We start from the raw sequence: 72089 nt of genomic DNA, 5'->3' as shown, positions 1-72089 counted from the left end.
TCTATATTTGACTGCTTTCTGTCAGAGGGAGGAGGGAGGGAGAAAAATATAAAATTAAAAACCTTTCAAAGAAAATTATTGGTGGAAACTACTACTGCATGCAGTTGGAAAAACAAATAAATAAAAATATTTTTTTTAAAAAGAAAATGATGGCAATGTGAAACATCCAAAATTTGTGGGAAGCAGCTTAAACAGTATGTAGGAGAAAATTATATCTCTAAATATCAATAAAAGAAAAAACAGATCAATGAATAAAATATGCAAATAAGAAATCTTGAAAAGAACAAATGAAAAAATTCCCAATAAAACATCAAATTCAAAATCCTGAAAATCAAAATAGAGATTAATAAAATTTAAAGTTAAAAATTTATTAAACTACAATAAATAAAACCAGAAGCTAATTTTATTAAAAAAATCAGTGAAACACAGAAACCACTAGTTAATTTGATTGTTTAAAAAAAGAAAACTAAATTACTAGCATCAAAAATGAAAAATGGTGATTGTACCACTAATAAAGATGAAATTAAAGCAATTATTAGTAGTTATTTGGCTCAATAACATGCCATTATAATTTACAATCTAAATGAAATAGGTGAATGCTTGAAAAAAAATCTTCCCATTTTAGAAGAGAAAAATATTTAATATATCTTAGAAAGATAAGTTGAACACGTAATAAAAGAACTCCCTAAGAAAACTCCCAACAAGAAGAGATGGTTCTATAAATGAATTCTAGCAAACATATAAGAAAGAATTCATCTCAATAATATATAAACTATTTTTAAATATAGGCAAAGAAGGAGTCCTATCAAATTCCTTTTATTACAGAAATATGGTTTTGTTACATAATCCTGGGAAAACAAAAACTGAGAAAGAAAACTACTCACCAATTTTCTTAATGAATATAAAAGCAAAAAATTTAATTAAAATACTAGCAAGGAATGTTGCAGCAAGGATCACACATTATGGTCAGGTAGGATTTATTCCTGGAATAAAGAGCTGGTTCAATGCTTCAACACTGAAGGACCATATATCACATGGAATTGAATATTACAGCAAAGAATTTACTACCCTGCAAAATTCAGCATATTCTATCAGATGTTCAATAAAATAGAGGACTTCCAAAATTTCCTGGTAAAAGGGTTCTTAGTGACAATGAGGCAGTGCTGTTTATCAAGCAATCAAGCAATCAATTAAGCTTTATTGATGGTAATTGATTGATAGTAATTTTATCAATAAATAAGCAGGTGAAGAGGCACAAAAATCTATTATAATAGAGCAAAAGAAGGAAGAGTGTGAATACTGAATAAATTCTATATAAGAGACTTGGACCAAAGAAGGAATAAGACACATTCTCACTTGGGTTTAAAAATCTATCCTACTCTACAGGAAAGTGGGGGGTGGGGAGAAAAGGGAAGAGAGGTCTGATAAAAGGGAAGACAAAGGTACAAGTAAAAATAAACTAGAAGTGAAATTTTAAAAGAAAAGTTAAAGGAGGTAGAGAATAAAACTTTGGTGAGGAGGAATGAGAGGAAAGGAAAGAGAAAAATATAAATGGGAAAGACAGAATGGAGGGAACTATAGAATTAGTAATCTTAATGGTAAATGTGAATGGGATGAACTCTCCCCTAAATTGGAAACAGATAGCAGAATCCTAAAACATGTTGTTTACAAGAAGCATATTTGAACCAGAGAGACACACATAGGGTAGAGGTAATAGGATGGAACAAAATATGCTATGCTTCAGTTGAAGTAAAGTAAAGTCAGGGGCAGCAATCCTGATCACAGATAAAACAAAAGCAAGAATCAAACTCAATAAAAGGGATAAGGAATGAAAGTAGATCATAATTACATATGTATTTACCTAGTGGCATAATATCCAAACTCCTAGAGGAAGAGCTGAGTGAATTACAAGGAGATATAGACAGAAAAATTTTAATAATGGGAGACCTCAATCACCCTCTCTCAGAACTAGATAAAGCTAACCACAAAATAAACAAGAAGGAAGTTAAGAAGGTAAATGAAATCTTAGAAAACTTAGATATGATAGATCTCTAGAGAAAACGTAATAGATAGTAAAGAATGTATCTATACCAAAACTGATCATGTACTTGGGCACCAAAACTTTATAATCAAATACAGAAAGGCAGAAGTAATAAATGCATACTTTATAGATCATGATACAATAAAAATTATATGTAATGAAGGGTCATGGGGAGGTAAATTTAAAATCAATTGTAATCTAAATAACTTAAGATGAATAATGAGTGACTCAAAGAGCAAATCATAGAAATAATCAATAATTATATCCCAGAAAATAATAATTAGACATCATACCAAAATTTATGGGATGCAGCCAAAACAGTTTTGAGGGGAAATTTTACATCTCTAAATGCTTATGTGGATAAAATAGAGAAAGAAGAGATCAATGAATTGGGTATACAATTAAAACAGCTAGAAAAAGAACAATTTAAAGATTAAAAATCAAATTAGAAATTCTGAAAATCAAGGGAGATAGTAATAAAATTGAAAGTAAGAAAACTATTGATCTAATAAATACAACTAAGAGTTGGTTTTATGAGAAAGCTAATAAAATAGATAAAACTTTGGTTAATCTGATTAAAAAAGAAAGAAGATTACCAAATTAACAGTGTCAAAAATGAAAAGGGTGAACTAAGCACCAATGAGGAAGAAATTAAAGAGCTAATTTGGAGCTATTTTGCTGAACTGTATGCCAATAAATTGATAACCTGAGTGAAATGGATGAGTAGTTACAAAAATGCAAACTGCCCAGATTAACAGAAGAGGAAATAAAAGACTTAAATAACTTCATTATTGGAAAAGAATTTGAAGAAACCATCAATAAACTCCCTAAGAAGAAATTTCCAGGTCCAGATGGATTTACAAGTCAATTCTGCCACAGCCACACATTTAAGGAACAGTTAATTCCTATTCTATATAAACTATTCAAAAATATTGGAGAGGAAGGAGTTCTGCCAAATTCCTTTTGTGACATCAATAAGGTGCTAATACCTAAACCAGGAAGAACCAAAACAAAGAAAATTATAGAACAATCTCCCTAATGAACACTAATACAAAAACTTAAATCAAATGTTAGCAAAGAGATTACAAGTTATTACTAGGATAATGCACCATGATCAGGTATGATTTATACCAGATAGACCAGAATAGCTCAGTAGTAATAAAACATTCAACATAATTGAACATTTCATTAGCAAAACCAACAGAAATCACATAATTATCTCAACAGATGCTGAAAAAGCCAGTGATAAAAGACAATATCCATTCCTATTAAAAGACACTAGAAAATATAGGAATAAATGGAGCTTTCCTTAAAATAATAAGCAATATCTTTATAACATCATCAACAATATATGTAATTAGGATAAACTAATTTCTAATTAATCTAATGAGATCAGGGGTGAAACAAGGATGCCCATTATCACCATTACTATTCAATATTGTATTAGAAATGTTAACTTTAGCAATAGTAGAAGAAAAAGAAATTGAAAAAAATCAGGATTGACAATTCACTCTTTGCAGATGTAATGACAGTATACATAGAGATCCCAGAAAATCATTTAAAACACTCCTTGAAACCATTAAAAAATTCAACGAAGTAGCAAGATAGAAAATAAACCCACATAAATCATCAGTACTTCTATATATGAACAACAAAGCTCAAGAATAAGAGATAGAAAGAGATGTTCTATTTAAAGTAACTGTAGACACTATTGAATATTTGGAAATCTACCTCCCAAGGAAAACAAAGAAACTGTATGACCTCAATTTACAAAGCACTTCTCACCCAAATAAAGTCAGATCTAAACAATTGGAAAGATGTCAATTGCTCATGGTTAGGCTGATCTAATATAACAAAAATGATAATTCTACCCCAAATAAATTACCTATTCAGTGCCATACCAATCAAACTGCCAAAAATCTAGTTTACAAAGAAAAAAAATCATAACAAAATTCATCTGGAACAACAAAAAGTCAAGAATATTAAGGGAATTGATGAAAAAAATACCACGTAAGGTGGCCTAGTTCTACCAAATCTAAAACTATACTATAAAACAGTTGTCATCAAAACTGTCTGGTATTAGGGGTGGAGCCAAGATGTCAGCATGTAGGTGGGAATTCCCAGAAACTCATTCTCCAAAAAACTCCAAAATCTGTCAAATTATGACTCTATCCAAAATTTAGAGGGGCAGAAATCATAGAAAGACTGAGTGATACTATTTTCCAGTCCAAGACAACCTCTGGGGGTTGGAAAAAGCCTCTGCCAGTTTAGCCATAGTTGCAGGGCAGCAAAACCTGGCCAAATGCCTAGATCTCTGGAGACACATAGGTCCATGGCAGAGGGGGATTGGTTTCCAGACTTGCTGACCCAGGGATCACTGGGAACACCTTGAAGGGCTGGTGAGAGAACTCTGCAACATCTGAGTGATTGTGGAGTGAGCTCTGGTCTCAGAGCAGCTCCATAGTGAGAACTTGCAGCAGGAATCAGGGAAAGCAGCCTAAACCTCTAGAGCTCAGCTCACAGACAGTAAGGGACATGGGGTGGGGAGAGACTGCAGAGGTCTCTCTGCTTTCCCTGGGGTGGGACTGAGCTGTTTGCCCACATTCAGATCCAGGTTGCAATTTGGGCTTCCATACCATCATAGCCAGCAGGGACTCTCCTCACACCTCCAGGGCAGAGGGGAGTGCTTGTGGTCATTCACATAGCAAAGCACAGGCAAGAGAGCAGTCAAATCCTCTCATAAGACCTTGGGGGAATTAAGGTACTTGTGGATTGTCCTAAATACCCCTGAAAGCCTTGGAAGTGCAGTAAATCAGTCATAGACTGAGAAAATGAGCAAACAAAAGAAAAAGAAGAATCTGACCATAGAAAATTACTTTGGTCCCATGGAAAATTCAGAAGATGACAAAGTTGAAATTTTTGTACCGAAAACCTCCAAGAGAAGTAGAAAATGGGCTCAGGCTATGGATGAGCTCAAAAAAGACTTTGAAAAGCAATTAAGGTAGGTAGAAGAAAAATTGGGAGGAGAAATGAGAGCAATACAGATAAATCATGAAAACTAAATCATCAGTTTGGTGAAAGAAATACAAAAAAGTACTGAAGAAAATAATATGTTAATAACTAGTTTAGGTCAAATGGAAACAGCAACACAAAAAAGCAAATGAGTAGAAGAATAACTTAAAAAGTAGAATTGGCCAGCTGGGAAAGGAAATAAAAAAGCTCTGTGAAGAAAATAACTACTTCAAATACAGAATGGAACAAAAAGAAGCTTATGATTTTGTGAGAAATTAGGAAGAAATAAAGCTATTCCAAAAAAAACCCCAAATATTAGAAGTTGTAAAATATCTCATTGGGAAATCAACTGACCTTGAAAACAGATCCAGAGGAGATAATTTAAAAATTATTGGGCTACCTGAAAGTTATGAGGAGGAAGAAGAGCTTAGATTTGACTTTTCAAGAAATAATATGGCAAAATTGCCCTGAGATCCTAGAAGCAAAGGGCGCAATAAAAAAATTGAAGAAATTGAGTTCCGGCCAAGATGGCAGAAAGAAGACAGGCAGAATTCTAGGGTCTCCTTATCTTCCCTTATAAATAGTATGAAACAAACCTCTTAACAGAAATGTGATTGACAAAATCCAGAAAGAAAAACAAGGAGAAGAAGATGTACCTCAGGATCTGTCTTCTCAAGATAGAGGGTGAGTCTGGGTGCAGAGAGCAGATTTTGTGGGAATCAGGGAACTGGTGAGAGGCTGGGAACATGGATCAGCTGCAGATTAGCCTGATTATCAGTGGGGCTGGAGCCCAGGAGCCTGAGGGCCCTAGAAGCAGACCACCTTGATTGGGGGTGGGGCTAGAGCATGGTTGATCCTGGGGGCTTGGATCAACTAGGGAGGAGAGACAGCAGTGGCAGGGCTGCAGGTAGAATTCCTGAGCAGGAGAGTTGCAGAGAGGATCCCTGAACTCCTCTGGTCAGGACGAAGACAGAGTCCACACCTCCATTTCAGCTGAAGCCTCTTCCCAGAACAAATGCAATGACAGACTACCTCTGTCCCAGGCTAAGGCCCAGCAGCAGATCACCTCAGCTGAGAATAGGGAGAGTGATCACCTCACCCTAGGGTATATCCCACTATTGATCACAGACAAAAGTATTTAACAGCTTCAACCACTCCCTCTAGACCAAGGGAGAGGGCTCAGTCAAGGTCACAGATACTCCAGAGAAAGCAACCAGCACCCCTTACTGCCCAGCTGGAGATATTAAACTCAGAGAACAAAACCTCTAGCACCACCTACTGGCCATTTGGAGATATTGCACACAGTGAGAAGAATTTCTAGCACAACCTACTGGCCAACTGGAGAAATTACAATCAGTGAGTAAAGCCTCTAGGCATCCCAACACCAAATCTCTGTGAACCAGCCCCTCTCCATCACAAGGTCTTAGGATAATGAAGAAAGGCCAGTAAAAAGGAGGGTCCACAGAAAAATTCTTGGAAGGAAAAGACACTAATTCAGAGAGAGACCTAGAACCTCTGAGGAGAATATGACCTACTCTCCAGCATAGAAAGACTTCTTTGAAGAAATAAGGAAGGAGTTTGAAAATCAATTGGAAAATTCAGAAAAAAAATTTGGAAGAGAAAAGTAACAACTTCCAACAAGAAAACAATTCTCTCAAAAACTCAATTGGTTGAATGGAAAACTCTTACAAAAATAGAATTTACCAATTGGAAAAGGACTTGCCAAAGGTAAATGAAGAAAATTCTTCTCTTAATAAAATAGAGTCTGTGGAAACTAATGACATCATGAGACAACAAGACTTAGTTAAACAAAACCAAACTAGAAAAACCCAGAGCTAAATAGAAAATTTGAACATCAAACAGGATGTTCAAGAGATGCATAAAAAGGTTTCAAAAGGGGGGAGGTGCAAAGAAAAAACTGCTATCCAATAAGATGAAATGAAACTGGCTATATCCGTATGGGAAAAATATTCTTATAACTCTTGAGAGAAAGACTGTAATAACTGTCAGGAATTGTACCTCTTAGAAAATACTTAGGCAAAAATGATGGATACTCAAGATTTTCTATGAATCCAATAGAATGATTTAAAAACACTTTCTCCTTAAAAAGGGGGACAGGAAGGAGACAGGAGGAGGAAGGAGCCTGAATGGAGAAAATCTCATTACATTAAGAGGTACAAAAGAACTATTGAAATAAAGGGGAAGAAGGGAGGAGATGAGAAACACCTGAATCTTCCTTTTCTTAGACTTGGCTTGAAGTTAACTTACACACAAACTCAGTTAACTTACAAAATATCTTACCTTTCAGGTATTGAAAGGGTAAAGGGGATGGGGGGGCAGAGACAGGAAGGGGAAGAAAAAAGGAAACTAACAAAAGGAAGGGAAAGGGAAAAGGGAAAAATAGAAAGGGGAAAGAAAGGGGAGGGGTGTGTATATAGGAGGGCAAACACACTGAATGGGGTGGTATTCAGAAAGAAAATACTGGGGAATACGGATAAAAGGGGGGAAAGGGGAAAATATAAACAGAGAAATTAACATTGAGGGCAAAAAAGAGTTAGTAACTATAACTTTGAATGTGAATGGAATGAACTCTCCCTTAAAATTTAACCCAATAGGGGCAGCTAGGTGGTGTAGTGTATAAAGCACCAGCCTTGGAGTCGGGAGTACCTGGGTTCAAATCTGGTCTCAGACACTTAATAATTACCTAGCTGTGTGGCTTTGGGCAAGCCACTTAACCCCATTTGCCTTGCAAAAACCTAAAAAAAAAATTTAAGCCAATAGCAGTGGATTAAAATCCAGAATCCTACAAATGCTGCTTACAAGGAACTCATTGGAAGAAGAGAGATACAGATAGAGTAAAGGAAAAAGCTTGGAGGAAAATATATTTTGCTTCAGCTGAAGTGAAAAAAGCAGGGGTAACAATGCTTATCTCAGACAAAGCAACTGCAAAAAATAAATAGCATTAAAAGAGATAAGGAAGGAAACTATATCCTCCTAAAAGGTACCATAGACAATAAAGTGATTTCAATACTGAATATGTATACAACCAATGGGATAGCACCCAAATTCTTAGAGCAGACACTGAAAGAACTACAGGAAGACACAGACAGCAAAACTCTACTAGTGGGAGACCTCAACCTCCTGCTCTCAGATCTAGATAAATAGATTCATGAAATAAACAAGAAAGAAGTTAAGGAAGTAAATAGATAGTAAGAAAACCTAGATAAGATAGACTTAGGGAGGAAACCGAATGGGGATTTTTTTCTGCATTATATGGAACTGACACAAAAATTGACCATGTACTAGGGCATAAAAAGCCAATAATCAATTTCAGAAAGGCAGAAATAGTGAATACATCTTTCTCAGATCATAATACAATAAAAATTATATGCAATATTGGGCCCGGGGGATATAGACCCAGAGCTAATTAGAAACTGAATAAACTCATTTTAAAAATGAGTGGATCAAACAACAAATTATAAAAAGAATTAAATATCTTATCCTACATAGTGACAATATTGAAACAACATACCAAAACCTATGAGATTCACTCCAAGTGGCTGTCAGGGGATATATTATATCTTTAAATGCTTATATGGATAAATTAGAAAAAAGCAGAAATCAATGAACTAAATATGCAACAAAAAAATTAGAGAAAAGAGACAGAACAATGTAAAAATCCCCCAATAAAATACCAAATTAGAAATTCTAAAATATTAAACTAGAAATTCATAAAATCAAAACCAAAAACTATTGAATTAATAAATAAAACCAATAAAATTGATAAATCTTGGGTCAATTTGGTTAATTAAAAAGAATGAAAACTTAATTGCTAGTATCATAAATGAAAAAGGTGAACTCACCACCAATGAGGAGGAAATTAAATTAATAATTTGGAATTATTTTGGAATTATTTTATCCAACTCTATGCCTAAATTTGACAATCTAAGTGAAATGGAAGAATATTTACCAAAAATATAAGTTGCCCAGGTTAAATAAAGAGGAGAATTTATACCTAAAAACAAAATCTCTCAGAAAAAAGAATTTCAACAAACCATCATTGAACTCCTGAAGAAAAAATCTCCAGGGTCTGATAGATCCACAAGTGAATTCTACCAAAAATTTAAGGATCAACTGGTTCCAATTCTATATAAACTCTTTGGAAAAATAGGGAAAAACAGAATTCTGCGTAACTCTTTTTATGGCACCAATATGGTGCTGATACCTAAACCAGGAAGAGTGAAAACAGAGGTAAAAATATTATAGACCTATCTCCCTGATGACTAGATGCAAAAATCTTCAATTATAATCTTAGCAAAAATGATTGACCAAGTAGGATTCATCCCAGGAATGAAGGGTTGGTTCAATATAAGGAAAACTGATAGTGTAATTAATTACATCAACAACAAACCTATCAGAAAATATATGTTTATGTCAATAGATGCTGAAAAAGCTTTTGAATAAATACAGTACCCATTCCTACTAAAAACACTAGAGAGTGTAGGATTAAATGAACTTTCCATGGAATAATAAGCAGTATCTATCTGAAACCATCAACAAGCATTATATTCAATGGGGAGAGGCTAGAGGCATTCCCAATAAGATCAGGGGTGAAACAGGGATGCCCATTATCACCACTATTATTCAATGCCATATTAGAAATGTTAGCCTCAACAATAAGAGAAGAAAAAGAAATTGAAGGAATTAGATTTGGGAAGGAAGAGACATCTTTGTAGATGATATGATGGTATACTTAGAGAATCCCAAGAAATAATCCCCCCCAAAAATACTGGAAACATTTAGCAACCTTAGCACAGTTGCAGGATGTAAAATAAACTCTCATAAATCATCAACTTTTCCTATATATATGATTAGCAAGATACAGCAGGAAGAGCTAGAAAGAGAAATCCCATTCAGAGTAACCTCAGACAATATAAAGTACCTGAAAGTCTATCTGTCAAAGCAGACTCAGAAACTTTTTGAAAACAATTACAAAACACTTCTTACACAAATAAAATCAAATTTAAAGACTGGGCAAACATGAATTCTCATGGATAGGCTGAGCTAACACAATAAAAATGACAATTCTACCAAAACTAAACTACCTGTTTAGTACCTTACTAATCAAAATTCTAAAAAATTCATTTAATGAATTAGAAAAAGTGGAAAGCAAATTCATATGGAGAAATAAAACGTCAAGAATTTCCAGGGATTCAATGAAAAAAAGTGCAAAAGAAGGTAACTTATCCCTACCAGATCTAAAATGATATTATATTATAAAGTATCAGTCATCAAAACTATCTGGTATTGGCTAAAAAGCAGAGTTGTGGACCAGTGGAATAGAATAGATGCAATAGCAGGAAGTGATCATAGTAATCTGCTATTTGATAAACATAAAGAGTCCAGCTATTGTGATAAAAACTCTCTCTTTGAAAAAAAACTACTGGGAAAATTGGAAGTTAGTATGGAAGAAACTTAGATGAGACCAACACCTTACACCCAATACTAAGATAAGATCAAAATGGATACAGGATTTTGACATAAAAATATTATAAGCAAACTAGAAGACCAAGGACTAGTTTGCCTGTCAGATCTATGGAAAGGAAAGCAGTTTATGACCAAGGATGTGATGGAAAACATAATTAAAACAAACTAAACAATTGTGATTACATTAAATTAAAATGCTTCTGCTCAGACAAAACCACTGTATCCAAGATCAAACAAATGTAGTAAACTTTTATCATCAATCTTTACAGCTGATGTTTCTGACAAAGGACTCATTTCTAAAATATACAGAGAACTGATTCAAATTTAAAAAAAAAAAAACATTCCCCAATTTACAAATGGTCAAAAGATAAGCAAAAGGTAATTTACAGATGAGGAGATCCAATCAATCCATAGTCATATGAAAAATTGCTCTAAACAATTACTTATTAGAGTAATGCAAACTAAAGTTTCTCTGAGGTACCACTTTATACCTCTCTGACTGGCCAATATGACCAAAAAGGACAATGATCATTGGTGGAAGGGTTGTGGGAAATCTGGGACACTACTACATTGTTGGTGGAGCTGTGAACTTTTATGGAGAGCAATTTGTATCTATGCCCAACAGGCAACAAAAATATGCATACCCTTTGATCCAGCACTATCACTACTGGGTCTATACCCTGAAGAGATGATGAAAAAGGGTAAAAACATACATCACTTGTTCAAAAATATTCATAGCAGCCCTGTTTGTGTTGGCAAAGAATTGGAAATCAAGTATATGTCCTTCAATTGAGGGATGGCTTAGCAAACTGTGGTATATGCAAGTCATGGATTACTATTGTTCTATTAGAAACCAGGAAGGATGGGAATTCAGAGAATCCTGGAGGTATTTGCATGAACTGATGCCAAGTGAGATCAGCAGAACCCCAAAAACATTGTACATCTTAACAGCAACATCAGGGTGATGATCAACCTTGATGGAATTGCTCATTTCATCAGCACAACAATCAGAGACGATTTGGGGCTGTCTGCAATGGAGAATACCATCTGTAAACAAAGAAAGAACTGTGGAGTTTGAACAAAGACCAAAGACTATTATCTTTAATTTAGAAAAGAAAAACAGATATCTTATGGTCTGATCTTGCTATCTCTTTTACTTGATGTTTCTTCTTTAAGAATGTGATTTCTTTCTCATGAAATTCAATTTGGATCAATGTATACCATTATACCATGGAAACATTGTAAAGCCTGGTAAATTTCCTTCTGTGGGGAATGTGTGGAAGGAAGGAAGATTAGGGGGAAAATTGTAAAACTCAAAATAAATAAAATCTTTTAAAAAATATGATAGAATTTGAGGGAATTAACTGAGCACCTCCTGAAAGAGGTCCCAAAAGAAAAACGTCCAGGAATATTATGGCCAAATTCCAAAACTAGCAAGTCAAAGAGAAAATACTAAAAGTTGCTAGAATCAAACAATTCAACTACTGTGCCTCTACAGTCAGGATTACACAGGAACTGGTAGTATCTACATTAAGGGCTCCTAGGACTTGGAATATGATATTCCAGAAGGCCAAAGATCTTGGTTTACAAAGAAAAATCAATTACTCAGCAAAACTGAATATCTTTTTTTCATCACAAAATATGGACTTTCAATGAATATTTCAAACTTTCCTATTTCCTGTTTTCAGAACTGAACAGAAAGTTTGATCTCCAAGTAAGTACAGGACTCAGGTAAACCATAGTGAGGGCGGATGAGAAGGACTAACTATGAGGAACTTAATGATGTTGAACTGTTTGCATTCCTGCATGGGAAAAGATACTGATAAGTCATATGAATTTTCTCATTTATAAGAGCAGTTAGAAGGAGCATATATAGACAAGGCACAGGAAGGAGCTGAATATAATGGTATAATATAATAAAAAGATAAAGTGAATGGTGGAGGTGATGGAGGTGGTGATGGTGATGGAGGAAAGTACTGGGAGGAAGAGGAGGGAGAGGAGGAAGGTGCTAGTATATTTCCCCATAGGAGTCAGGAAAGAGCTTTTTCAATGGAGTGGAACAGGAGAAGGCGAGGGGGAATGAGTGAGCCTTCATTCTCATCAGAAATCACTCAGAGAGGAAATAGCATACACACTTAATGGGGTATAGAAATCTATCTTACCCTAGAGAAAAATGAGAGCAAAGGTATGGGATAATGGGAATGGGGGGGAGGAAGAGGAGGATATGTGATAGAAGAGAGAGGGAAGATTGTAGAAAAAGGTACTCAGATACAACACACTTTTCAACAGGGACAAGGTGAAAGGAGAGAGAGAGAGTGTAGAATGAATGGGAGTGCAAAAGAACAGAGTGGAGGGAAATACAGCTAGTAATAGTAACTGTGGGGAAAATATTGAAGCAATTTCTCTGGTAGATTTATGATAAAGAAGGCATTTCATTCCAGAGACAGAGGCATTGGAATCTGAACACTGAAGTACATTTTTTCTTTCTCACTATTCTTGAGGTTTTTCATGTTTTTTTTTGGGGGGGGGGGGGAAAGATGGTTTATGTTTACTCTCACAACAAGATTATTGTAATAATATAAAATAAATGAACCAAAAAAATACTGTCTGGTACTGGTTAAGAAATAGTGCAATGGGGGCAGCTAGGTGGTGTAGTGGATAAAGCACCCGCCCTGGAGTCAGGAGTACCTGGGTCCAAATCTGGTCTCAGACACATAATAATTACCTAGCTGTGTGGCCTTGGGCAAGCCACTTAACCCCATTTGCCTTGCAAAAAACCTAAAAAAAAAAAGAAATAGTGCAATGGATCAATGAATTAGGATAGGTTCAAAAGAAACAATAGTAAGTGACCAGTAATGTACTATTTGACAAACCCAAAGACATTGGTTTCTGGGATAAGAACTCAGTATTTGTCAAAAATTGTTGGGAAAAATGGAAAATAATATGGCAAAAACTAAGCATTAACCCATATCTCACACCCCATACCAAAGTAAGGTCAAAATTGGTAAAGGAGGGGTGGCTAGGTCATACATTGGATAGAGTACCAACCCTGGAGTCAGAAGTACCTGAATTCAAATCTGTCCTCAGACACTTAATAATTACCTAGCTGTGTGGCCTTGGGGAAGCCACTTAACCCCATTATCTTGCAAAAAAAAAACAAACCTAAAAATGGGTAGAAGATTTAGATATAAAGTGTGACACCATAGAACAATTAACAGACCAACAAATACTCTTGTTTGCCAGATCTTTGGAAAGGTGAGAAATTTATGACAAAGCAAGAAATATAGCACATTATAAATTGTAAAATGGATGATTTTGACTATATTAAATTTAAAAGGTTTTGCACTTATAAATTGAATGCTGCCAAAATTAGAAGGAAAACAAAAATTTCTTGTCTTAACTACATAGAAAATTCCATCATATTTTTAAGTTTACGAGTCATTCCTCAATTGATAAATGATCCAAAGATATGAAAAGACAGCTTTCAAATAAAGAAATTAAAGTTATATATAATCATATGAAAAATCAACCAAATAATTACTGATTTGAGAAATGCAAATTAAAACAATTATGAGGTATCACCTCATACCTTTCAGCTTGGCTAAGATGACAAAAAGGGAAAATGATCAATGTTGGAGAGGTTGTGAGAGGATTAGGACATTAATACATTGTTGGTGGAATTCTGAACTGATCCATACATTCTGGAGATCAATATGGAACAAATTTATCATATACTTTGACCCAATTATAATACTAGATCTATATCCAAAAGAAATCATAAAAATGGGAAAAGTCCCACATATTCCAAAATATCCATAACAGCTCATTTTGTTGTGTCAAAGAATTGGAAAGCGAGGGTATGTCCATAAATTGGCAAATGGCTAAACAAGTTTTGGTACATGAATACTATGGAATACGAAACCCTAAATGGTCAGATTCTTGAGAAGCATGGAATGAATTATAGCATCTGATGTTGAGTGTAGGGAATAGAACCAAGAAAACAATGTACACATTAACAACAGCATTGTAAATTGATCAGTCTTGATGCATACAGATCCTCTCTACAATTGAGAGAACCTAGGAGACCAGCTAGGGAAATGCTATCCTATCCAGAGGAAGAAAAACAAAACAAAACAAACAAACAAAAACCCTTCAGAATCTGAATGAATACTACATTCACTTTTTTAAAATGTCTCTTAACATATTTTATTCCAATTTCATGATTTTATTTCTTTTTCATTAATCCGACTTCCTCACACTGAAAATGACAACTCTACAAACATTATTAACACAAATGTGCAGGTACAATATTCACTTGACTGTTTCATAAATGTGTATGTACACTATTCACTTTACTATTTGCTGAGGGAAGAGAGTTGAGAAGGGAGTATTGAAGGAAATTATGTCATTTAAAAATATGTATCTGCTTGTGGATAAAGATTTGAAAACTTTCATAACATGTAACTAGAAAAATAAAACAAAATATCCATTAAAAAAAGAAAAAAACAGCAGACAATGAAAAACATGGGGGAGTCTATTAATCAAGACAAATCCAAGAACTAATAAATCACTCTTCATGCATATATATATATATATATATATATATATATATATATATACAAAGAAATATTCATTGCTCATTGGTAGACCAAAGTAAATAAAAATTATGATTCTCCTGATTTTGTTTTTTGTATTCAGTGCTATTCCAACCAAACTATTATTTTATAAAACTAAAATAATAACAAAATCTGGAAGAATAAAAAGTCAGGAATATCAAAGGAATCAATGGGAAAAAATGTGAGAGAAGGTGACCCACCATCTCCAAATTTTAATCTATATTACAATATGGTAACTATCAAAACAACATTGTATTGATTAGAAACACAATACATTGTAGCAAATGACCATATTAATCTAGCATTATATCAAATCAAAGATACAAATCATTTAACAAAAATTTTTGTAAAACTGGAAAGCAGTCTGGAAGAAACTAGGCAGATACCAACATATCCCATTATAAACCAAGATGAGGTCAAAATGGATAAGTGTTTTAGCCATAAAGGATGATATCATAAGAAAATAAGAGAACCCAGAAGAATATTCCTGACAGATCCCTCTAAGGATAAGGGAAAATTCAATGATCAAATAAGAGAGAGGATCTCAGGAAGTAAAATGGATAATTTTGATAATCTGTAATTAATTTTTTTACAAAAACAAAACTAATGCAGACAAAACTAGAAAGAAAGCTGTACACTGGAAAAATATATATAAATTGAGACACTAATGTACTATTAGTTGAGCTGTTAACTAGTTCAACCATTCTGGAGAACAATTTTGTACTACACTCAAAGAGATTTAAAGCTATGCAAACCCTTTGACCCAGCAAAACTACTTCTTTGTATGTGTCCCAAAGAGATTTTTTTTTAGGTTATTGCAAGGCAAATGGGGCTAAGTGGCTTGCCCAAGGCCACACAGCTAGGTAATTATTAAGTGTCTGAGGCTGTATTTGAACTCAGGTACTCCTGACTCCAAGGCCAGCACTCTATGCACTGTGCCACATAGCCACCCCACCCAAAGAGATTTTTTAAAAAAGGAAAAGGAACTCATCCAAAAAAATTAATATCAGCTCTTTTGATGTGGCAAAGAATTGGAAATCAAGGTAATTCTCATCAATTGCAGAAAGTTATAAGGTGTGGTACATTATTGTGAAGGAAAACTATTGTGCTATAAGAAATGACAAGCAGGGCCATTTCAGAAGAACCTAGGAAGATTTATAGGAACTCTTACAAAGTGAAATGAACAGAACCAAGAGAAAAATTATAATAGCAACAATGTAAATATATTAACTGTGAAAAAATTTCCTATTCTGATTAGTACAGTAATCCAAGACAATTTCATAGGACCAATGATACAAAATTCTATCCAATCCAAAAAAATGAATGGATTAATTGAGTTCAGACTGAGACATACTTTTTAAAAACTTTCTCTTTCTTTTGGGTATGCATGTTTTCTTTTGCAACAAGACTAATGGAAATATGTGTCACATTATTAGAAGTTCATAATCAATATGATATCACCTGCTGTCTCAAGGGATGGTGGGCAGTAAGGAAATTGCAACATGAATTTAAAAATTGCTAAATTTTTTGAAATTGGGAAATATTTAACAAAATAAATAAAAATGTTTTAAAATGAATTATTAAAGAAGAAAGAGAAGATGTGGTCAGAGAATCAGGTGAAAATGTCAGGAAACCCAGAGAGGAGCAAACTTCCAAAAGAGGATGTTGGTCAATAATGTCAAATGAAAATAGGTTGAGAATAATGAGAACTGAGGCAAAAAAAGACCCATTAGATTTAATCATCAGAGATCCCTTTGTTGATATATTTGGTAACTATGGAATTTTAAAGGTACTAAGCTATTTCCACTATCATTTCCTGTCTAGACATTAGGTCTAAATGGCCTTTCATTTTCTAGTCTTTCCTAAGCAAAATAGAATGACATGAAACCTTTATTTGACCATATCATTCATTTATAAAATACTCACAATTTTGCTTCATTAATTTCAGATAGAAATCTCACCCCTTTCTCCTGATACAATACCCAGTTCTTCCACTATTTTACATATAAATTACTGATTCTTTATAGTCTATATTAAAACTTCATCATCATCTCCCACTACACCTGGAAAAAATATCTATTACAGTTATTACATTTCTATCTTTTTATTCCTGCTTAAGTTTTCTTTTATGACTTCCCCACTTCTTATCTGCTTATCTGCATCCTACTCATTGAAGGCACTTATGTGCATAGTTAGTGTGTTGTCAGTTGGAGTCAAGAAGACCTCAGCTGAAATCTGACTTCAGACAGTAGTTATAGAACTCTGTGAAAATCACTTAATCTGTCTGCCTTAGTTTCCTTAATTGTAAACTGAAGATAAGCACAGCACCTTCCTAAGAGGGTTTTTGTGAGTATCAAATTATATAATTTTTTATAAAGTTGTTTAACAATGTGTCTCCCGTCCCTGTTCTTTAGAGCCTAAGTCAATTCTTTTATGAAATTCATGACTTCTACTTTCCTGCTCCCTCCATGGGGAAAATTTTCATCTTTGAGAATGTTTAATACTATTATTTTTCGCTTCCCTGTTCCTTACTTATATTTTATATTTGATTGTTAATTGAATTTTTAAAAATGTGCATGGTCCTTTTTCCAACCAGATTTTATGAGAACACGAATTACTTCTTTATTCTTGCATCCTCAGTGATCAGCTCACTTCCTTACTCAGTAGGGATAGCAGATAATAAAATTTTTTGAGCAGTTGATTATTGGATGAATGTAAGAGTCTATTGTAATTGGTTTCTATATGTTGGACACTGTGCTAACCACTAAGGATACAAATAGAAAAACTGAAAGCTTCTGCCTTTACACCACAATTGAAGTAGGAAAAAGATAAAAGAAAATGTAGCAGCATCAATAGTCTTAACAGTGCAATGGAAGATTGGGTAGAAATGTCTTGATCCAATTCTTAGTATAATTAAAGACTGTTAGTGCTTCAGTTATTAGGAGAATCTGGCTCATATTTTACAATGCTCCAAAAATCCTATGACTTCTGCTGCTATGAAATAATTAACTTTTCCACTGAGATGAATATTATTGAAGAAGATAAAAAGAGCTTTGAGAGATACTACAAAATATCAATCTAAAACTGAGCAGAAGCAATTTTGCTGGTGTTAAGGGACTTGATAACCACAATTATTGTCATCAACTACTTAACACAACTGGAATCAATGACTAGATCTCAATCATCTGAAGGAAGAGGAGCTTCCAACAAGTGTCAAACAGCTGGCTAATTTTCTTTAATCCAAACTGAACTTAAATGTATTCCATATGTTTTGAATCTGACAGCAAACACAAAATGCTTCAGAAAACACTTTTTTACAAAACAACCTCATGGTACAATACTGTTAATCTCTTGAGAGTTTACTGTAACAGTGTACAACATGACCTTAGGGGCAAAGTCATTAATCAATACAAAAGAACACTGTGAAAGACGTTTTAATTTCTTGCTAGACACAGGGAGACATTTTTAATGAAATTTCCTCTGCTTTGTTCTAAAAAGAAAAAAAAGAAAAGAATCATCATTAAAAGTTGGAAACTATTGGTAATGTTAAATTTAATAACTGATGTCCAAAGGGATTCAGTCAAAGGTAAGATGTGGTCTTAGAAATGAGAAATATGATATATGATTCAAAAGACCAAGTGATTTATGGTTCCATAAAATAAAATTCAATGAGGCCTTTTTTATGTGAATCATTCTCATTTACAAATTTGAGCTTAATATTTTTATCTCAATTATTTGGAGAAAAGATTTCTTTTGAATATGGTATAGGTGATTAGCTATGTGGTGTAACCACCACTAAAGATTAAGTACTTTCAAATCTCTCTACTGGTTGTTGGGAAATGATTGAAATGCAATTGAATATCTGAGGAAAAACAGAGATTTGTTTGTGAAACTAAGTTTGTGATTTAGTTCAGTAAATACATAAAAACAACATAGATAATAATTAATATTGATCTATCAAGTCAAGTGATTTAAATTTCAGTTCTAAATGAAAACAGGTATGACAAGGAATGCAATTTTAGTGTACTATTATCTAAACTGTCACTAGTGCCAAATGCTACAAAGACATGGTTCAAGTAGGAAGAAGCTTAAGAAAAAGGATTAGGAGGTCATTGAAGATTTCTGAGTGATTTCCTAGAGGTTGGGGGGATAGAAATCAGATTGTAAGGAATTATGATATAAGTGGGTTGTAAGGAGGTAGATGTCCCAGATATATAAATTGCTTTTCAAGTAGTTTAACAGAAAAAGTGGAGAGATGGGGTGGTAGCTTATTGCACTTTAAAAGTTAAGGGAAAGGTTTTCTGTTCTTCTAAAGGAATAGATTTGGAAGAAGATGCAAAAAGAACATTGAAGTCAATCTCCCTGTTTTACAGATTAGAGGAAGTGAGACTCAGAGAAATTAAATGAATTTCTCTAAAGTCACATAATTGATATCTGGAAGGGCAAGGATTTGAAATCAGGTTTTTAACTCCAAATCTATATTTAACCCCACTCACTGTATCATGTTGCCTTTCCATAAGTTTTATATCTTTTGCCTAAATCCCACAGGAGCAGTTAATCCAAAAGAGATGACACATGTATGCATGTCATACATTTAATCATTAATAAAAATGTTAATTTCTGATATTACAGTTGGATATTTATTAGTGAGAGAATGTAAATACTATGGTATTAGACAGAATGAGAAGACATCTTCTGCTTATGCATGATGTCCATCACAAGATCATAGAACAATGAATCTATAGTTGAAAGAAATCACAAAGGCCATATGACTCCACTCCTTTATTTTTATAATGGAAGAAACTGAGGTCCAGGGAGATTGTGACTTGCCCAAGGTCCATGGAAAAATCTTTTTGGTTAAAAGATCCAGGAGGACACAAATGGAAAGGATTGGATCCTATTTTAATGGCTTGAGCTTTTTAGAATATAAAAGATCTGCCAAAATAGTTTTGGTGAACAAATGTCTATGGCTAACAAACAATGGCAGGGTTTCCACTGTATCAGTTTTATCTCAGCAATTTTAACTATTTTATTCAGTCAGGGCAGGAGAAGGTTGGAAGGAAGGAAGAAATTTATTCACTTTTTAAAGCAGTGGTTACTTTTGAGTAACCACCATGAGTAATAAATCTGAATAACTTTTGCAGAATGCATTCCTATTGTATCATTTATAATAAAATTTATATGTAAACTACTTTAGGTATTTTTGCTAGTTTTTTGTGAGACAAAAATTAATCTTATATTCTTGGGTTTTTTTGATTCATTCTTATAGGATGATAAACAAAGATAAAAACCAGAAAATAAACATATTTTAACCATATGTATCATTAAAGACTTCCCAAATATAGTTTGTTAATGCTATTTTCATTACAGTATGGTGTGCAGATGATGATCACTGAAGCATTTGTCAATTAATTAGACAATTTTCCTTTTCTTGTGGTGAAAGTAATTTCATTCCATATGCACTAAAAGAACTTCACATTTTATACATCATTGAAATTAAAAGAAAAAAAAACTTCAAGGAGTATTGATTAAATGTTCCCAATGGATTTCTTTAAACAGGAAAATTCAAGTTGAATAAACAAATAACCATTAGTCATTGAATAACTTTTTTATCTTGAATTAGAAAGGCAAATAATGCAAGTAATGAGGAAAATGAATCTTTGCCTTTTAATCAAAATATTCTTAAATTGAAAATATAAGGAAGCCCCTAATTAAATAAGACACCAGTTTAAGAAAATGAAAAATTATCTACTTGAGAGTTATTTACATGACAGTCCTTTAAATATGTGAGGATAACTCCTTCTTGGTCTTTGTTCTCTTGGTAAAATATCCCAATTGTCCTTTCATATTATAAGGGCTTGACTTCCTTCACCATATTCAAATCAAATTTCTGAAAGATCTCTAATCTGTCGACCTCTTCAAAATATGACACTCAAAATGAACACAGTGCTCAAGATAAGGTCTTATCAGTTCAAAAACAGTGTCCTAAATGAGGTTTCTTTTAAATTTAAGGCAATGCGGTTGCCCATTGGTCACACAGCTAGGTAATTAGTGTCTGAGGCTAGATTTGAACGCAGTCCTCCTGATTCCAGGGCTGGTGCCCTATGCACTGCACCACCTAGCTGCCCCCTTGTGCCACCAAGCTGCCCCCTTACACCACCTAGCTGCCCCCATCCTTAATATTAAATGCATTTTTAATCTATTAAAGCTTCACCTGTACTATGACTTTCAGGATATCTAGTATGACTAGATGTTATACTTCCCATATCTTAGACATTCTATTTTCTTTAACTCAAGACTGCATTACCTTGTTTTGGCCAATACATCATTTTTCACTAATATTTTCAATTCAATCTTGTAAAATCTATAGGGAAAGGAGTTACCATTTTTCCTGATCCTTGAAAGTAGGGGAAAACCATATCATATTTAGGATTCATATTTAGGCAAAACATATCACAAAAGATATGACATTTCTTCTCTATTTTGTAGAAGGGAAACTGGTAACCTGAGTACCAAACTAGGGTAAATGAACTCTAGTTTCTTTCTCAAGTTTTCCTCAAGTTATTCACCTTGGGTTATCCACCCAAGAAAACTTTACTTTGTTCAGTCAGAGTTATAAATTCAATGAATTTCCTTTATATGCTCTAAATATCCTTCCCTTCCTCTGGTAAAGTAAATTTTATTTGTTAAATATCAGCTGAACTGTGAGGGGTCTCATTTTACTCCAGTCTTGAACCAGAAGTACAAGAGATACAGCTGGTTTGGTCAGATCAGGACTTACCTGGTCAGCTTTTGTCTATAGCCATTGTATTCAACAATCTCAAAGAATACATCTGGAAGTGAAAATAGCAGATGATGTGTGGCTACACAAATCATCATCCTGAAACCATTTAAAAGGAGAGATTACTTCTTACATTTGGGAATAGTACAAAAAGGGAAGGATGGGAAGTCTTTGGAGCTACCACATCACTGTAATCTGGAGTTTTCTTGGATGCTTGCAGTATACCACTTCCATCTCCTGCTGTCTATAAAGCTTATCCTCTGCCAAATATCTTTTGAACACATAAATCGTTTGCTTAGATTGTCTTTTACTCTTCCAAGTGTGAATGCTTGGTTTGCTACATAATTGCTCAAGAAGAGAGGGGTTTGCTAGTAGATGACTAAATTGGGTAAGAAAACAATGAATATATCCTGATTTTAAAATTCCACAAATTTATTCATTTTTTGAATTATAAGACTTTATTTTGAGTTTTACAATTTTTCCCCTAATCTTACTTCCCTCCCCCACCCCCACACAGAAGGCAATTTGTCAGTTGTTACATTGTTTCCATGGTATATATGGTATACATTAATCCAAATTGAATGGGATGAAAGACAAAATACATCCTTAAGGAAGAAACATCAAGCAAAAGAGATCACAAGATCAGACCATAAGATATCAGTTTTTATTTCTAAATTAAAGGTAATAGTCTTTGGTCTTTATTCAAACTCCACAGTTCTTTCTCTGGATACAGATGTTATTCTCCATTGCAGACGGGCCCAAATTGTCCCTGATTGTTGCACTGATGGAATGAGCAATTCCATCAGTGTTGATCATCACCCCCATGTTGCTGTTAATGTGTACAATATTTATGAGCTTCTGCTCAACTCGCTCAGCATCAGTTCATGCAAATACCTCCAGGATTCCCTGAATTCCCATCCCTCTTAATAGAACAATAGTGTTCCATGATATACATATGCCAAAGTTTGCTAAGCCATTCCCCAGTTGAAGGACATTTACTTGATTTCCAATTCTTTGCCAACACAAACAGGGCTTCTATGAATATTTTTGAACAAGTGATGCTTTGACCCCTTTTTCATCATATCTTCAGGGTATAGATGACCTAGTAGTGGTAGTGTTGGATCAAAGGGTATGCACATTTTTGTTGCCTGTTGGGCATAATTACAAATTGCTCTCCACTAAGGTTGGATGAGTTCACAGCTCCACCAACAATGTAATAGTGTCCCAGATTTTCCACAACCCTTCCAACAATGATCATTGTCCTTTCTAGTCATATTGCCCAGTCTTAGAGGTATGAGCTGGTACCTCAGAGAAACTTTAATTTGCATTTCTCTAATAAGTAATGATTTAGAGCAACTTTTCATATGACTGTGAATTGATTGAATCTCTTCATCTGTAATTTGACTTTGCATATCTTTTGACCACTTGTCAATTGGGGAATGGATTTTTTTAAAAAAAATTTTGAATCAGTTCTCTGTATATTTTAGAAATGAGTCCTTTCTCAGAAACATTAGTTGTAAAGATTGTTTCCCAATTTACTACATTTCTTTTGATCTTGGTTACAGTGATTTTATCTGTGCAAAAGCTTTTTGATTTAATGTAATCACAATTGTCTAGTTTGTTTTTAGTGAAGTTTTCCATCACATCCTTGGTCATAAACTGCTTCCCTTTCCATAGATCTGACAGGCAAACTAGTCCTTGGTCTTCTAGTTTGCTTATAATATTTTTTATGTCAAAATCCTGTATCCATTTTGATCTTATCCTGGTATAGGGTGTGAGGTGTTGGTCTCATCTAAGTTTCTTCCATACTAACTTCTAATTTTCCCAGTAGTTTTTTTTCAAAGAGAGATTTTTTTATCATAATAGCTGGACTCTTTATGTTTATCAAATAGCAGATTACTATAATCATTTCCTGCTATTGCATCTAGTCTATTCCACTAGTCCACAACTCTATTTCTTAGCCAATACCAGATAGTTTTGATGACTGATGCTTTATAATATAATATCATTTTAGATTTGGTAAGGCTAAGTTACCTTCTTTTGCACTTTTGTTCATTGAATCCCTTGAAATTCTTGACTTTTTATTTCTCCATATGAATTTGCTTTCCACTTTTTCTAACTCACTAAAGGAATTTTTTAGAATTTTGATTGGTAAGGCACTAAACAGATAGTTTAGTTTTGGTAGAATTGTCATTTTTATTGTATTAGCTCAACCTATCCATGAGAGTTGATGTTTGCCCAGTTTTTAAATCTGATTTTATTTGTGTGAGAAGTATTTTGTAATTGTTTTCAAAAAGTTTCTAAGTCTGCCTTGACAGATAGACTCTCAGGTATTTTATATTGTCTGAGTTTACTTTGAATGGGAATTCTCTTTCCAGCTCTTCCTACTGTATCTTGCTAGTCATATATAGAAAAGTTGATGATTTATGAGAGTTTATTTTACATCCTGCAACTGTGATAAGGTTGCTAATTGTTTCCAGTAGTTTTTTTTTGGATTATTTCTTGGGATTCTCTAAGTATATCATCTGCAAAGATGTCTCTTTCTTCCCAATTCTAATTCCTTCAATTTCTTTTTCTTTTCTTATTGTTGAAGTTAACATTTCTAATACAGTATTGAACAGTAGTGGTGATAATGGGCATCCTTGTTTCACCCCTGATTTTATTGGGAATGCCACTAGATTCTCCCCACTGAATATAATGTTTTTTGATGGTTTCAGATAGATGCTGCTTATTATTCTAAGGAACAAGCCATTTATTCCTGCACTCTCTAGTGTTTTTAGTAGGAATGGGTGCTGTATTTATTCAAAAGCTTTTTCAGTATCTATTGATATAGTCATATAATTAGTGATTGAATTGTTGTTGATATAATTAATTATACTAACAGTTTTTCTAATATTGAATCATCCCTGCATTCCTGGGATAAATCCTACTTGGTCATAATGTATTATCCTAGTGATAACTTGTAAACATTTTGCTAAGATTTTATTGAAGATTTTTGCATCTATATTCATCAGGGAGATAGGTCTATAATTTTCTTTCCTCTGTTTTCACTCTTCCTTGTTTAGGTATCAGGACCATATTGGTGTCATAGAAAGAGTTAGACAAAGTTCCATCTTTCCCTATCTTTCCAAAGCATTTATATAGATAGAATTGGAACCAGTTGTTCCTTAAAATTTTGGTTGAATTCACCTGTGAATCCATCAGGCCTTGGAGATTTTTTTCTTAGGGTATTCAATGATGGCTTGTTGAATTTCCTTTTTCTGAGATATAGTTGTTTAGGTATTTAATCTCATCTTCATTTAACCTGAGAAACTTATATTTTTGTGAGTATCCATTCATTTCACTTAGATTGTCAAATTTATTGGCATAGAGTTGGGTGAAATAATTCCAAATTATTACCTTAATATCCTTCTCATTGGTGGTGAGTTCATCTTTTTCATTTATGATACTAGCAATTACATTTTCATCTTTCTTTTTTTTAAAGCAAATTGACCAGAGGTTTATCTATTTTATTGGATTTTTCATAAAACCAACTCTTGGTTTTATTTATTAATTCAATAGTGTTTTTGTTTTTGATTTTATTAATTTTTCCTTTAATTTTTAGAATTTCTAATTTGATATTTAATTGGGGGTTTTTAATTTGTTCTTTCTCTAATTTCTTTAGCTTCATATTTAGTTCATTGATTTCCTCTTTCTCTAATTTATTCATGTAAGTATTTAAAGATATAACGTATCTCCTGATAGCTGCTTGGAGTGAATCCCATAGGTTTTAGTATGTTGTTTCATTACTGTCATTATCTAGGATAAAAGAATTAATTCTTTCTATAATTTATTGTTTGATCAACTCATTCTTTAAGGTTATTCACTTTCTAATTAGTTCTGGGTCTATATCTCCCTGACCCAATATTGCATATGATTTTTATTGCATTGTGATCTGAGAAAGATATATTCACTATTTCTGCCTTTCTGCAATTGATTATCAGGTTTTTATGTCCTAGTACATGGTCAATTTTTGTATAAGTACCATGTATTGCAGAGAAAAAGATGTATTCTTTTCTATCTCCATTCAATTTCCTCCATAAGTCTGTTCTATCTAGCTTTTCTAACAATCTATTTGCCTTCTTAACGTCTTCTTGTTTATTTCATGATTAGATTTATCTAAATCTGAGAGCAGGAGGTTGAGGTCTCCCACTAGTAGAGTTTTGCTGTCTATGTCTTCCTGTAGTTCTTTCAGCTTCTCCTCTAAGAATTTGGATGCTATCCCATTGGTTGTATCTATATTTGCTATTGAAATCACTTTATTGTCTATGGTATCTTTTAGGAGGATATAGTTTCCTTCCGTATCTCTTTTAATGCTATTTTTGCAGTTGCTTTGTCTGAGATAAAGATTTCTAACCCTAATTTTTTCACTTCAGCTGAAGCAAAATGCATTTTGCTTCAAGTTTTTATCTTTACTCTTTGTGTATCTCTCTGCTTCAGATGAGTTTCTTGTAAACAGCATATTGTAGGATTCTGATTTTTAATCTACTCTGCTATTTGCTTATGTTTTAAGGAAGAGTTCATCCCATTCACATAAAAAGTTATGATTACTAATTCTTTATTTCCCTCCGTGCTATCTTCCCTCTGTTTGTATTTCCACCTTCCCCCCTTTATCCGAATTCCCCCGTATTTTGTTTCTGAATACCACCCCTTTAGCATATTTTCCCTCCTGTATACACACCCCTCCCTTTTCTTTCACCTTTCCCATTTTCTCATTTCCCTTCCCTTTCTTCTGTTAGTTCCCCACTTTTCCCCCCTCCCTGTCTCCATCCCCCCTCCCCTTTTCCCCATTTTACACTTGAAAGGTAAGATGCTAAGTTAACTGAGTATGTAAGTTAGCTTTAAGCCAAGTCTAATAAAAAGAAGATTCAGATGTTTCTCATCTCCTCCCTTCTTCCCCTTTATTACAGTAGGTCTTTTGTACCTCTTAATGTAATTATGTTTACCCCATTCAATCCCCTCCCTCCTCCTGTCTCCTTCTTGTCCCCTTTTTTAAGGAGGAAGTGTTTTTTAAATTATTCTATCTGAGTCACAGAAAACCCTGAGTATCTATCACTTCTGGCTAAGTATATTCTCTCTAATAGAGCTACAATTTTTGAGAGTTATTAGAGTTTTTCTCCCAAGTAGGGATAAAGCCAGTTTCATCCCATTGGGTAGCAGTCTCATGGCAAAGTCATGAGTGTGTATCATTTCTGGCTAAGTATATTCTCTCTGATAGAGTTACAATTCTCAAGAGTAATGAGAGTCTTTCCCATGCTTGAATATAGGCAGTTTCATCTTATTGGATAGCAGTTTTTTCCCCTTTACCCCCCTTTTTATTTTATTTTTTTATCTTTTCATGTGTCCCTTGAACCTTCTGTTTGATTTATGAATTTTCTACTTAGCTCTGATTTTTTCATCAAGAATTGTTGGAAATCTTACATTTCATTAAATGTCCATCTTTTCCCCTGAAAGAGAAGGTTCAGCTTTGCTTGATAGTGGATTCTTTGCTGCATTCCAAGCTCCCTTGCTCTTTGAAATATCTTGTTCCAGGCCCTTTGAACCTTCAATGTTGATGCAGCCAGGTTCTGCATAGTCCTTACTGTGGCTCATTCATATCAGAATTGTTTCTTTCTGTCTGTTTGTAGGACTTTCTCTTTTATCTGATAGTTCTGGAATTTGACCACAATATTCCTTGGAGTTTTCATTTTAGGATCTCTTTCCAGAGGGGATTGATGTATTCTTTTTTTTTTTTTAGGTTTTTGCAAGGCAAATGGGGTTAAGTGGCTTGCTCAAGGCCACACAGCTAGGTAATTATTAAGTGTCTGAGACCGGATTTGAACCCAGGTACTCCTGACTCCAAGGCTGGTGTTTATCCACTATGCCACCTAGCCGCTCTGATGTATTCTTTTAATAATTATTTTGCCCTCTGGTTCCATGATATCAGGGCAATTTTCCTTCACTAAATCCTATAATCTTAAATTTAGATTTTTTTCTTTTCAATGTTTTCAGGAAGACCTTCAATTCTCCAGTTGTCCCTCCTCAATCTATTCTTGAGGTCAGTTGTTTTGCTGATGAGGTATTTTACATTTTCTTTTATTTTTTTCTATTTATTGGTTTTGTTTAACAGGCTGTTGCTGTCTTATGAAGTCATTACTTTCCAAAGATTCCATTTTTTTTAAGAGAGGAATTTTCTTCATTTACTCTTTGCAAGTCCTTTTCCAATTGGTCAATTATATTTTTGAAAGAATTTTCCATTTGACCAATTGGGGTTTTGAGTGAATTATTTTCTTTTTGTATTTGCCCAATTGAGGATCTGAGAGAATTATTTTCATTTTTTATTTGTCCAATTATATTTGTTTTTTTGTTGTAAGGTTTTAACTTCTCTTGGGTTTCTTTTCCTAAGTTTTCCAATTGATTTTTAAACTCCTTCCTTATTTCTTCAAAGAAGTCTTTCTGTGGTGGAGACCAAATCATATTCTCCTCAGTGGTTCTAGGACTCTGTGAGTTAGGGTCTTCCTTCCAATAATTTTTCTATGGACCCTCCCTCACTGGCCTTTCTTCATTTTACTAAGACCTTGAGTTGGGGGGGGGGAGTTCAGAGAGGTTTGTGTTGGGATTCCTAGAGGCTTTACTCACTGAGTGTAATATCTCCAGCTGGCCAGTAGGGAGTGGTAGAGGTTTTGGTTACTGAGTGTAATATCTCCAGATGGCCAGTAGGGTTGCTTTCTCTGGAGTGTCTGTGACCTTGATTGAGGCCCTTTCCCTTGGCCTGGAGGGAGTGATTGAAGCTATTAAATGCTTTTGTCTTTAATCAATAGTGAGCTATACCCTGGGTTGAGATGATCACTCTCCCTATTGTCAGCTGAGGTGGTTCTGCTTCTGGGCCTTAGCCTGGGACAGAGGTAGTCTGTAATTGTGTTTGTTCTTGGAGGAGGCTTCAGCTGAAATGGAGGTGTAGACTCTGAGTTCCTCTTGATCAGAGGAGCCCAGAGTTGATGTCTACAAGCACTCCTGCATTGGAGCTCTCCCTCTAGCCCTGCTGGCAAGCTCAGGAGGGTCAGCACCAACACAATGCCTCTGCTCCCTAGTTGACCCAAGCCCCTGCAGTCGACCAGGCTCTAGCCCCACTGCTGATCGAGCAGGTTGGATTCTCAGGCCCTCAGGTTCCTGGGCTCCAGCCTGGCTGCTAATCAGGCTAATCTGGAGTTAATTATGGCTCCCAGGCTCTTAACTATGCTCCTAGCAGAGTCCACCCTCTGGGCCAGGACTCACCCCAGATTGTGGAAGAAAAATCCTGAGGAAGATGTTCTTTCTCCTGGCTTTTCTATCTGGGTTTTGTTGATGAGATTTCTGTTAAGAGGTTTGTTTCATATCAACAGGAGATATGATCAAGATCAGGAGATTTTCAGAACTGTACCTTTCTTCTCTCTACCATCTTGGCCAGAAGTCAAAATTTCTCAAATTTAGAGAGTTCTCTTTTTAATTTTACTTTATTGGGGTCACAGTGCTATCAGTTTCTTCTGATATCATTCTTGTCTCCATAAAATCATAAAAATGTTAATTATACTAAATTATTAAGATCTTTCTGGTGGAGGTAGCCATTAAATCAATTAAATATTCCATCACCCTGCTTCAATTTTCACAACTCTCCACAGAGACTCTTTCACATATTTTCATTTTTCTTATACTTCTCTTTGTTTTTCCTCCCCATTCTTTTAACTAAGATCCTTGCCCCAATTTGAAACCATTAATAGTAAATTCCCTTTTCTCCTCTCTTTCTCATTTCTGATACTCAAATGTCTTCTTTCAGTTTCTCATTTATTCTCACATGATGAAGTCACCTCACCAAAACTACTCTACTTCTAGATACCATTCTGTCCTATCTCCTTTATTAAATCGACTGCCCCTCTTCTAGCCTCACTTAGTTTGAGACTCTTAATTTCCCTTGTTTTTATTCTCTTCCTGCCTCTTGGCTCGTTTTCTATGCTCTATAATAATATCCACATCTTCTTATGTCTTCCTTATCCCCAAAAGGTGCTTATATCATATTTCCATCTCTGTTAACTTTTGTTCTATAACTATTCTTCCCTTTGTGGCTAAACTCTCAAGAAGACCATTTGTAATAGGTGCCTCCACTTTTTCTCAGCTCATTCTCTCTGAAACCCCTTACTTATTAGAATTCTGACAATATCATTCTAGGACTAGTCTCTCCAAAGATATTAATGATAATCTTATTTAAAATACATTTTCTCCATCCTCATTCTCTTTGACCTCTCTGTAGCTTTTGAAACCGTTGATCATTTGCTCTTATTTTGATTCTATCTCTTCTCTCATTCATTTTCTCTCTCTCTCTCTCTCTCTCTCTCTCTCTCTCTCTCCTTCCCCCTCCTCTTTTTTAGGACTCTACTTTCTCCAGGTTCTCTTGTTACCTAATTGATCACTCATCTTTTCTGTTTCCACTACTGGATCCTTTCCAAGGTCACACCCTCTAAACATAAGTGAGCTTCAGGGTTCTCTTTCTAGACTATTGTACTTGGTAATCTCAATAGCTTCCATGGATTTAGTTATCATCTCTACACTGATAATTCTCAAATGTATCTTTCCTGCCCCAATCTTTGCTGACTTCCAATATTGTAACCCCAATTGTCTTTCAGACATCTCAAATTGGATGTCAAGTAGATGTCAAACTCAATATGTTCAAAATACAATTCATTAACTTTTCTCTTAAATTCCCCTACCCCCCCTTCCCTCCACCTACTCCCTACTAATATTTCTGATACTGTAGAAGACAACAGGATCTTCCTGTCCCTCAGGCTCACAATCTAGGAATCATCCAGGATACCTTATTATCTTTTATTTACTTATTCATTCATTTGTTTATTTATTTATTTGTTTGTTCATTCATTCACTTCATTCTTTCATTCATTTGCATCCATATGCACATGTATGTAAGTTACAAAATTTCCTTCCATCCTCCCTTCCTACTCCCCTCCACTCAGCCAAGAACAGATTAGCATTGTACATGCATATTTTTGATAAACATCTTTACATAATAGTGATTTGTAGTATGAGAAATTAGGATTAAGGGAAAGATATACATAAGAGATAATTTTTATAAAGTTTTCCTCAGAATCTGAAGGATTGGGTTTTTTTTGTTTGTTTTGTTTTCTTCCTCTGGATGGAGATAAAATTGTCATTAGCCAATCTAATACAGTCTTAACTCTCTCAACTGCTGAGAGGATCTATTTCCATTAAGGTTGATCCTCTCACAGTGTTGTTAATTGTTCACATTGTTCTCTTGATTCTGCTCCCTACCTTCAGCCTCAGATCCTATAAGTCATTCTATGCTTCTCTAGAATCTGACCATTTAGCATTTTTTATAGAATAATACTATTCCATAGTATTCATGTACCATAACTTGCTCAGCCATTCCCTAATTGATGGGCATCCCCTCAATTTCCATTTCTTTGCCAGCACAAAAGGGCTGCTATGATTATTTTGGAAGATGTAGAACTTTTCCCATTTTTTATAATTTCCTCTGGATATAGACCTAAAATTGGAATTGCTAGGTCAAAGGATATGAATAGTTTTATTTCCCTGTATGCATAGTTCCATATTGCTCTCCAGATTGATTGAATCAGTTCACAACTCTGCCAGCAATGCATTAATGTCCCAAACTTCCCTCAACCTCTTCAAAATGGATCATTTTCCCTTTTTCTCATCTTGGGCAATCTGATAGGTGTGAGGAGAGACATCATTATTGTTTTAATTTGCATTTCTCTAATCAATAATGATTTGAAACATTTTTTCATATGATTATATATATATTATATATAGATTTAAGTTCTTCATTTGCAAACTGTAAATTCATATCTGCTTGACCATTTATCAATTGGAGAATGACTTGTAACCTTACAAATTTGATGCAATTCTCTATATATTTTAGAAATGAGTCCCTTATCAGAACTCCTAGTTGTGAAGATTGTTTTCCAGCTTTCTGCTTTCCTTCTAATGTTTTTGGTAACATTGATTTTATTAGTGCAAAAACTTTTTAATTTAATAGTCAAAAATCATTCATTTTTCAGTTTATAATGTACTCTAATTCCTTTTTGGTCATAAATTTATCCCCTTTCCATAGATTGGGTAGAGTACTTCTTGGTCTATTATTTTATCTATGAAGTCACCCTTTATTTCTAAATCCTGTACCCATTTTGACCTTATTTTGTTATAGGTTATGAGACCTCATTATCTTTCTTCCCTCATATCCAATCTCTTGCCAAGACCTATTGAATTCACCTTTGCAACATCTTTACGATATACGCTCTTCTCTCTCTCTGATGCTGCTGCAACTCTAGTCCAGCCCCTTATCATCTCATTCCTAGATTACTGCAATAGGTTACTGAGGTGGGGGGGAGGTCTGCCTGCCTTAAATCTCTATCCATTACAATCTGTATTCTCTATTCATCCACTAAAGCAATTTTCCTAAAGCCTTTGTCCTTTTATCTTCTCAATAAATTCTGGTGGCTTCCTATTTCCTCCAGGACCAAATACAAAATGGTCTTTTTGGCTTTCAAGCTCTTCATTGCATAGCCTTTTGCAACTTTTCTGTTCCTTCATTTTATTCCCTGATTTTTATTCTGAATCAGAATGCTCCCTCTCCCTGGATCTGACTACTGACCTCCTTGTCATCCTTTTAATTCCCAACTAAAATTTTACATTCTATAGGAAGCCTTCCCCATTGCATCTTTATTTTTTTTGTTTTTTGCAAGGCAATGGGGTTAAGTGGCTTTCCCAAAGTCACACAGCTAGATAATTATTAAGTGTCTGAGGTTGGATTTGAACTTAGGTTCTTCTGACTCCAGGGCTAGTGGTCTATCAACTGTGCCACCTAGCTGCCCCCCCATGAATCTTGATTTCAGTGTCTTTCATTAATTATCTTGTCTATAGCTTTCTTTGAAGTTATTTGTCTGCATGTTGTCCATGAAGGAAGAACTGATTTTGCCTCTTTTTGAATCTCTGGCATTAGAGTACCATTCATTGTTGGCACTTAATAAATATTGATTGCTTGGTTGTTTTATACTTTGAGGCAGAGGGGTTCATAGTTCCTAAAAAACTAGACTAATAGTTTACAACCTTCATCAGGCAGTATCCAAGAAGGAAAAGTTCTTTCATGGGTCTGAAAATGGAATTTGTCATCTCATTAACAACTTATTTCACTTTAGAGAGGGGCACTATCAGAAGTTTTTATACAAAATATTGATTTTGTTTTGAAACAGCAACTCTTTAAAATGTGACTTTGATATGAACTGGTGTGGATGTGCTCAGATCAATAAAATTATGGCTATTTTTCAGATGTCAATGTGTTAAGCATAGTTTAAAGTGACAGTTTAGATGTTTTTCATATTAAGAAAAAAACAAAGGACCAATTCAAGAATATCATCTAGGTTGCTGGTTGGTACAGTAGAGCTGCAATCAGGAAGACCTGAGTTCAAAATTAGCCTCAGATACTTACTATGTGGATTTCTAGAACAATCAAATGAGATAATATTTTTAAGATGTTTTGAAAAATAAATGTTAACTATTATTACCTATATCTCCTTCCCTAACACATTAGAATATCATCCTTTAATTGACTTTGAACATAATTCATAGATTACTGAAAGTAAATAAAAAGGTTTAAGTAGAAACCATTATTAACTTATTTGTTGAGTTGACTCAACAATATAGATTTTCTTTATTCCTATAATTTATTATTTCTTGCCAAATTAGTCAATCAGTTCCTGGGCTTGCCTATCATAATAAATTAAATGACAAATATTTATTAAGTTAGCTATGGTTATGCAATTGGGGATATAAAAGAAATAATACAACAGTGTCTAACCTGAGACAACTTACTAGGAGTTGAGAAGGCTATTTCCTTTACTAATTGGAATAGATTTCTTCTTTACTATTCAGATAAACTTAGGTACTCCTTTCCAGTTATACTGTTCAATTCTTGATGTGAGACACTTCTAGGTTAGATCTATGGAATACTTTTACCCAAATTATCGGGTTCCTCCATTTGTACAAATAAGAACTACTTATAATTATCTTTTCTTGTTCTATGATATGATAATATCATGAAATTCCATTTTTAAAAAGATATTTTACTTTATCAGCATGATGTATGTGTTATTTCTTGATGCAATGAATCACTAAAATAAAACAAGCACTTTCTAGGTCTTAATCACAGATATCTTAATTTTCATTCTAAACTTATGACATTCATTGACTAAGTAGAATTATATCTCAATCTGCTGTTTTGTATAGAAAATAAAGAGCTTAAAAGAGAGCACACAGGGCCTAGACTTGGGAATATAACATTTAAAAATTGGTGGTGAACTACAGAAAAAAATAAAAAATCTGAGCCTTCTTGTTTTTGAGATAGTTTTAACTATCAACCTTTTTTGCATGATTAATTTTAATACAAGGATTTGATTTCTTTATTTGGGTTAATTGATATTTAATTATTTTACTTTTTCCCATCCTTTTCCTACATAAGGAAATAGTAATGAAATTTAATTTTTCTTAATGAGATGTTCAAATAGTTTTCTTGAATTAAGTAGATGAAGAATGATATTCCCAAACTTGTTAAATAAATAAAACATTGTACTAATTGAATTAATGATTTTATCTCCTTTAAAAACTTTTAAAAATTGAAATAGAGAAAAGAATCCAGTACTCCAGGAAAAGGTACATATAGATGTAGTGAAAATGTCAGTTTCTTTTGTGGAAAGAATAAGCAGGGGTCATTGTTTGAATGTTGATCAACTAGTTATAATGGAACAACAAGCCCCAAATAAAGTTATACTTATATGATGTGTTTATTACTTTTTGTGTTGCTATACCTCAAGATATAAAATTTGATACAGTGAGAGGAAAAAGAAAATAAAATGTGTTTTTCCTTTAAGATACATATATTCACAAATATGGACATATTGTTACTTAGTGATATGAATTGAATGGTTAATTCCTCAAGGAATTGGCTGTTGTACACTTTGTTTTGTAAATTTACTACCTGAATAATTAGTGAAGTTACTGCCAACTCTTTTGTCAAACAAGAAACAAAACAGATGCCAGAAAAGAGAATGAAAACATATCCAGAGGAAACCCAGGTCTAAACTTAATGTTGTATTATACTTTTCACTTGTGGATCCATGAAAAATGTCTATGAGTTTGTCAATATGTGAGTTAAACCTAAGGGAGAGAAGAGAAGGATGCTTAAGCCAAATTCACAATTTGAACTAGTTCCACAATGACAAATTGCTATCAAAGAGTTTAGGCACTTGAGGGCCAAGGATAACAGATTGGATGAGAAGTGATTATTTATGAAGAAGAGAAAATCAGAATATTTTGGAAAGAGCACAGCCCCAGAAACTATATTTTTTATGTAAAAAGACAAAAGTAGAGAATAAAAGTAAAAATATAAATATGGAATAATATTTATTTTTTATTCTGATTATATACTTTTTATGCACCTTGATATTTAATTGTAGGATAAACAGATTGTAGCATAAATCAAATATACAGTTTGTTAATTTTATATATCTGCAATATATCTGCATCTGTGCATAGTAAGGATTTGAAGTTTCTACTTTAGACATAATCCACTGCTATATCTTTATTTTACAAGTGAGGGAAAACACTGGCCAAGAACTTGCCCCAGATCATACAAAGAATAAATAGTAGTTCTGGGATCTACTCCATAAGTATATAAATATGTCAGTAAATAAAGTTAATAGGAATTTGAGTAATGTTGGATAGAAAGTTCAGATGACCTCAACAATATTATGAATTTAAACTTAATGGAAGGTAGGAAGACCAGAGTAAATTGAATTAATTCAGTTTTAAAGGGGGAATAAAATTAAAGCTATCAAACTTTGCCTCACATGTAAGGGGCAGTCGAGGTCATTTGCTACAAATTTCCTCTTGAATACTCCTTATCTCACAGCCTCTTGATTATTTCCTCCTCCATTTCCTCCTTTTCTTTGGCCTTTAAGGAAGAAATGGCCATTCCCTACAAAGTCTGCCAGTCTCCCCTTATGCTTCATTTCCATCGTCTCCCAATTCTCCACCATATGACCCCATTACCCTTTCTCTCTTTTTCTGATCTTTAATCTCTTTGCTGACTGCCATCTCCTCTCTGATGCCAACAAATATGTTCAACTCTCTCACATCCATAAAATACATATATGTACAAACATTAGATCCTTCCATTCTTACTAGTCACAATCTTTTATTTCTCTTTGCTTTTTCAGTCAAGTTCCTTAGGATATTTTTTTGTACTTAATTCATATTTCCTTTCTTTTCTCTTTTAAATGCTTAACTTCCTATAATCTGTTTTCTGGTCTCTAACATGTTAGATTTAATATATATAAACAACATTCATGTAACACTTAACATTATGCCAGACATTAGGATAAGCACTTATCATTATTATCTCATTTGATCCTCAAAACACCCTGAGAGGTGTATGCTATTATTATTATTCCCATTTAACAGATGAGGAAATTGAGTCAGTGGTGACTTACCAAGGATCACACATATATCTCCTATCTGAGATCTGAACTCCCCATCTGGCACTCTAGTCATTGTGTCACCTAGCTATCTCTTTAAGTGAAACTTTTCCAAAGTTACTGATCTATGATCAATATAATTGTATTTTCTGAATTCTTAACTTTCATCTCCTTTATCAAAGTTTTTGACCTTGTTAATCACTTCCTTCTCCTAGATATTTTCTGCTCTTAAAATAGAGCAGAGTGATATTGTTCCCTCTTGATTTTCCTCCCACTTGTCTGATAGCACTCTCAGTCTTTTTAGAAGAAACTTCATCCCTGATATAACCACCACCTGTGCATATATCCCCAAACTACCCTGAACCACATTTCTTTTTTCCTCTATACTTTCTTATTTGAAGACTTTATTAGTTTTCATGCATTTAGCTGCCTTTGCTACCCAGAAGACTCCCCAAATGATTCATCAGAAGTTTGTTCTCTCCTATTTGACCATACTACACCACAAAACTCCAATTTAAACATTTTGAACTACATGTTCTATAGATATCTTAAGTTCAATATATCTAAAACAAGTAATTATTTTTGTCGTCAAATCCATCTCTCACTTCTAAACTTCCTTATTCCTATTGAGATCATCACTGTCCAGTCACTCAGGTTCATAAACTTATCAACCTTGCCTCTGTACTGTCATTGTCCCATATACACAATCAATTGGAAAACATTGTCATTTCTGTCTTCATTGCTTGTCTTGGATATTTCCTTTTTCTTTCCACTTAGAGTCATAACCTTTATGTATTTGCATCTGTTTATAGTACAGATTTAGTTTCTACCTTAGAATCTTTACCTCTTACCTGAACTATTTGGATTGTCTCTTATTGGTTTTCTTTCCCTAGGTCTTTATCTACTCCTATTCATCCTTCATATAGCTGCTAAAATAATTTTCCTAAATCACATGTGTTTATGTCTTTCTACTATTCAATAAACTTCAAGACTCTGAATTATTGTAAAACTCAAATATTAACTCCTCTTTTTACTAGTTAGATATCTTCTCAACCTGTTCCCTCCCTTACCTCTCTAATCTACTTCTAAATGACTCCCTTGCACATTTTCTATTGTTGAGTCACTCTGCCTAACAGCTCTCTTACATGATATTCCATTTACTTTCTTCATGCTTCTACTTTATCTATGCCTATTTCCATTCAGATATCTTGCACTTTATGCACTTTATATATACCTACATTTGTGCATATTGTTTCCTCTGTTATCTTTCCTAGTAGTGAGGGGATAGTCTAGATCATCTTTTAAATAAAGACCACAGGGGCAGCAAGGTGGAACAGTGGATAGAGCATAGACCCCAGAGTCAGGAGGACCTGAGTTCAAATCCAGCCTCAGACAATAATTACCTAGCTGTGTGACCTTGGGAAAGTCACAACTCCATCACCTAGCAAAAAACAAAAACAAAAACATAAGAACCCCAGCAAAGTTTATTCATTCTATATTCAAATCACTCTCTGGACCTTTTCCACCTCCTCCTTTAGGGAAGAACTGTTTTGTTTGTTTCTTTTTGTATCTCTAGGATGTAACATAGTTACCAACATATAGTAAGAAATTTAGTAAATGCTCTATTTATTGAGGTCTCTCCTCCAAAAAGTACAAAAGGCATGGTTTAAGTTTTCTACAAATTGCTAATATTTTATTCATTCATGTTTTTAAGTATTCTCAGCAATCAAGAAAACAATAAACCAAACCTGAGTTGGAGCATTTGCAGATTTCTGAGGTGCAGATTCTTAAACAGAAAATTGAATAATTCTTTTTTATTGATATTTTATTTTTCCAAATACATGTTATAAAAGGTTTTTCTTAAACATTAATCCATATGTATGTTTATTTTTAAGTTACAAAATTGTGTTCCACCATCCCTTCCCACCCTCCTCCCTTCAGTGGCAAACAGGTTTACATTGTACATAGATATGTTTGATAAAAAATGTTTACATATTAGTCATTTTCAGTATGAGGGATTAGGTTAAGGGAAAGAGATACATAAGAGATAATTTTTATAAAGTGTTCATCAGATTCTGAAAGATTTTTTGCTTTGTTTTGTTTCTCTTCCTCCCCAAAGCTCTGAATTGGGGAGCATTATAGCTGGTCTTATGCAGTTGTCCTAGCTCTCTGAACTGCTGAGGGGAACTGCTCCCATCAAGGATGATCTCGAATAATAATCTCTTGAGGACTGCTTCAAACTGCCTCCAGTACAGATCATCTATATCTATCTATCTATCTATCTATCTATCTATCTATCTATCTATCTATCTGTCTGTCCATCTGTAGTCCATTTGTCTATATATTATCTATCTACTTATCTATCTATAGTTCCTTCATGCTCTAAATAATCTAATCTTATAATCATTAATGTCAAGCAGTTTAATGAATTAAAGAATAAATGAATGAATTGAAATTAACCATTTGATTTAGTCATTTTACTAGGAGAAATAAAAGCAAATGGATGATTGATTAAACTGCCTGTCCTATCTGACAGTTAATTGAGAAAATATTTAGAAACAATTTACACTGATCAGCTTGTTTTGTGTTTTACAGTGAAGATCACCAATGCAATTAAACTCAAGAGATATTTATTAAATCTTGTTATGAGTAAGGTGCTGTATCATACATCTGGGGATATAAAGACAAAAAAGAAATAATCTCTAATTACAAAGATTTTACAAATGTGAATGGTTAGTGAAGGAAAGAGGTGGTTACATTTATAGAGTCAGTTAGTCAATAAACATTTATTGAACATGTGTAGTTAAATATAAAATAATATGATGAGGAACAGCACAGGATTATATTATTATTGGGAATTATAAGGTTTCAGTGTCAAGGAAAGCTTAATGAAGAATCCAAGCCTTGATTAAAGACAAGAATTTTAGGAGGCAGACATGTTTTTCTAGTCTTAGAATTAATAAAAGCAGAGTGAAATTTAGAGAAGGGCCTGTCATCTGAGTTGACTGGAACAAGGAGTTCATGAAATGAGTACTATAAAATAAGAGTAGAAAAATGGATGAGATAAAATGTGAATTTCATTTAACACCCTCCCCTTTCATTGTCTAATCAGTTGCCAAAAACTAGTCAAATCAGCCTTTAAAATGCCTCTAAGATTAGAGATGAGGTAGAGGAACATATTAATTTAGTTGGTTAGCTTAACCAGGTCTTGTAATATCTTGTTTTAAGTTCTTCCTTGAGGCTCTGTAGCTTCCTTAGATAGAGTAAAGAAGCTTTAGTGAACATCCTGCAAAGCATAATTATGGATTTGCTATGTTTCCACTTGCCTCGTTTCTGATCCTGGTTACACTTACTCAATTGTTTCAATTAATCTTCCTACAAGATACTATGATACTATTCCCCACCCTTTTATATAGTTCATCAGAATTCTTCTTGTAGTATTCATCCTTCCATAAAGCTTCAGAGATCCCTTATTGTGTTTTGAGTAGACAGTAAAAATCAGTGTTTTAGATTCTATCTATTGTATCTTTACTCCTCATTTTGAAGTGGGTGGGTGGCATAGTGGAATGGAACTTGGACTTAAGAATCAGGAAATCCTATGTTCAAATTCAGTCTCAGACAATAGCTCTGTGACGTAGGCAAATCATGGGAACTTCTGTCTGCCTTAGCTTCTTCATCTATAAAATAGTGATAGTAACAGTATCACCTTCCCAGTCATTAAAATGATAAAATGATATAATATTTTAAATTATTTCCTGAACCTTAAAGCTCTATATAAATACTAGCTGATGGTGATGATGATAACCCAATTCACAGAAGCTACCTTCTACAAAGATCCTTTCTCCCTTTGACTTCCCATGCCATTTACTTTTATGTGACTTAGGCATTTATCATGTATTATTTTTAAAATCACAAGAACTTGTGGCACAACCAAAGTTGAAAAGTTGACATCTCTTCTATTGAAAGACTTGATTAGATTGGTCACCTGTGATTTTACATTTTACATTTGTCCTCCAGGAAGCCCTTACATAGATTTTAGCTTCCAGAATTCTCTCTGAAATTTTTGAAGCTCATAGGTCATAAGCATTTCTGTTCTTTAATATTTAGACACAAGAAAGGAGAGAAGTAATAGAGGGAGAAGCAACAGCAAGGCCTTGGATTCACAGGTCACATGATCCTAATGGGGAGATAATGGATGAGCCTTTCCCCACTGAGGACTTCATCTTTATATCTTCATTTGAATACAAGTTAGGAATGGGAAAGAGGAGCACTATGCTTTTTACAATTTTTTCTTTTGCACTTTCTTGGAGTTTTTTGAATATTAACCAAATTCTGATTGAGTTAAGACTTTAATTCTTCTTTCTAAGTCTGGAACAGCAGTAACTTCAGGGGCTTCCAGAAGTAGGAAGGGAAAATGTAGTCTCTCCACTTTTCTTTGCTTTTCCAAAGTCTTCTATATTTATCTACCTTTTCCTATTCTTCCAGATCCTTGCTAGTTATGTTTTGATTTCTCTTTAGATGAAATTTGTCTTTTGAATTGTGAAAAGAATTGCCTTATCTGGTTTCAAGAATATTGCCAATAGACCAATATGGAGAAATATCATAGCACTAAAATTAATAATCATAACAATGGTTTGGTACAGTGGACTAGGAATCACAATCCTAGCTCTGTCACCAACTATGCATGTGACTCTATATAAATTATATCACCAGGTCTTACTTTCCTCATCTATAAAATCAGTGACATGAAGGGAACAAACATTTATTAGCTATCTTTTTTTGCTTAGTCATTTCAGCCATGTCTGACTCTTTTTTGAAACTAGGGTTTTCTTTGCAAAGATAATTTAATGACTTGCTATTTCCTTCTCCAGCTCATTCTATAGAAGATGAAATTTATGCAAACAGATTTAAGTGATTTGTCCAGGGAGACAAAGCTGTCTGAGGCCAGATTTGAACTTAGGAAGATAAGTTTCCTGATTACAGGTCTGGCTCTCTATTCACTATCTGTCCCTATCTAGTGCCTACTTTGGTCTCAAGTAATGGGCTTTATAAACAATATTTCATCTTATCCTCACAATAGCTTTGGGAAGTGGATTCTATTAAAGCATACTCCCATTTTATGTTTGAAGAAACCGAGGTAGGGTCACCCAACTATAAACATCTTAGGCCAGATTTGAACTCACATTTTCCTGACCTCAGACCCATCACTATATCCACTATGCCACCTAGCTAACTCAGGATAAAGAAGTAATTGGTCAAGATAATCTTTGAGATACCTTCAAGCTCTGTAAGAAACCATAAAGGGTCAGACTCTAGAGAAGCATGAAATGAGTTACAGGATCTGATGCTGAATGAAGGGAGAAGACCCAATAGAATAATGTACACATTAACAACCACATTGTGAGTTGATCAACCTTGATAGAAGCAGCTCCTATCAGCAGTTCAGAGAGCTAGGATAATTGTATTAGACTAGCTATAGACATCCCTAAACAGAGGAAGAAAAAAAGAAAACAAAACAAAACAAACCCATTCAGAATCTGAAGACCATTTTATAAAAATTATCTCTTATGTAAAAAAGAGATACCACCTAACTCTAGTGCTAATTCTACTGGATAGGCCCACATAGATAAGAGTCACTGGGGTTGGGTTTTTTTTGGGGGGGGAAGAATTTCTTGGATTCTAAAAAAAATAGTCAAATTATTATATGAAAGAAATTACTGGAAAACATTGAAAATATTTTAAATAATTCTATCCTTCACTGTTGAAGAAAACTTCTAAAACTATGAAACGTCTAAAAAGAGTTACATCTACTATGTTAAAATCTTTGGGGAAGATATAAATAAGAATTTTTCAGGAGAAAAGAGTATAGATTGGTTGCCATATGCACCATTAGAAGAAACACCCACAGAGATGAGAACATGGATTCACTGAAGTATTAAATTATTCTTTTTAAAACAACAACAGCAATAACAGCACAACTGATACCAGGCATTTCTGGCACAAGATGAAACTGAAGAATAAAATTATTTGAAAACAAGTGACACTGATAAACATGATTAATTTTTACAAATAATGAGAAAATGATACAAATTATTGCTAATACAAATATTTTCTCATACTCCCATTTAAATCATGGTTTAATATTCTTGGCAACTTAGAGAATTATCCATATCAGTTTGTAGATGAAAGCATTTTTGTAGATATTGGGGGTGATACAGTGCCATCACAACAGAATTGGCAGACTCTGAAAGAATTCTTAGTAATAAATATTTGAGATAGTCAGTACCAGGGGGAAAATAATGGTTAATAGGAAGGACAACTCGCTGATAAACTAAGAAATATTTAAGAAATTTGAAATCCAATGCAGATATGCTTATTAAACTCTATTTTCAAAATTTTACTTTCTTTGAGTGAACTAGACATGACTCAGTATTGACCAGGACATCTAGAGTCAATTTCACTGCTGGGTAAGAACTTTTCTTAGCTAATAGAGTGTGGATCAGGAAGAGACTGTAGGAATTATCTGTTCTCATACCCTCAATTTATTGAGAACTAATATCAAAATGATTAAATGACTTGCCTGAGGTCATGAAGGTAGGAACTAGAAGAATCAATAATCAAACTGAGGACTTTTGATCCCAAATCCACGGTGTTCCAACTCACTAATGCCTCTTTCTGCAGAGCAATCCCACATTTGATGATACATTCCTGAGTTACAAGCTTGGTCCCAAAAAGCAGGTGCTGTTAGATAATAGATCAACCATATTGGCCCATGAGTTAACAGTTCAGATTCCTGACTTGAAATCAGAATTTTTGAGTCACAATATACCTTCCTCTTGTGAAGCTGGGAAGAAATGCAGAACAACAAATAGCATCTCAGATTCTTGTTAAAAATAAACAATACAGGGTTATTGGTCCATGCTACTCATATCAGAGTTGCCAGAAACAGTCTGTAAAAATTATCGATTCCATTGCTCATTAGCTAGAAAATGAATGTACTGATGCTTATAACTCATCTATGAAATTAATTAATGGTCATATGGGTGAAACTGACAGATTCAGAAGAAGAAGTTTATTTAAACATAAAAAGTAGGAAAGGTGTATTACAAGCTCTTAAAAAACATTGAGAGATGGAAGAAATGGTTATAGGAAGTTCTGTGTATTGCATATAGTGACTTTAATAGATAACATCTGAAACTAACTTAAATAATGATAAAGAGATGTTTGACCCTTCCTCTTTGTTGCTTTACATTTTAGAACATACTTGGGGATGAAAGATATCATTCTTGAACTTTTTGTTTTTTAATTCTCCATTCTAAGTGAAGAAAATGGACTTTTCTTCCTAGTGACTTTTATAAGTTTTCATGAGGATGTTGTGACATTCTGACATTCCAAAATGATTTTAGCCATTGTTGCCTTGAATTATAAAGTCATTGGGCTTAGAGCAAATGACAATATAAAATATCCATTATAATATCTCAGAAGCTCCAAGCTCTTATGAGAATGACCTAGTTCATCCCTCTTTGAGAGACTTATCCAGAGTAGATCATGATATAGATGCAATGACCATGTTTACAAAAGACTCAAGATGAATCATACTACCTACCTCCTGGCCAAACTGAGCTAGACTCAACATAAATATCAGTGGTTGTGGATTAGGGAGTTAGAACTAGTAAATGGGAGAGGGTGGGACCATTGATTGTAGAAGTCTAAGGAAGGAAAACATGGACCCCCCCAAGAAGACTGCACTTGAAGTAGATCAATCATTAGCCCAACTTCCCTTCTCCCTTCACATACCTTGCCTTATTATCCCCTTAGAACTCGTTCTCTCAAATTCCTTCCCCTCTAGTGATATTCATTGAAACCTAAATTTCTCTGGATATCCCCTGTGTGCTGCTGCAAAATAAATGAGCACACAAGAAGAGCTTGTGAAATACTTTATTATTATTATTATTATTATTATTACTGTAAAATGGGATTCTGTCCTCCTCCTATTTATTTATTTGTTTGTTCATTCATTCATTCATTCATTCATTCGTTTGTTTGTTTGTTTATTTATTTATTTATTATTTGTTGCCAGAATTGTACCAGATAGATGAATTTCCTATAATTGAAAACATTACCAGGTATGTACTCCTGTTAAGATGTATTATTACCAAAATCATTCTATTTTCTTTTTTCTTAATCCCAACATTATTTCTTCATTGTTTTCAAAGACAAAAGATGTTATATAATCCCATACATCACTTCTTAAAAACTATTTTCAAACATTTCAGATTAAGGCAATGTCAATTAAGGCAAAGGCAGCCTTTGACAAGGGTGACCAATGAGTTCCAAACAAGTTATTTTACCTCTAAGTGCCCCCAAGGATCTCTCTAATAAAACAATTTATAGAAAAGTTGCATTAAGAGCACAACTCTCTAATTAACCCTTTATACAATGTTGCCTATTTTTAACTACTAAAAGTTTTATGTTGAAACAAAAGAAGGAAGAAGTTTGGAACTGAGATTTCAAGATGAAAAATTCTCTACCACTTCAGAATGGTACATGTCCTGCAATCTAGAGTCTTAAGAGAGAGTTATACAGGACTTGCTCAGAGTCTTCTGGGGTCTAAAACCATTTCTCTACCCACTGTACCATCCTGTCTGCAAATCAAAACAAACAGATGGGATATGTCATCTACAAGCAGGGGCTGTCTTGGTAAGTATTTAATAACCAGCTCTCCAAAATTTTGTGAATGGCAAATATTTAAATTTAATGTAACTTATTAACATTTTCCCCATTACTTTCTTAAGTTTTTGACAATTAGAAAAATGAAAAAAAAACAAGTACTGGATTTGTACATTTGCAAAATGTTCACATTAGGGCACTTAGGAGTCAGGAATACCATCTTCCTGAGTTCAATTCCAGCTTCAGACATGTACTTGTCCAATGACCCTAGGAAAGTCATTTAACACTGTTTGCCTCTATTCCTCATCTATAAAGTGAGCTGGAGAAAAGACATGGCAAACTACTCTAGTATCTTTGCCAAGAAAAGCAAAAATTGAATCAAAAAGAGTCAGAGACATCTGAAATGACTCAATAATCACAAAATACTCAAACAAAAGTTTGACAATCTGTTCTCCTTATAAGAGTCGACTTCATTGCCTATAAGCTATATTTAACAATTAAAGAGCAAGAAGGAATCACATCCCAAAGACACAGAATGAGTTTCCCAACTCAGATTTAGAGCCTTTTAGTTCATAATTTCGAAGGGGAGGGCAGAGGGATAAGTGAGATAATATAGCAAAGTGCTCTGAAAGTGTTCATTTATTGGTTAGTATTGAACCTCTTCTCTTCCTTTTTTGTACTTGAATTGTTGTATCATTTGACCAGGTGAATGGAACTTTTAAATGTCATACACTTGGAATTTATATATATATATATATATATATATATATATATATATATATATATATATATATATACATATATGTGTGTGTGCGTATATATATATATATATATAATATACATATATGGCAGTAAAATATTAATTTAATTTCAATTAAGGCAACTTCAAGGAATGTTATATAGAGACCTCAAAGAATGATCTGAGCATTTTAGGCAAAAATACAGTAGGGTAATACATTTAGAATTGAAAGGAATCTCAGAGGCCTGGTCCAAGTGACTCATTGCACAACTAAAGAAATTGAAGCCTAGGAAGTTTAAAAGATTTGTTCAAGATCAGACAGATAGGGGCTGCTAGGTGGCACAGTGGGTAAAGCACTGGCCCTGGAGTCAGGAGTACCTGGGTTCAAATCCAGTCTCAGACACTTAATAATTACCTAGCTGTGTGGCCTTGGGCAAGCCACTTAACCCCATTTGCCTTGCAAAAACCTAAAAAAAATGATCAGACAGATGGTAGGCATCAGAGGTAGAATTTGAACTCAGGTCTATTCATTCTAAGTTAATTTTTATTGTTGTTTTTCATTGTACAATTGTCCTACTGCCATAGGATCAAAATCCTAACCTCTCTTGCCATGAGTTTTTCATTAGAAAATATTGAGGCCACCTCAAAGGCTTGGTTCAGGGGATTAAAGATTTAACCTGTTGACATCACTTGCTCATTGTCTGGATAAAAAATAACCTCAAGGAGCTCTGAGACATTTCTGATGTTCTGCTGAATTATGTTGGACAAGGGAACTTCACTAAGTTGAATTACCTCCACATATTCTCAATACATATTGTTGTTGAATATCTTTCTCCTCTGGATAAGTTAATCTCCTTTGTTATTTTTTGAATGACTTATGGGGTATCTCATTTTCTGCCAATAGCTACCACATACAACCGGGGACTAGCCTGAGTCATGTCCAATTCAAACCAACATCAACTAATTTTGGCTATATAAGGCAGGAATGGTATGTATTTCTTCAAAGATCCAAGAGGGGGAGAAAAACTTTCCACAAATAATCGGTCTCTAGAAATACTGGGCACTTACTCAAATGAAGCCCCATCTAAAGCAGTGTAGAAAAAAATCAATAACAATGTACCACTAAAAGAAAAACACACATGAATACTACCAAAAGTAGAAGCTGTGCAATGAATGCAGCAAAAGTGCTACAGAACCTCCTTACAAATTTTAGTTATTGAAAATTGCCAATTGGCAAAATGTTTTCTTTCTTCCTAACCCTCTCTCCCCATCTGTAATTGTGACAAGGCTGTAACCCAGCTAGGGATAGTAAATTGCAGTAACCCAAGGAAATAAAATGCCAGAGATACCTGCTCTGTTTTAATTCTTTATTCTGAAAGCAATTGTTTTTCTTGCAGCCCGATCCTATGAGAACCAAAGACATTTTATTTGGGCCTTAAGCCATGCTAAAAAAGCCTAGTCAATTCTCTATTTATATGGATAGAAGTTTCCTTAGGCACAGATAATGGAAAGAGAATATCTTCCTAAAATAATTTATATTTGACTTCAGGATATATATGTTTTCAAAAAAGGCTATCCTTTCTTAATTAACCTTTGCTTCAGCTGATATAGTATTAAAATTAGGTTGAATGTAAAGAAAATAGGAAGATAAAAAAATAAAAACAAAACATAGTACAGAAAATAAAATGCGAAATCCACACATGGAAAATGGCAAATTGGCTATCCACTTGAAAGATACCATTATGGGGAACTGAATTCCATTTCCAATTCTATGAATTTAATTTACAGAAGCAATTTCAAATACATAAACAAAAAAGACTCAGGGTTTCAAAAACCAATTTTTGCAAAGTATCAGGAAATCATTTACTTATTGGTTAACATTGAAGCAATTCCCTACTCTTTTTTTATCTGCTTGCTTTTATCTTCACTCAATAAATGGAGAGCCTTTTGAAGTGTCACACGATACAAGCACTGCACATGGAGTGATATGTAATTGTATGGAGCAGATGACAATCAGATCCATGACAATTCATATGAAAAGAAGGATAATCTCATTCAGTAGAGTAGTGTTGAGTGAATGGTAGAGTTTGAGCTAAAGACCAAAAATTTAAAGAAAAGATTTCTAAGAAAGTTACTTTGTTAAGCAAATCACTAAATGAAGATACTATTATGTTCATTTTGCACATGAGGAAATAGAGAATCAGAAAAGTTGTGACTTTCCAAAGAGTCAAAGATCTGGTAAATATCTGAGAATTGGAGGCAGAATTTGAAACCAGATCTTGAACTAGATCTTGAACATGAATCCACTGCTTTTTTGCCTCATCCCAAACTGAAACGCTTATTCTTATTTGTAGCAAATTCATCACCAGTCAAATCTGAAACTAAATAATTTGCAAATTAAAACAACAATGAGATTGGCTAAGATGAGAAAAATGAGAAATGATCAAGGTTAGAGAGGTTGTGGGAGCATTGGGACATTGATACGTTGTTGGTGGAGTTGTGAATGAATCCAACCTTTCTGGAGAGCAATATGGAACTATCCCCAAAGAACAATAAAACTGTTCATACCTTTGACCCAGCAATTCCAATTCTAAGTCTATATCCAGAAGAAATTATAGGGGCAGCTAGGTGGTATAGTGGATAAAGCACCAGCCTTGGAGTCAGGAATACCTGGGTTCAAATCCAGTCTCAGACACTTAATAATTACCTAGCTGTGTGGCCTTGGGCAAGCCACTTAACCCCATTTGCCTTGCAAAAACCTAAAAAAAAAAGAAAAGAAAAAGAAATTATAAAAAGGGGAAAAGACCTACATGTTCCAAAATATTCATAGCAGCTCTTTTTGTAGTGGCAGAGAATTGAAAATTGAGGGGATGGCCATCATTTGGGGAATGCTTATCAAGTTATGGTACTGGAATACTGTGGAATATTATTGTTTTATAAGAAGCCATAAATGTTAGACTCTAGAGAATCATGAAATGACTTACAAGATCTGATGCTGGACAAATGAAGTAGAATCAAGACAACTATGTACACATCAACAGCAACAATGTGAGATGAAAAACCTTGATTGAAGCAGCTCCTCCCAGAAGTTCAGAGAGCTAGGACAACCGCATTAGATCGGCTTTGGACTATATCATCATACCCATCCAGAGAAAGAAAAACAAGACTAAACAAAAAAAAAAAATAAAACAAAAAACAGTCCTTTAGAATCTGAGGAACACTTTATAAAAATTATCTCTTATATATATCTCTTTCTCTCAATCCTACTTCCTCATACCAAAACTTGCTAATCTATAAACATGTTTATCAAAATATGTTATGTACAAAGCTAACCTGACTGCCATTGAAGGAAAGGGGGTGGGAAGGGAGGGTGGAAGGACATTTTTGTAACTTAAAAATGTACATATACATATGGATGAAAATAAATTACTTTTAAGGAAAAAAACACTAAAAAAAGAAAAATAGCCTGTCTATAGCTTTATTTGCAAATAGTATGTAAATAATTCAAGTAAAATGAACATTTGTTGAAATAATCTATGCAGAGATGGATAATAGGATAATAAGTCATCATATTTCTATGTTATTTGATGATCACTTTAATGAGTAATCAATTTATTTTTTTAATTTTACTTATTTAAGGCAATTTATTTATGAGTAACCTGCCCAAGGCCTGCAGCTGGGCAATTATTATTAAGTTTCTGAGACCACACTCAAGCTCAGGTCCTCCTGACTTCAGTGTCTGTGCTTTATCCGCTGTGTCACCCAGCTACCCTAATCAATTTAGTTTTAATAAAATTACTTAGTTAAATTGCAGAAATAATGTTAATAAATTTGTTACATTCCAATAATTTAGTCTGTATTAGCATCCTGCTTTGAAAAGATGATTCAAAGTAGATTTTGAGGCAGAGAACTTGGTGAACATCACCTCTATAACTAGACATATATCATTGAGTCAGTCACTGTGACTCTCTCTAAGTATAATTTTCTTCTGTAAAATTAGTGAGTTGAACTAAATTACTATTAAGGTGCTTTATAGAGCTGTCAACATTATATGAAGTTGAAAACAAATGGATTCCTAGAATAGTTGACTATATTGAAGTGAGAGAATAAGAATTATAAGGACTATTTTCAACACATTGCTTTTCCATGCAAAATAAAATGAGATTCTAAATTATTCGAAATAATGTAACACAGTTTTCCTTTTTCCCCTCTTCATTTTTGGATTAGTGATTTAGGCATTTCTTTATCACTGTTGACAACAACTTTGTGTAATATAGGTGTTTCTGAAAGATGTCATTTCTAACAATTATGGAAAATAATTCCTAACATTTATATAATACTTTAAGGTGTTTGATTATACATGTTTATATGTATATATGTGTATGTGTGTGTGTGCAGATATATAAATATATATGTTTATACACATTAATTTGATCTTCTAAATAACCTTGTAATTTGAAGAGGTGTAGTTATTAACCACATTTTATAATTAAGAAATAGCAGCTTAAAACATTTAAGTGACTTAAACAAAATCAATTAATAATGTTTAAATCAAGATTAAGATTAAATCTTCCTGACTTAAAGTTCAGACCTCTATTTGTTAGAGAAGATTAGACATTTACAGGTCCTCAAGATTAACAAACATAACTTAAAATGCAAAAGAGTTAAAATTTTCTAAAAAAAGTCTAATGAATTAGATATTACCTTCTTTGGCACTTGGATATTGCCTTCATCTGTCATTATTGATCAGTTATTGCAATAGCATAAATCATATTTTTTCTTTGTTTTATTAAAAGATCTAATGAACTAATACCCTATCACATACTTCAATGAATGATACAATAATCTATTAAAATTTAGAGCAGTGATTCTCTGGGTCCTCAGTTGCCTGGGAGTCCCTCATAATGACTCAGCATGTCTTCTAGGTCAAAACTATTTTCATAATAATGTTAAGTATTTTAATTTCTATTATGGTAGATATTATGAGATAAAACCCACATGAACAAAAATTCTTGGAAGAATTTTTAAGAGGGTACAGGTGTTGGAGACAAAAATATTTGCAAGATGCTATATAAAATAATCTTTCTGGTAACTCCAATTAGTCATCTCTCTTCCTTTCTTTATTCATTATATTAAGAATAAAAACTCTGAAATGGAGTTTGTGGGGGTGGGACAGATAGGGTAACCTATAGGACAATTGATAAATAGCCTCTCATCACTTTATCTGCTTCACTCTCAAATCTTACTTTGGCTTTAAAATGGAAATAAATTTAAAATTAATGTAAACAGTTTCCAGTTTTATTCCTGATATTAAAAAAAACAGGCCCTGAATTTATGAAATAGTATCTATGTAAGTAACTCTTAATCATGTGACCCATTAAAAATGTTGGAAGATAAAGTTAAATAATAACATTATGGACAGAGGACATGGAAATCTTTTCCAGAAAAGAGTACAAAAATTTTTTTTTGGAATGTATCTCCAAAGGTCTACTTTATTGCCAGTTTTCATAAAATGGTCAAGAGACAAGATATGAAATGTATTTTATAATTTATAACTTGAAACATTTAAACTCATGTTTTAAATTTGGATTAGGAACAATTAGAAAGAGATAAAAAATATTTTATCTTCCAACCAACACATATTCATGTGCCAGGGACTGTTCTATCTATTGAAGATACAAGTAAAATGAATAAATCAATGTATGCATACATATACATTCATATAAAGAAATAATATGTGTATACATTTATATTCCATATTATATATGTGAAATATATATAATATCGATGTATATATACTAATAGCTACATTTAAATTATATATTATATTAGAAATACATAAAATAATAATGACATTTAAATAATAATATATATTATACATAAAATAATAGCTACATTTATATTACAGATACTGTACTAATCACTTTATAGTAATTATTTCATTTGGTCCTTACGAGAACCCTTAAATACTTCAGGGTACTATTATGATTTGAATTTTACAGAGAAGGAAACTGAGGCAAATACAGGATAAGAGATATATCTGTACATATATTTATTTATTTACAGCATATATATATATACACAGACATATAAATATATATTTATACATACATTTGCACATGTGCATTTGTGTATATTAGTGCACATGTGTGTGCGTGTGTCTGTGTGTTTGCACGTAATTAGATAGAATGGAGAGAATGTTTGATTTGGAGAGTCAGGACCCATGTCTGAATCCTATCTCAGATTTTTACTAGTTTTGTTACCTTGTATATGTCACTTTACCTCTTGGTGCCTCCATTTCCTTAAATGCAAAACAGGGATAATAATAATGATGATAATAATAATAATACTATCTATCAGGGTTGTTATGATTAATAATAATAATATCTATCAGGGTTGTTATGATTATCAGATAAGATGATGATAATGATGACTATGTTAGCAGCTAACATTGACATAGGGCTTATTATGATCCAGGTCCCAAGTATTTTACAATTATTATTTCACTTGACCCTCATAATAACCTTGGGAATGAGGGAAAGCAATAGAATAATATAGGCCAGAGGACTTGGAGATTTGAACTAGGATATTAGCTGTGTGAGTAGAGTGAAGTGATCAGATGTTGTGAAGGTAGAAATGGCATATTTTGGCAAACACTAGTATCTTCAAATGAGAGAATTTAAAAACTTGGAATCCAGGAAGATTGGTAGTGCCTTTGTTAAAAATAGGGGGAAAAGGGGATGTTTTGGGTAAAAGCTAAGAAATTGACTCGTGGACTTTTTGAATTTAAGATGCTTCTAGGATATGAAATTTGAAATATCTTATAGGCAATAGCTAATGTGGAATTTAAGTTTAGAGGAGCTGGAATTCGAAAGAGAAAAACAAATTGTTGATGATATAATGATCTCATGGGATTCGCATTCTTTTTTGGAGGGAGAATAATATTTAAAATATAAGCAAGTTATATATATATATATATATATATATATATATATATATATATATATATATATATATACCCACATGTATATATGTAGGTTTGTGTATATATGATAAAAGTTAATTTTTGGCAGGGGGAGGAATGATGCTTGAAGTTGGGAAGATTGGGGAAGGCCTCATGTAGGAAGGGTCATTTCAGGTGAGCTTTAAATGAAGTCAGAGATTCTCAGAGGCAGATATGTTGTTGTTCCATTATGTATGATTTTTCATGATCCCATTTGGTGCTTTCTTGGCAGAGATACTAGAATAGCTTGCCATTAACTTCTCTAGCTTATTTTACATATGAGGAAACTGAGGCAAACAAAGTTAAGTGACTTGATCAGGTTCACATAGCTATTAACTGTCTGAGACTGGATTTGAATTTAGGAAGATGAATCTTCCTGAATATGCCACCAAGTTTCCCCAAATATTAATCTTTTTTCAGATGTTTCAGTAGTCTCTGACATTTTGTGATCACATTTGGGGTTTCCCTGGCTTAAAAAACCCAAAAAGTAAGAGTGGTTTACCAGTCTGATCTCGAGTTTATTTTATAATTGAGGAAACTGAAGCAAATAGGATTAAGTGACTTGTCCAGGGTCACAGAGCTAGTAAGTGTTTGAGACCAGATTTAAACTCAGGAAGATGACTCTAGGCCCAAGATGACTCTTGCACCACCTAGCTACCTCTGATGAGTTGGAGAAAAATAAAAATAAAAATCATAAAATGCCCAAACTTTATTTATGTTATATTTTAGGTACTTCCTCTCCCCTCCCTCTCTCCCTCACTTTTTCTTTCCTTCCTTCCATCTATCTACCTATATTATCTATCTATCTATCTATCTATCTATCTATCTATCTATCTATCTATCTATCTACCTACCTATCATGCTTTGTGGAAAAGATTTAGATATGAATTATCAATAAAATAACTCTGGGGAGTCACTGATTGACTTCACAAGTAAATGAGTATGAGAAATTGCAGCCTAATCCTTGTTATAGGAGGCTCACCCAAGAATGAACCTGATCCAAATGTCATTATTTCAATCAGGTCAGAATATCTCCTTTAGTGACAAAGAGAGTGGATGGAGGACCTTAATGATACATTATGATTATATTAAAAAAACAAATATGGTTATATAGATATTTATATTCTTAACTGCTATATTCATCAGTAAGGTCTCTTCTCTCACATTAGTCTTTATATAGTGGACGTTTACTCCCTCTACCTCTTGACATCTTTCTTGGCATTCATATTTAGGATGTTAAAGGAAAATCTAAAAGAAAGACAAACTAATATGAATAGATGGGAAAAAAAGCTTTTTGATGATCTAATACACATAAAATGGCAAAGATTTAGTATGGTATTTAACCTTGTTAATAGGTTATTGAGGAGACAGAAAGAAAAGTTGTGAATTGCAGTGTCCCCAAAAGATGTATTCTATTGAAGGAGAATAAAGGGACAAAAGGAACTTCTAATTTCTCAGAGTTGGGGTATGTGAAGTGATGCTTATTCAAGTATAAAAATGGATAGTGGAAGACTTGGAAAATTCATCATCTATATGAGGGATAGTTAAGGGGAGAAAGATTGGAGAATAGTAGAAATAGGTTAAATAAAGCAGGAAAAAGGAGAATTTTGACTTAAGAATGGGGTCAATGAGAGAATTTCATGCTAAACAATTTTTTTCTCTTCTGTAACTAAAACCAGAATAAAATAAATTTTAAAAAGAATATAAGGATAGCTGTTTGATTTATATCTAAGAAGCCTTTTAATAAATAAAACCAATGAAGATAGAATCAGTAGAAAAATTTCCATTAAGGAAAATTTACATTAGACATCTAACAAAATTCTGATATTCATCATCTATAAAGAATTGACATATATGTTTCAGGTTGAAATTCATTTTCTTATGGTCATATAGAAACTGTTGTTTGGAAAATAGTATATAAAGGAGTACAAGGCAAAATAAGACTGGAAAGTTTTGTTTGGGATAAGATTGAGAAGGGCTTTTGATAGTAAACTAAGACTCTTGTGTCTTAGCTTAATGACAATAGGGAGCCACTCAAGGATTATAAGCAGGAAAGGAAAATAATCAGACCTATGCCTTAGGAAGAGCATTTTGGCAACCATTTGGAATGTAAATTAGAGATGGATGAGAATGGAAGCAGAGAGATACATTAAAAGACAATTAAAGTAACCCGGTCAGAGGTAATGTAATTCAAAACTAGAGTTTGTGATCATATAGTTGGGAAATAGGGGATAACTATGACAGATATGGAAAATCCATAAGGAATTGCAGAGACTCAAAGAATTTTCTCCAGAATTCATAGTATATGGGCTAATGAAGAGTTTTTTTAAAGATGTGACTCTAAAAAGCTATAACATGCACAGTGGTCATGTTCCAGTTAAATGATCTGGACCAAGGGGCTAAACCAGGTGAAGGGTAACAATTAGGCCCCACTCATGAGCTAGGGTGATGTCTATCCCAAGCATGTGAAGATTTCCCTGATGGGCAGACAGTTGTTTTATAGGACATGAAAATGTTTGAAGCAGGCACTGTGGAACACTAAAGCTTGATCGGACATCGAAGATACCAAGTTTAGGCATTGCATCCCTGGCCATCTTGAGTTTATCCTGCTCCTGACTGTCTAACTCTAACTCACTTAAAGCTAATTCACACATAAGTCAAAGACATCACTTATCCTCCACTATTTTATCTTAACATTGTGATATCATTGGTCCTATTCAAAAACAAAGTATGGACAGCAAGAAAGGAAAAAGTAAAATTGTAGTGGTGGGAAAAAAGATAGTGGGAAGGAGAAGACAAAATCTTTTTTAGAAAATTGGAGAGTAGAAGAGGAGAGAGAGAAGGAAAAGAAAAGCTTTAAAATAGAAACAGATTTGAGTCTCTTTCTGAAGAGAAGAAAGTTGGCTGATTTGAAGAGAAAGAAAATGCTAGTCCTCCCAGTAGACAGACCATATCTGGGGAAAGCTCATACAGTGTGGGAGAGGAAAGAGGAAGGAGGAGGAGGAAGAGGAGGAGAAAAAGAATGGTAGTACTTGGGAAAAATGAGGGAATAATAGAAATGTCTATTGCCTTCCTGTTATAGCTATCCAAGGCATGGCAGACAATTTCCCCAGAAAAATCAAAACAGATTACAATAACCCACTACTGGTGATACAACTGGTTACATATGACTCTTTGAGAAGGATTATAAAGCAGTGTTACAAAACATTCTGAGACCTTCAGGCAAGAACCTGAAAGTCACTGGATTATAGTTTTGTTTCCTTTATTTCTTGGCTCATTGAAGAAAAAGAATGTAGAAGAGTAAACTTAATTTGAGAAATGAAGATCTAACTACAAAGATGGTATGTGAGGATAAGCCTTGAATTTCTGGCCTCTCTTCTGTGCCTAGAAATTTGTCCCTTCTCATTTTTACTTCCTTATCTCTTTGTCCTCCTTCAAGTTCCCTCAATGAAAAACTTCATTCTGTAGAAATTTTTTTTTGTTATTATTTTTGAAAAAAATTTTTTCCATTCCCTTTGTTTCTAGTGTCTTTATGCTGCTGGTTATCTCTTATTTACTCTGAATATTATCTATTATACATAGTTTTTGTATGTTGTCTTTCTACTTAGAATGAGAACTCCTTGCAAGCATAGACTGTATTTTCTCTTTGTTTTTCCAGAGTTTAGAATAAGTAGGTGTGTGATAAATAGAATTTGACTGACATTATTATTGTTTTCATTAGTAGTAGTAGTAATACGAGGAGGAGTTAGCAATATTTACATAACTCTTTAAGGTTTGAAAAGTATTTTGCAAATAATTATCTCATTTTGTACTCACAGCAATCAGTAGAAGTAGATGCTATTACTATTTCCATTTTACAATGAGGAAACAGGATGAGAGAAGCTACAATCACATATGTCATTTATATAATTTTTTGAAGTTTGAAAAAGCGTTTTTCGTATTTTTTTTCAACTCATATACAGTTTAAGTGACTTCTCTGGAATCATTAACTAAAGTAAATATCTGAGCCTGAATTTGAACCCAGTTCTTCTTGACTCACAAATGAGTAATATTATTCATATATATATATATATATATATATATATATGTGTGTGTGTGTGTGTGTGTGTGTGTGTGTGTGTGTGTGTATGCAGATGTTATGTATATATATATATACATATTATATATACTATGACTTTATTTGAAGATGCTACGTACATACTAGCTCTTTATTCATTGAATCACCTAGCTCCTTATACTCTTAATCAATACTTTTTAACTAAATTACAGGAGGTCTCCTATAGTATCTTGGGGATTTTTAATTGGGCTTGTGTTGTTCTACATTTTTACCAATAATTTGGATAAAGGAACAGATGGTATGCTCATCAAATTGACAAATGACAAAAAAAATCAGGGGAAAAGTTAATATATCAAATGTTAAGCAAGATCCAAAGCAACTGACAGGAGAAGTTTAATAAGATTATATTAAATAGAATTAAATTTAAAGTCTTACAGATATAAAAAAAATCAACTGTATGACTTACTTGGGTAGTGGAAGTGTGGTTAGATAGCTGTTGTTCAGAAAAAATAGGAGGATTTTAGTGGATGTCAATGGATGAGTAAGTCATGCAGGGGATGGAATACTGAGTCTATAGTTAGGAAGAACAACTTTCTGAGTTCAAATACAGTGTCAGATACTTACTGTGAGTCTGCAGAAGTCACATTATGCTGTTTAACTCAGTTTCCTTATTTGTAAAATAAGCTGGAAAAGAATCCGGTTGATCATTCCAATATCTTTGTCAAGAAAACCCCAAATGGGATTGCAAAAAATCAGATATGAATGATCAACAAGTTTAATGTATGTCAGCAGCGTGATGAGGCAGGAAAGAAAACTGATTTGAAAGCCATAGCTTCTAGTTAGAGAGGTGATTTTTCCTTTGCTCAAGGAGCTTATATCAGGTCTCTGTGTGTGTGTGTGTGTGTGTGTGTGTGTGTGTGTGTGTGTGTATGTGTGTGTATGTATGTGTGTCTGCACATGTAGGATCCTTTTTTACTTTCACAATTTTTTAAGTTATTATTTGAACTCAACAATCAAGAGAGCAAGGGCACAGATTTCATTGACTCATTTAACAATTTTTTTTATTTTCTACTTTACTGAAGTACTTCTGGGGAAACCAAAGACAAAAGAGATACTCTCCCTTCCCTCAGTGACCCTTACAATCTAGTAATGATATCACTCTGACTAGGCAATCACCAAAACAAATCAAACCCTTACATTCCTCATCTCAGCATAGAGGTATTGGACTTTTATTGCAGAATGTTGTGTATATTATCAGATGGGTCACTGTTTGAAGTGTTTTTGCTTAATTGATTTTCTTTGTTACAAAGAAGGGTTCAGTTTGGAAATGGAGACAGGAGACATTTCTAGAAAAACCATATGTAAAAGCAAAAGGAATTGAATTTTAAAAAATAATTAAAAATGAAATAAGAGAATAATGAAAATTAACATTAAATTAAAATTAGCATGAGTTTTTAAGACACATAAGAACCCATGAAATTACCAAGATCCTATTTCATAGAATAAATATTATCCAATTTTGAGTCAGTTAATTCAAATTCAGGCTTAGATATTTAGTTATGTGATCTTGGACAGCTCACTTAAACTTTACAATAGCTGAAAAATTATTTAAAGCACTTTTCAAACCACAAAAAAATTATATAAATGATATATCTTATTACTAACCTTTGTCATCCTGTTTTTTCCAGTACATTCTGGCTCAGTAACCAATTAAAAGTGTCATCATGGTAGATTGGGAGTAGTCAAAGAATATCATTGCCTGTGTGGGGGGGGGAAGAATAGGGGAGAAGAGGAAATATCTATCACACTTCTGGGGGGTGTTACATTCAAAATAAATAACAAATAGTTTGGGAGGAAGGGTACTAGAAGATGGGGGGAAGGGAGAGGATTAGGAGAAGCTTCATATAGAAAGTGATGCTTTACCTTTGTCTTAAAAGAAGAGAAACATGACATGAGGTGGAACTGAAAAAGGGGTACATTCCAGGCATGGAAGATTGCCCAGTAATAGAGTGTCATTTGTGAGGAACCAAGAAAAGAGCAGAATGGAGAGACTATAGAATAAAAGAATGGAGTAATATATAATGTGTCTGGAAAGATAGGCTAGTACCAGATTGTAAATGGTTTTAAAAACTAAAAAGGGGAATTTAAATTTTATTCTAGAAGCAGTAGGGTGCTATTATAATTTATTGAGCCAGGAGTAACATATCTGTGCTTAATTAAAATCACTTTGGCAGCTGTACAGGTAGGTGAAAGTCTGGAAGAGTCATTGATGCTTCTTGTTTTTCAATCATAGCCTTTTCCAGATGTATGCCTCCTCCCTCATCAAATGAGTGCTCCCTTGTAAGAAAGAAAATCATTTCAACAAATGCAACCAAAATGTGTACTGTGTGCAGCATTCTGAATGTGTATCTTCCTATTCTCTACTGAGGGAAGGGAAGTGATTACTTATCTTTTCTCTGGGACCAAGATTAGTGACTATAATTACTCAGTTCTAAAATTCCTTTTTTTTGAGTTCTTTTCATTTGCCTTACTATAATCACTTTGAATATTTAGTTTTTTCAGGCTGTTATTTCTAATTAGTTATTCCTTGTTTCTCTAAGTTCCTCATGTTCATGATTCTAGTGGAACAATAATATTCCATTACATTTTTTGTATTTATTTTTAATTTGTTTTGGTTTTGGTATGAGTGTATCAGGACCTATGATTTTACTGGTATGACTTATAAAGTTTAATACATATTTGAAATTCATAGTCTTAAGGGATTGCCTGGGGATACCAAGAACTTAAGTGACTCATCCTGTTTACAAAATCACCATATGACAGAAACTGGAGCTGAGGCAGATTTTCTACCCACTATTACATGCTTTTTTCTCACATTAATATGCTAGTTATTTAGTCAATCTCCTATCTACAGTTTTTATTGTTGTCATTGCTGGTGCATTTAAATTTTTTTTTTTAATATTTAAATAGCATCTCTCTTTGTTGTCCACATAGAAAACTAGCTTGAATCAGTTACCCATTGCTTCTAGGTCAACTTATATTATAGGATGATAATGTATGACTGGATAAAGGTTTCAGAGGTTTGAGGGAATAAGAAAGAATTCATCTAAAAGATCAACTCTGACCCAGAAGAATTTAAGGACAAAAAAGTTGATTTAGGTATTACTGTGGTTAGTAGAAGCTAAGGGAGAGAGATTAGCATCTGAAGAAGCATCGGTAGCTGCAGTCATGAGAGAATAAACAGCAAAGAAGGGTACAGGGGCATAAGAGTTTATTTTGGGGATCATGGTCCCTAAGAGTGGCCTAGCTTCTTAAAGGAAAACAAGCAATTCAACTGAGTACATGGTGAGCTTCTAAAGAGGAAGATTAAGTAATTAGGGAAATGTAGATGAGAGGGCAGTAGTTCAGAGACCAGAGATGAGGTAATGAGGCATATGTAGATGAGGGGTTTAGCTTAAAAGGCAAAGATGAGATACTTAAAGATATGTAGACATGGGGTAATAACTCAAAGACTTAATCCTTTCAGGTTAGGGTACAGGTATCCCTTGTTTTGTTGATAGAGGATTGTTTTGTGCCAGGGGAATAGGATTTGTCCGTCCTTGTCAGGGAGAGGGAAAATAAAAAAGTTCATTGACTTCATTTAGATATTTTGGATAATGGAGTTATTAATGTAGGATACATGATCAGCATAGAGGGAACAGATTAGTTATAGAACATATTTCTGTCTAATATTTCCCCTACTACACTTATCAGTCAGTATTGGGGGAGGATCTTATGGGGAAGGAGATATCAAATTTGCCTCTTTCTATATTACCTACTCTTTGATATGTATATTTGCCTGTAAACTGACACAATCTTGTTAGCTTGAGGAGGAACTGAGATTCAAAACCCATTCTCTTTTGCTGAGGTAAACCTATCTTCATTGTCTTAAAATTAGTTACATTAAGCTTTCCCTTCATTGAAACCATTGCTGATCTTCAGTTGCTACCTTGAAATATAATAAAAAAAAATTTAAATTCTCTTTGACTTGAGTTTTGTCTTGTTAATCAGGGTGAAACCTCAAATGAAAACTTTTCATTTTATCAGGAACCCCCAAACTTAATTAAGAACTTATCAAGTCACCAGCAGCATTAGGTAGTAATCTTCCCACATTTCCACTACCCTAAAATGTCCACGAATCATTCATAAAAGGATTCCTTTTCAGCAATATGTATCACATAATGTAAAGATCAGTTTGAAAAAGTGTCATGGGAAAGAAAAATAGTTTAATTAAGAAAGTTAATGAAGAAATGAAATTGGTTTAGATAAGCACAAAAGATAAGAAAAAATATCAGTTCTTCCCCAGTGTTATTCAGGTACTTTAGGAAATAATAACGATCATATCATGTAACTTACTTTTGTCTAATTTCATATTATGTGAGATATATCTCTCAGGCCTTCACTCAATACTTCCAAAAGTTTAGAAAATTGCTTAACTCTTTTTTAAGAGTCCCCCCATCTAAAATATATTTTCTGATAATATCAATGGATTAAATGATTCATTGGTCTTTGTCATGATGCAGCTCCTCTGAATAATTAAATTTTCTACAAACTAATACCTACAATTTAAGAGGTATTTTAGGTCAGCAAATTAAATTCACAAAATGTATTAAGCACTTGCTCCATAAAAGACTCACTAGGATGCTGTCTTGCTGTGCCTCTGTCTGGTTCAATGGAAACAATCCCTTTAATAAAAATGCCCAACAACCCCAGGTAAAGAAAATCCACAAAGTTGTAAAAAAAACAGCTCAAGAAAGTAAAATGTAGATAAAAACCCCTCTGGCAAGGAAATTAAAAACAGTCAGCAAGGAGGTTCCCTGAGGTCTCAGGAGCTTCTCTGCCAAAATCTTAAAATTGTTTTTTTATATTCTCCTTGCCTAAAGGGGCCCCAGCTAAATCTCAGATCATCTGTGGGCAAAGTTAATAGTCCAGGTTTTCTCCATAGTATTTTAGCTTACAATAACCTTTACTGAAGTTGAATAGTGTGAGAATTATCTCAGGCTATTTTAGTTTTTCTAATGTCCTGAACCATAATAGATCCTGCGTGAGAATGTGGAGATAATTTTTCAATCAATTAACAAGCATTTTTTGAACCTCAAAAGATACTGTACTAAGCACTGGAGATCAAGCATCCATCTATCTATCTATCTATCTATCTATCTATCTATCTATCTATCTATCTATCTAACTGGCTAGCTATATATAAACTATGTTTAATGATATAGTTACTGCCATCAAGTTGACCTAAGTCTAGGGAAGTTCATTTTCAGGAGGTTGATTGTAGAATGATCTATTTTTTAGGTTCTTTAACTTACAAAATCTACTTAATGTAAAAAAATTATGAATATAGGTTTTAATGCTAATAAAATCCTGTTAATCATGGAAAAAGACTGTTTGCTCATGAGATGTAAACTGATCCCCTGTTGATTGTATTCTACCTCCCTTCAACCCTTTGTTTGTATCTTGTCCTCCATTTCCCCCCCTCCACTTACCCTTGAGATAGGAAAGACTAGTTCAATGGCAGATGTGACCATAAATGACATGTTGAACTTAGAGATCGAGCACCTTGGGACAGGAAGGGATCTGGACATAGCCTGCCATTGGAAGATACTGGGCCCAAGGTGTAAGACCACTCCCCAAGCTCCATCACTTGCCCAAACTACCACATATTTCACAGGAAGCGCTATCCTTTCTGCTTTCTTCTTCTTCTTCTTCTTCTTCTTCTTCTTCTTCTTCTTCTTCTTCTTCTTCTTCTTCTTCTTCTTCTTCTTCTTCTTCTTCTTCTTCTCTCTCTCTCTCTCTCTCTCTCTCTCTCTCTCTTCCTTCTTCCTTCTTATTAATCTTCCTTCTTCTTTCTTCTTCTTTTGTTGTCATGATCTTTCTTCGACCACATGGAACACCATGGGCCTCCACCCATGACATATGGTCAGACTAAGCCAAGCCCCATGGATGCCTACCCTTTTCTCTCTCTCTCTCTCTCTCTCTCTCTCTCTCTCTCTCTCTCTCTCTCTCTGTCTCTCTCTCTCTCTCTCTCTCTCTCTCTCTCTCTCTCTCTCTCTCTCTCTGTCTCTCTCTCTCTGTCTCTTTCTCTCTCTCTCTCTCCCTCTCTCTCTCTCTCTCTCTCTCCATTTCTCTACCCATTCTCTCTAACTTTCATTCAAACTTCACCTAGCCTATTAATTATTAATGAAGTGATTACTGCTTTTCTAGGGTTTTTTTTTGCAAGGCAATGGAGTTAAGTGACTTGCCCAAGGCCACACAGCTAGGTAATTATTAAGTGTCAGAGACTGGATTTGAACTCAGGTACTCCTGGCTCCAGGGCTGGTGCTCCATCCACTGTGCCACCTAGCCACCCCCTAATTACTGCTTTTCTAGAAGTTTTTAACTGTCTATTTGTAATAATTCGCAATAATAAAATCCTGAGTAATTTTGACATCCCAGAGAGCATGTGTATTCATTAGCCTCTTCAGTGGCCTTAAAAATCTTCTGTTTTCTATCTCTAAATCTTTAAAAATTGGCAACACACTTACTTAAGCACAAAAGGTTTGTTATTTATATCAGCCTGGGGGAAGGAAGGATAGATATGGCAGGTCATGGGTCTTCATGATTCTCAGCTTGGAATTTAATTATTGAAGGAAGAAAATAAGCATTTCTTAAGCATCTTCTCTGGGTCAGGAAGTGGGCTATTTACAAATGTCTCATTTGATCTTCACAACAATCATGAAAAGTAGGTGCTAATATTCTCATTTGAAAGAGGTTAAGTGACTTTTCTAGGGTCACACAACTATTAAGTATAAGAGGTCAGATTTTAACTCAGATTTTTCTGACTCCAGTCCCAGCTCTCATATACTGTGATACCTATCTATCTCTTGGTGAGTAAGCCAATGAACACTAATGAAATCATGCATTCTAGAAGGAGAATTCAAAAGTTAAAAGGAGAAAATTAATGTGAGATGACAATATAGCAAGATTGATATAAAATTAAGAAGAGGTCAATCATGGAGGGCTTCAGACATAGCAAGTGCTTAATATCTTTTATTAATTGGTAAATACTCTTGCTGTGGTCAAGCTTAGTACCCTGCTATATCATAAAGTAGGGAAGATCTGTTTCCTGCCTTGTAGTGAACATTGAGATGGAAGACTAGCTTTTTATTTGATCATTATAATTGGCATCACATCTTCATAAATAGACAACATGGAAAGGTGCTAGGTTTGGAGTCAGGAAAGTTAGACCTTTTATGGACTTCTGTAACTGTATGGGGATTATTTATCAATTCATCAATGTCTGACTATGATTCAGCTTCCCCACACTGATGAAATGATTTGTTAATATGCTCTGTCCTAAATTACTGACATATGGTAAATTAAGGCTTACCAAGTATTTTAGTTATACTATCTTCTCACAGGGCTTTGATATATATGTATAATTATCGTTATGCCTATTTTTCAGATGAAGAAACAACAGAACAAAGAGTTTAAGTGACTTGTTTAAGCAAGGTATATTATCTTAGGCTGTACAACTAAGCCCAATTCTTTGTTACCTTATTACATTTCATTAACCTTTCACTTTGGATTTTATAGGTGATTCAATTCATTGTCTTTAAGAAAGAATAACAATCTAAACAGGTCGATTATAATTGCTTTATTTAGACTAACAGTTCTAAAACTTTTTGACTTCAGAAGCCCTTAAAACTCTAAAAAAAAAGATTAAAGATCCTTCAAAGAGTTTGTGTTTATGTAGTTTTATCTATCAATGTTTACTAAATTAGAAATGAAAATGACTTACTATTATCATCCAATTAACTTTGATCTCATAGAATTAGGTATCCCTTTTGCCAATAGGTAGTATAATGGCAGAGCATTTGGTCTGGATTCAGGAGGACCTGAGATCAGATCCAGTCTCACTTACTTCTAGTATGATCCTAGCTAAGTTATGTAACTCCTTTCTGAATCAGTTTCTCAACTATAAAAAGGAGATAATAACAACTTATATTGCTGATGGTTGTTGTAAGGATTAAATGAAATATTTGTAAATGAAATATATTGTAAAGCCTTCAACACAGATCTGCAAATAGTAGATACTTAATGAATGTTTCTTTCTTGACTTACTTTTATTTTATCCTATCCTGCACTTTGAGGACCACTGATCTAAACTTTAGAAAACAATAGCATAGTGGATAGAATTTTGAACCCAGAGGTGGACAGTACTAAGTTTAATAATACTCAGACACTTACCAGCCGTAATATACTGGATATGTCATTTAATCTTATTCAGTCTCAGTTTTCTCATCTGTAAAATGGGGATAAAAACAGTTTTTGGTTCATAAGAATTTTAATGAGGATCAAAAGAGATAAAGTATGTAAATCATTTTTAAAATTTAAAGTGCAATTTGAATATGGCATTATTATTTCATAGTTCACTATTCTGTTATTATTCTTTCACATGACTGAGTACATTTACTTCTTTCTATAACTGAATTAAAAATTGGAGTGTAAGCTCATCTCCTGTAGACCCACTGAAATCATCTTTGGGACAATTCCAAGACTGGGCAGAATAATAGGACTGATATGTATTTCACCATGTTATCACATGGTTTTGATTTCCCCTATTAGGTGTTTATATTTTTAAAGCTTTCCTTTCCTCATAGTTTGGAGAATGTGGATATTCAGCATAGTGGATCACAATAAATGTTATGTAGAGGTAATAGTTCAGGTTGTGATAATGCTCTAGGTCCCACTACAGTTTGTCTTTTTTTTTGAGTATATACTGTGATCATTATTTAATGACTGAGAACATTACATCATTATAATATGATATCTAAAATATTGTTAAAATCTGATGTTCTATGATTTAAAGACAAAGTATACTTCTCAATTGACTTGTATGTATTGTCCAACAAAATAAAAATAACAGCCTGATATATAACTAATTGAAAGATAAGTCACAGAAAGGGATTATCAAATCATCAGTAGTTCAGTATCAGAGAGGGGGATTAAAGTGTTATTCCACAGGCACTGGTCTCAAGCTCAGCACTTAAATTTTCATCATTCTTGATGGTACACAAAAAGCTTTCAGAATTGATGAGGAATGAATGAATGAATGGCAAAAATGTTGGATCAGAATTCAAAGGGATTCCAGGAAACCGGAGAAGAGGGTCAAGTAAACTAAATGAAATTGAATTAGGACACATGGGGAGGTGGGACACTTAGGAGGAAAGATGAGCTGTACCAGTATACGATAGGAAATGACTGACCAAATGTTACTAGAGAAGATCTAAGGATAATAGATTATAAATCAACCATTAGTCAGTCATGTGAAACCTTGATTTTTTTGAGATAGTTGCAAAATGCAGTTAGTTCCATTTTGGCAAGCATAAATACAAATATAAACCCAAGGAGCTTGAGAAAAACATCCCTACTATTTATATGACAGGATTTTTCTATACTGAACTTCATAACTTAGGAGAAGCAAGTTCTTGCAGGGGTATTCATAAACTAGTCATACATACACACATACACACACACACACACACACACACACACATATACATAAAGATAACAAAAGCTGGAATCTAAAACCTTAAAGTAAAAGTGGAAGGAAGTGAGCTGAGTGGGTGATTTAATAATGGTTTAAGAAGTAGGTCATAGGGTCTGGTAAAAAAAAAAAACTCTTAAAAAAAGCCTCTGAGAGTTGGAAAACTCATTCCTAGTGTTCCACCAACCACCTTGCTTTGCAATTAAGGTCATGTTATTTAAGTTCTTTGGTCCTGGATTCTACAATTGTAAAATGAAGAGGTACTTAAAATTATTCTTATTTTGTTCTATGACTCTAGGAAGTAAAAGTATTTTGACATAATCATTTTCTTTCAAAATGCATATTCATACATATATGGCTTGGGATTTTCTGGTATAGGGAAGTCTGTGTGCAGATTGTCATCTTCTCTGAAACTCATTAGAGAGTTGACTAGGTCACCCCACAAAAATTTCAGAGGTGGAATTTTAATCTAGGTCTTTCTGACATTGAGGCAATCTCTCTCTTCATTCATTAATCAATTCTGCCTCTCTAGATATAAGTATATGTACAAAGAATCATTACATAATGCAATGTGTTAAGGGATGTTATTAAATTTTTTCACAACAGGAATTTAAAAAGTAGAATAGCTTCCTAAATGTAGGCAATGGGTTAAGATATGTGGTTTAAGGTAAAGACATGGTACAGATTACCTCTTGATATCATTTCCTGCCCTACATTTTTATTTTTTTAAAAAATTCATTCTCAAAGAGCATTACTCTTAAGATAAATTAACCTTTTAAAAAACATTTTGGTTTTTATATGCCTGGCAGGAAGACTCCTCTATGGTTTCGAATCATTTTACAACTTAATTCTGTGTTCAGGTCATTGAAATAGGATTTGTGGGGATGGTTAACAAGCCACCAGGGAGTTGGTAGATGAAGAAAGGCATAACCCTAACAACAAGCCCGTGTTTTCATAAAGCATGCTTGCTGTCTGAAGGTCATAGTTTGTGAAGCTGTGGTTAGCAAAAGAAATTAGTCATGAAAACAGAGCAGAGGCCAGCAGGGACTTATAATATGGAAATTAATTCCATTTTCCTTCATTGTTTATTTAAAGAGAATTGGGTTGTGAAAGGGCAGAAGTTACCTAGTGGCTGAGGATTTTAGGGGAGTATCCCTGACAAACACTTCCTGATAATGATGAAGTTTATTTGGAAGAGATGACAACTTTTATTATTTTTTTAAATGCACGCAGATTTCAACACATTGGGCATCCCAAATATGAAAACACCAAAGTTGCCACACCCAATAATCTTGTTTTCCTAAGAGGGAGAAAAAAAGCTCCCCCGACAAGTCATCTAAGATTGAGGATTATTGTAGATAAGTTTCTTGCCTCCCTCGTCTTACTTTTAAAAAAAAATTCTGATGTTTGCAAATCTATGATTTCACATCTATGATATGGTATTATAGAACTCTTGATATGAAAATTCTTCCATCTCATACACATGGACCCCTTGTATATAATTTACCATATTAAGTTGCCTGGGGCACTGAGAGGTCAAATGATTTGTCTTGGTAGTTGTAGCAGAAGTAAGACTTTAACCAAGATTTGCCTTACTATATGTATGCACAATGTTGTTCATTTGTTTTCTCATTTTTGAAATGACTGTCCTTCTAGTGAATATTTTTTAATTTCCCATCCTTTACATTCTATTAGATTTAGGGAAAATATAATTTAAAGACAAGAATATTGAGTTACAAACTTCAAGTGCTCTCTTGAAATCTGTAATTATTTTACTTACTTTTCTCCTTTATAAAGTAAACTCAGTATGTCTTGATAAGTGGGCACCAAATTTTCTCACAAGATGATGCATTGATATATTATGTTCTCACATGTCAACATATTAATAACATGTAAACATAGAAGCACAGAATTTTAGAGTAGGAAAAGTCTTCAGTTCTCCTTCCCCAAAGGAATTCCCATTATGACATATCCAACAAGTAGTCAAACATCTTTTGTTCAAAGAACTACAATGAGGGGGAACCCACTATTTCCTAAGGGATCTTATTCCACTAATATAGTGTTCTGCTTGTTATGAAGTTTATGTTGGTGGTGGTTCATTTTTTATTTTATTTTCTTCCTGATGAACAAAATTTGCTTCTTTACAACTTGTGAAAAAGAACAGAAATAGAAGTTACTTCCAAGTGTCAGTTAATCAAGGAATAGATTCATTTTTTTCTTTGCCATCCCTAGAGGAATGTCCAGGACCTTCCTTGATAAACTAGCAACACTTAAAGAGGAAATCACAGTGGCATAAGTCAAATTGAAAATTCAATGAAGGCAGTGCCTATAACTATCTTAGCTCTAAGCCTGTAGCTTTACACGTTGTATAGCATAGTCACATTGATGTATATCCTATTCTCTTCTTGGCTCAGATAAGTTTCTGGTGCTGGCCTTACCACAAGAAATACTGGTAACCATAGTGACCTTGGGAGCAGCTAGGCAAGCTCAGTAGTTAGGATGCCAAGAGTGGAGTTGGGAAGCATCCTTTTACTGAGTTCAAATTTGACCTAAGTTACTACTTGTGTGTGAGCCTGGGCAAGTCACTTAGCCCTCTTTACTTCTGTTTACTCATCTGTAGATTGAACTAGAGAAGAAAATGGCAAACTGCTTAAGTTGATTATAATTGAATCAACTGAAAAACATCAAATGCTGCTCTAATAACTTTGAACTCTTCTCATATACACACATCAAACTTGTCAGCTCTGCAATTCCACCACACCTCCAATAATCACATTTTTCTTGGTTCTTCAATATTCATATCACCTGAGCTTCTCACAAACTTTCCACCCTTCCCTCCCCAAATAGCCCTACAATGTCATGAATTGATCTTCTCTTATAATCCAGACTCTAAGATAGTGGACTGTATTTCTCTGTGATTCCTTTCTGAATTTTTATGAGGAAATCTTGCAGCCCTAGGTGAGAGCTAATCAATCAATCAATACTTATTAAATACCTCTAATGTGCCAGATACTGTCTTCGGGTTGTTGATGTTTATTCATTTTTCTAGTTATGCCAACTCTTCATAATTCCATTAGGAATTTTCTTGGCAAAGATGATGTAATGTTTTATACCATGTCCATCTTCACTTCATTTTATAGATAAGGAAAACTGAGACAAACAATTCACTATGTCATCTAGCTACTCTCTTAGTTGAGGACAATACAGAAAAAGAAGTTTCTTCTAAACTGGAACTTGCATTCTAACCCCATGTGCCTCCTAAAAGAAAATGTGAGGCTCCAGCCTACTTTTCCAGGCTTATTATGTCTTATTCCTCTTCACTTACACTACCCTCCACAGACTGACCTGCTTGCTGCTCCCTCAGTGAAGACTTCAGCTTTTCTTTCTGTGACTTAGGAAAGGCTGCTCCTTTCCCTTTTCTTCCCCTGCCAAGGGTCATGTAGATATTTATAGCATTCACGGGCTATAATGGGTTAAACATTTAATTTAAAAGCTCCTAGATTCACTGAATATTGAGTCTCACCTGTAGTTGCCATAGAAACACCAGAACAAATGTGCCTTGAGCAAAACTTTCTGTGCCCCTACCTTAAAAGTATCATCTCTTTACTTGTGCTTCATAAAATATCAATTTTTCTATAAAGTTTAACTTGCATGCTGCCACCATCTACACAAAACTTATGTTGATCCTTTAGCAGCTCCCTGGGGATTTTTTTTTGGTATTCAATGTGTATTTATTTTTTATTTTTAAAATATCATTGTATTGATGTTGCTTCTCTCCAATATAAAATACACTCCCTGTTTTATTTTTCTATTTATCATCACCAGGGTTCATGATAGGCACATAATAGATGCTTATTGAATGAACGAATTATGGCATCCTCACATCTGAAACAGGTTCATCCTCACATCTGAAACAGATAACTGCATCTTTTACCAAGAGTATGCTAATAAATATGCAGGAGTTAGTTACTGAAGAAGAAATGACAGCCCCTATTGTGGCAAGTGGCTCTTTTATTACTCAATTTGTAGAAGAATGGAAATTTAGACTATATTAGGGGAGAGCAGGTTTAAAGAAATGATAGGTAGGATGTATAAGTCTAATATTTTAAAGGGTAAATGAACTAAGGAAGGGAGTAAAACAAAAATTGTCTAGAGAGATTGAGTGCATAGAAAATTTTTACAAACTCATATTTCAAAAGAAAACAGTACTAAAAAAAGCAGAACTGAGGAGAATTAAATGTGCCTCTAGGTATGCCCCAAATCTCTCCAAGGCACTTCCATTACATATCATTACCAGAATCCAGAAAATTACTAATCATTCTTTTCAATATGGAACATTGCATTACTATTCGGCACTTTGGACATGCTCATAATGATTCTGCTCCTTCATACCCCCCCCCCATTTCTGCTTGCCATGTGCCCTTAGTTTTGTACATGTTCAAGTGACAGAGGGTTCCATCACATTTTAGTAACTCTAGTTTAATATGATCATACTGGAATTTTACTCAACTGTCTTTGGACTCTCTTCTCATTCTTATCTTACTTGCCACTTCTTGTAACAGGCAGCCTTTGGTTCCAATAGATGATGGTATGTTCTACTTCCTAGTTACTTTGTATTTTATCTGTACATATTTATGTACAAAATATACATGTTCTCTTCACCATTAGAATGTAAGTGCCTTAAGGGCAGGCAACACCTTGTTTTTGCCTACATTCTTAGCACAATGCCTATCACATAGTATCAGTCAACCAATGATTTAGGATGATTCGACATATGATTAAGATTTTTTTTCATTTGCAATCATATAATCTCTTGCATGAATACTCCTTCCATTTTCATGGTAACAATCCTAACTTAGGCATTCATGAACTCTTATCCAGAATACAGAAAAAGAGATCTGGCTGGTCTTCTTATTTTCAGTCTTTATCTTCTTGACTTTTATCCTTTAACAATCTATTTATCAACCTATTATTTAAAAGAGCCTCAGTGCTTCTATATGACTTTTGTGAATAACATAAAATTCTCGAATTCAAAGTCCTTTTTAATCTGACTCAATTTTCCTGTATAGCATTACCTCACAGTGTTGTTGTTATTGAGTCATTTCAGTAGTGTTCGTGTCTTCTTCATTGATCTCATTTGAGGTTTTCTTGGCAAAGATACTAAAGTTGATTTGCTATTTTCTTCTCTACCTTACTTTACAAATGAGGAAACAGAGGCAAACCAGATAAAGTGACTTGCCCAGGGTCACATAGCTAGTAAGTGTCTGAAATCAGCTTTGAATTAATGAATTATCCTGACTCCTAGCTCAGTTCATGGACTATATACATACATATATGTGTGTGTGTGTGTGTGTGTGTGTATACACCCACACACACTTAGAATGTAGACTGTGCCACCTAGTTGTCTTGTCACTGCCTTGCCATTTCATTATTATTATTATTATTATTATTATTATTATTATTATTAATTTATAGATTACATAGTGGATAGAGGGTTTTTGAGGTTCAGGGGAACTGAATTAAATTTAAAATT

This window comes from Macrotis lagotis, chromosome 7 (genome assembly GCF_037893015.1).
Source record: "Macrotis lagotis isolate mMagLag1 chromosome 7, bilby.v1.9.chrom.fasta, whole genome shotgun sequence".
Classification (NCBI taxonomy): domain Eukaryota; kingdom Metazoa; phylum Chordata; class Mammalia; order Peramelemorphia; family Peramelidae; genus Macrotis; species Macrotis lagotis.
This window is presented reverse-complemented; position numbering follows the sequence as displayed.